The sequence below is a fragment of the Lissotriton helveticus genome, chromosome 2_1 (genome assembly GCF_964261635.1).
Source record: "Lissotriton helveticus chromosome 2_1, aLisHel1.1, whole genome shotgun sequence".
Lineage (NCBI taxonomy): Eukaryota > Metazoa > Chordata > Amphibia > Caudata > Salamandridae > Lissotriton > Lissotriton helveticus.
Genome location: NC_136059.1, coordinates 1,005,112,729 through 1,005,184,817, shown reverse-complemented (window position 1 = coordinate 1,005,184,817; position 72,089 = coordinate 1,005,112,729).

Sequence of the window (72,089 nt, the reverse complement as noted above, 5' to 3'; positions counted from 1 at the left end):
AAAGTACTTTTCTCCAACAAAGACAAAATTGCGGACACGATTTTCTCCAATCTCAAAAAGAACTCCATGATCCCCCCTGACCAAACATTCTCACTTATATTCAGAGAGTTCAAAGAATTCCCTACCCTTTTGTCCTCGGCCACTGAAACTCCTGATATCTTTTCAACTGAGAGATCTAACAAATCAGCAGCCAAAGACAAATTGGTAGGTGTGCTACTGTACATGGCTGGCATATGTGTTTGAGCTCTTATTAGTGGCGAGTACTCTTGAATATCCGGAGACAATTCTGGGTCCATCCCCGAAGTACCAGACTTTTCCAGCTGCTTCATTAGTTCTGCATTCTTTTCTATTTGAATAGCAATGTCCGATAATGTGAAATCCTCCGGTTTCGCCTGCCCAGAATTAAAGCTGGATTCTAACCGCCGTTCTATCCTAGGCAAAGGATCACTTTCTTTTATGGACAGACGGACCGGCACAAACCTCTGAGTCACTTTTGTATTATCAAAGAGGGTTACCAAATCTGCTAGTGGGGACAATGGGGAGACTTCCTTTTTTTCGGCGATCTTCTCCCGAGGGTTACCATCTTCCTCCACCCTCGACAAGGCTGTTTCCATTTCCATTTCCGAGGTATTACCCTCCCTTTCTGCTTGCCGTGGATCCGTTTCTCTAGGAGGAGGTACCACATCGGATTCACCCCCATTGTTCTGGCGTATGATTACAGCGGGGTAAAGCGCCTCCAATCTTATAAATTGGCTCTCCACCCTATTCCCTGCTATTACATGGATGTCCATTGCTTCTTCACCTGACTTCTCCCTTTTCTCTTCGTCTTTTAAACCTTTTCCGCGCTTAGAACTTCTTAACCCTTTTGAAAACATTGCCAGCACCGATGGGTAGGATTTAACAAGTGTAGGATGCTCACCGTTTCTCCGGCGGCGAATGTTTTTCTGTGGCTTAAGGGAACTCTTATCTCTCGAATTACTACCTTCCTGGTTTACTACTGATTTCCCTTTTAACTGTGAGCATAGACACCTAACTGGCATTACCATTGCATAAGAAACTTAGAAACCGTTCACTCTTGGTGCTTTTCGGTTGTTAAGGAATGGAGAATGAAGGATTGGTGATAGAGCAAGCAGGCCCGCCGCTCCTAACCTTCAGCGGCTCCTACCGCATTCAGTACCCAGCCGCTCCAACCGTGTTTAAATTCTCGGTGGCTCATGCAGCGCCTGGGCTTTCAGCGGCTCCCGCGTCTCGAATGGCTCCTCAGGCTCCTGCCACACTTAGATCTCTCGGCGGCCCCCCGCCCTGAGCCACAGCGGCTCCTGCCGCACCCAGACTTCGCTCGGACCTCGGCCCGGCACGGACCTCGCTCCTCCCCCTGCCTCGCTCACTCAGCTCCGAGAAGCAACGGCACCGGCAGGTAACAGGGTAATAGTGGTAATAGCGAAGCCCAGGTAATGGTGGCAGAGGCTACTACCGCGTTTCAGGCTCCAGGCTCCCGTCTCCCGGAGATTCCTGGCGATTTCCTGGAGGTTCCTGCCGGTTCCTGCCACACCCGCCTAGACCGCCTAGACCACCTTGATCGCCTGCCTTAATCGCCCGAGCCTGAGCCTCGAGCCTCGAGTCTCCCATCAGCTGCGAAGGCACTCGCAGAAGGTCTGGTCTGACCGTGCGGATTCCCACTGCATCGACTCACTCTGGCACAGATATCGGCCCCAATCTCCAAGGCAGCACCAGGCTCGTGGCTTCACCGGGCCCGAAGATGAACTTTTCTCATTTTCGCCGCACTGTCTCACTCACGGCTCACTTGCGGCTTGCGGCTTGGCTTAGCTGCGGCTGCGTTCGCGTCTCTCACCCTGCGTCTCTGCGTCTCACGCCTCAGAAAAAAGGGCCAAAAGCCACTTGCCAGGTAGGCGTTCGTAGCAGCGTCCCCCCAGGCGCGAATGAATGGCGGCATCTTCTGGCGCGAAAGTGTGAGTGGCAGCCTGGAATCTGTAGTCCCCAACAGAAGAGAGCAGTTCAAGCAGTTCCTGACTGCCTACTGCCTACTGATAACAATTGTAATTTGTGCTAGCCACAATGAACTGTGATTGCTGTGGCAGTGCTGGAGTTGCGCTGGTAGGCTCACCTGATCTCTGCGGTGTCTGTGGTGTCTACCGTGCTCCACACTAAGAGGCACTGTGGAGGGCGAAACTCAGCCAATTCCTTCCTTGTAAGAACAAGGAGGCAAGAACAGCACAGGGACCACAAGCTGGGACTGAGAGCTGCGCGGGGAAACGCGGGGGTGAAACAGCAATTTCGGCATCTTCCTCGACGTTCACTACAATCCATGGTCAGCGTGCAAACGAACTTTCAGTCTTCAGCGTACAATGTGGCTAGCAGCTATATTAATTTAAATTCTCCTGCAGTGTTACCCCTCCGCGATGCAGGCAACAAGTGGGCACTGCAGCTCTTACTGCTTTGCCGTGCTGCTGGTGCTCTCTCTGAGCCCGTCTGCGCAGCACCCGGCACCAATCACCAGCACCAGCACACCAATGCGCAGTTCTGGCTCCAGTTCCGACTCGGGCCGGTGCCAGGGCGGGCTGGGGCTGACTGCTATCTGCGCCTGTCATCGCTCTTGGCAAAAAGGCAAGCTCAGAAGTGGCCACGGGCCGTAAGCAGCACCTCAATAGCATAAAAGATTTACGGGAGATTTTACGGGAGCCGTGGGAACCGGTGACCTGCGGCAGGCAGCAAGGCAGCAATCAGCGTCCTTCTCCTCCACCTTGCGCACTACGGCTGGCCGGCGATCACTCCGAAAACCTGGATTCTGCACGGTGCTCGAATCGGGTGTGCACGAACGGAATTCTGATTTGCTGTTAGACGTCAGTCAACATTCCAATCGGTCGAAATCAGGAAGTGTTGGCCGCCATTTTGTGTCCGAGACAGAAGAGAGCGGAAAACAAAAGTGGAAAATGTGAAAAGGGGGCAGGGTAGAGACTCCCTGACCCCCTAGGTTTTCTCAGGGGGTCCCTGAAGGACCCCGAAGGCCCCAGAAAAATTGTTTAATTTTTTACATCGCGGGGTGCGCGCACGTTGCACGCACCCCGATGCAAAAGTGAGTGAAAAACATAAGTGGAGAACATGAAAAGGGGGCAGGGTAGAGACTCCCTGACCCCTAGTTCTTCTCAGGGGGTCCCTGAAGGACCCCGATGGCCCAAAAATTACTATTATTTTTTTTTTTTAAATCGCAGGGAGCGCGCACGTTGCATGCCCCCAAGGCAAAAGTGAGTGAAAAACAAAAGTGGAGAACATGAAAAGGGGGCAGGGTAGAGACTCCCTGATCCCCTAGGTCTTCTCAGGGGTCCCTGAAGGACCCCAAGGTCAAAATATACTTTTTTGTTTGCAAAAAAATCGCGAGGTGCACGCACGTTGCACGCACCCTCGAGGCAAAAATTCTTGAGGTGCGCGCACGTTGCGCACACGTCAGGAAAACAAAACAAAAAAAATATACAATTAAATAACAAGTTTGAGTGTTTAGATGTTGGTTGGCTCTAAAAAGAGCCGTTGTGTTCATTGAGTGTTTTTTGTACCTACAAGTACCGATGCAGAGTCTAAAATTCAAGAGGAAGACTCTGTTTCCCTCATCTGTGAGATGTACACCGTCTCCTCTATAAATGCCTTGCATGTTGTAACACATGTTGTTGTGGTATATAGAACCCATACCATAGTCTCTGAGGAAAGCAGAAACAGACTTATTCACATGTTTCCTTGCTTTCTCAATCTGTGGACAATATTGGTTGGACTTGTTCCATTTTTGCCTTTGGCATATATTAGAATATACAAAGGCAGTTTGTGGAAAAAGTGACATCAATTGCCCAAAGGTGTCCTTTAAAAAGCATTTCCAGACCTACCCCAGTCAAAGTGCCTAGGTCATTGTCACCACAGTGCACAATTATGAGGTCAGGGTGTGGGAGATGCAAAAAGGATTTTACCAATGGCATCAATTGGTGACATCTCAATCCTCTTTGGTCAATCCACATAATATCCACATTTGGTAAGTCAAGGTTGAGAAAGCATCTATTTGCTGCATACCTTTCACTCCAGAATATATAGCTGTGTCCTACAACCCACACTCTAATCATCTTGAAGGGAGATCTGGTTGTACTCAGATGGGCTTTGGAAATGAAATGGCAGTTTGAAAAGTAGGAGTTTAGAAAAAAATGTGGATGAGATTCAGTGCACTTGAAAAAGAATAAATGATTGGTGGTTTCTGTAAATTCAACATTGAAAACTAGGGTGCATGCTATTGTTTTTTTTAAGGAGAAATGCTAATGGTTGAGAGAAAGTGTTTAAAGGAACATTGCACAGGATTCGCTGCTGTTGAAAAGTCAAACACCCTTGCTGGTTAGTTTTGCAGATGAATTTTTCACCTGTGTGTTCAGTTAGGTGTCTATGGAGTATTACCATGGTAACAGGCAGAGAGAGTAGTGGGGGAAGGTTGAATTTTATGTGAGATTGAAAGTGTTACAATGTAGAACCAATTAAAAGGTTAGTTTTGTTTTGAATTTCTGTGGGAAGATATTTGATTGGTTATCTTCAAGAGTGTAAAATGAGAGGGAAGCTATGCCATTTTGTACTTGCTCTGAGTGGTGCACTATTCAGAGATTCTGCTTAAGAAAATCTGCTGTGTGATTGACACTGTTCTAAAACTACAAAAACATTTTTAAAAGTGAGTTGTTAATTTGTAAGGGGGTTTATGTTGTGCTGTTTAAGTTAAATTGAAAAATGTATTCTAATGTGGAAGCAGGAGTTTATTTGAACAGAATCTAATTTTGAATTTGGCTTTTTTGGGAAAAATTATTGTGAAAGGAGTGTTTGGTATGTTGATGTATTTGAAGGGTAATTTTTTGCAGTACAGTGCTGTTGTTAAAAATGATGTAAGAGCCTCTTTCACTGTAGTAATCATTTTGCTGAATTGCAAGGCATACCGTCATGTGTCTAAGTCCACAGTGTGAGTCAGACTTTATTTCAGAAACATGTGGCAGAATAATTTGCTTTGTTAATGTGTTTTAAAATATGGCAAAAGATGTAGTCATGGAGTAAGTCATTCCTTATGACAGTTAGTGCTATAAATTTGAAAGCATCATGAGTGTCAGGCCTCTGAATTCCCAAATAGTCTCCATGCTGTGTAATAAAGATCCTGGGTGTGCTGCGAAAATGCATACCAACTTTTTCAGTAGCATGCACACATTATTTCAGTGAATTCTCATTTCTACATTCTTAGTCCCACCTTGAGCATTTGCATTGCCTGTACTCCACTGCACTGTCCAAAAATGTGAAACAGAACTCCTAGCTAGACTGTTTTTCACTGTAGTAATCATTTTGCTGAATTGCAAGGCATACTGTCATGTGTCTAAGATCACAGTGTGAGTCAGACTTCATTTCAGAAACATGTGGCAGAATAATTTGCTTTGTTAATGTGTTTTAAAATATGGCAAAAGATGTAGTCATGGAGTAAGTCATTCTTTAGGACAGTTAGTGCTATAAATGTGAACGCAGCATGAGTGTCAGGCCTCTGAATTCCCAAATAGTCTCCATGCTGTGTGATAAAGATCCTGGGTGTGCTGTAGAAATTGCATACCAACTTTTTCAGTAGCATGTACACATTTTTGTCAGTGAATTCTCATTTCTACATTCTTAGTCCCACCTTGAGCCCTTGCATTGCCTGTCGCCACTGCACTGTCCCAAAATGTGAAACAGCACTCCTAGCTAGACTGTTTTTTCACTGTAGTAATCTTTTTGTTGAATTGCAAGGCATACTGTCATGTGTCTAAGATCACAGTGTGAGTCAGACTTCATTTCAGAAACATGTGGCAGAATAATTTGCTTTGTTAATGAGTTTTAAAATATGGCAAAAGATGAAGTCATGGAGTAAGTCATTCCTTAGGGCAGTTAGTGCTATGAAGTCCAAAGCAGCATGTGTGTCAGGCCTCTGAATTCCCAAATAGTCTCTATGCTGTGTAATAAAGATCCTGGGTGTGCTGTAGAAATTGCATACCATTTTTTTCAGTAGCATGTAGAAATTATTTCAGTGAATTCTGATTTCTACATTCTTAGTCCCACCTTGAACCCTTGCATTGCCTGTACACCACTGTACTATTCAAGAATGTGAAACAGCACTCCTAGCTAGACTGTTTTTTCACTATAGTAATCATTTTGCTGAATTGCAAGGCATACTGTCATGTGTCTAAGATCACAGTGTGAGTCAGACTTCATTTCAGAAACATGTGGCAGAATAATTTGCTTTGTTGATGAGTTTTAAAATATGGCAAAAGATGTAATCATGGAGTAAGTCATTCCTTATGGCAGTTAGTGCTATACATTTGAAGGCAGCATGAGTGTCAGGCCTCTGAATTCCCAAATAGTCTCCATGCTGTGTGATAAAGATCCTGGGTGTGCTGTAGAAATTGCATACTAATTTCTTCAGTAGTATGTAGAAATTATTTCAGTGAATTCTGATTTCTACATTCTTAGTCCCACCTTGAACCCTTGCATTGCCTGTACACCACTGCACTATTCAAGAATGTGAAACAGCACTCCTAGCTAGACAGTTTTTTCACTATAGTAATCATTTTGCTGAATTGCAAGGCATACTGTCATGTGTCTAAGATCACAGTGTGAGTCAGACTTCATTACAGAAACATGTGGCAGAATAATTTGCTTTGTTGATGAGTTTTAAAATATGGCAAAAGATGTAATCATGGAGTAAGTCATTCCTTATGACAGTTAGTGCTATAAATTTGAAAGCAGCATGAGTGTCAGGCCTCTGAATTCCTAAATAGTCTCCATGCTGTGTGATAAAGATCCTGGGTGTGCTGTAGAAATTGCATACCAATTTTTTCAGTAGCATGTAGAAATTATTTCAGTCAATTCTCATTTCTACATTCTTAGTCCCACTTTGAGCCCCTGCATTGCCTGTACACCACTGTACTGTTCAAAAATGTGAAACAGCTCTCCTGGCTAGACTGTTTTTTCACTGTAGTAGTCATTTTGCTGAATTGCAAGCCATACTATCATGTGTCTAAGATCACAGTGTGAGTCAGACTTCATTTCAGAAACATATGGCAGAATAATTTGCTTTGTTGATGAGTTTTAAAATATGGCAAAAGATGTAGTCATGGAGTAAGTCATTCCTTAGGACAGTTAGTGCTATAAATTTGAAAGCAGCATGAGTGTCAGGCCTCTGAATTCCTAAATAGTCTCCATGCTGTGTGATAAAGATCCTGGGTGTGCTGTAGAAATTGCATACCAATTTTTTCAGTAGCATGTAGAAATTATTTCAGTCAATTCTCATTTCTACATTCTTAGTCCCACCTTGAGCTCCTGCATTGCCTGTACACTACTGCACGGGAAACAACCTTTACAACGCAACTTTTACAATGCTCTGCCATTACAACGCAACTTTTACAACGCAACATCCATTTCATAGCATGCCATTACAACGCACCCATTACAATGCATGACACTACAACGCATACCATTACAATGCATGTTATTACAACGCAGTCTTTACAATGCATACCATTACAACGCTTACCATCACCATCCAACACTTACAGTACAGTTGCACCCCCTGGAGTTAGAATAGTAATTTTTACCCTTACACTATCCAACACGTACCCTACTGTTGCACCCCCTGGAGTTAGATTAGTTATTTTTACCCCTACACTATGCAATACTTACCATGCATTCAATGTAATGGTATGCGTTGTAATGGTATGCATTGTAAAGGTAGTATGCGTTGAAATGGAATGCATTGTAAAGGTAGTTTTTAAAATTTCATTGTAATGGTATGTGTTGTATTGAAATGAGTTGCAATGGATGTTGCGTTGTAAAAAATGCGTTGTAAAGGTGTGCGTTGTAAAAGTATGCGTTGTAACGTCATACAACACCACTGCACTGTCCTAAAATGTGCAACAGCACTCTCAACAAGACTCTCTTTCACTGTAGTAATCATTTTACAAAATTGCAAGGCATACTGTCATGTGTCTAAGATCACAGTGTGAGTGAGAATTCATTTCAGAAAAAAGTGGCAGACTAATTTGCTTAGTTGATGTGTTTTAAAATATGGTAAAACATGTAGTCATGGAGTGTGTCAGGCCTTAGGACATTGTGTGCTAGATAGTCCAAAGTAGCATGTGTGCCAGGCCTCTGAATTCCAAAATAGTCTCTATGCTGTGTAATAAAGATCTTGGGCGTGCTGTAGAAACTGCATACCAAATCTCTCTTTAGCATGTAAAAATCATTTCAGTGAATTCTCAGTTCTTCATTCTTAGTCTCACCTTGAGCCCCTACACTGCCTGAACACCACTGCACGGGAAAGAACCTTTACAGCGCAACTTTTACAACGCAACATCCATTACATAGCAAGCCATTACAACGCAACCATTACAACGCATGACACTACAATACATATCATTACAATGCATGTCATTATAATGCAGTTATTACAACGCATATTATTACAATGCATACCATTACCATCCAAAACTTACCATATGTCATGTCATGTCAAAGGTTCTTATATAGCGCCTTATCACCGCAAGGTCTCAAGGCGCTTGCTTTGGGAACCCGTCCTGGCTTTCCCCTGTGAGATAACCCCTACTGGGCATCACCAAGGTGAAAGCCAGGCATCCCGCCGCGGGGGGCCGTAGTGGAGATTAAGCAAGCTATTGCCCAGAGTTGCAGAGTGTGAACCCGTGATTCGAGTAGGCACCGAAGCGAGAATTATCGAGTCCGTGGACATTGGGCTCAAGACCCTGCCGCGTCAGGAATTGAACCCTGGTCCCGGGTCTGACCTCTGCTTCAGGGTCTGCCTCCTCTAACAAGTGAGCCACACTTCTCCATACCAATGGTAATGACATTTCCTCAATTTTATTACACAGCATGGAGACTATTTTGGAATTCAGAGGCCTGGCACACATGCTGCTTTGAACTTTCTAGCACTAAATATCCTAAGGCCTAACACACTCCATGACTACATGTTTTGCCATATTTTAAAACACATCATCTAAGCAAATTTTTTTGCCACATTTTTTTTAAATGAACTCTAACTCACACTGTGATCTTAGACACATGACAGTATGCCTTGGAATTCCATAAAATGATTACTACAGTAAAAGAGAGTCTTGCTGAGAGTGCTGTTTCACATTTTAGGACAGTGCAGTGGGGTTGTATGACGTTACAACGCATACTTTTACAACGCACACCTTTACAACGTATGTTTTACAACGCAACATCCATTACAATTCTGAAACAGCACTCCCAGCAAGACTCTCTTTCACTGTAGTAATCATTTTACTGAATTGCAAGGCATACTGTCATGTGTCTAAGATCACAGTGTGAGTCAGTATTCATTTCTGAAAACTGTGGCAGAATAATTTGCTTAGTTGATGTCTTTAAAAATATGGGAATACATGTACTCATGAAATTGATAAAACTAGTTTTGTATGATCTATTAGTAAAAATAATAAACTGCTAGGTACAGCAACATTATAAAATATATTATAGATCAAAATCAGAAGCACATTGAAGTCACTTTTGAAATTTCTAACACTCTGATAGAGGACTTAAATGTACCTTTTGTGGACAGCAGCAATGAAGAACAACCTATTGATGCAGGAGATATAACCTGTGTTTTTTTGGATGAAAGTTTGGACAATGAATTCATAGATGCATTAGATGATGTTGAGTTTAATGTGTCAAGTTCAGAAGTAGATGAAGATGTTACTGAAATTCCTGATGACATCATGCTAGATGTTCTATTACAATATGAAATGTCACAAGAATACATTTATGATTAAAAATTAAAAATGATTTGAGAGTCTTCTTGTACAATTGTAATTTTTTAACTAGTACCCAAGTTATTGTGGTATAAACTGAGTCTTACAGCATATTTTTATTTCCAGGTGTATATTGTTTGACTTTTAGCAAAGTCTATGTGATTGTTGATTTCCTATTGTACAGAGGTATTCAAGAGAATGTCTGTTTGTATGTACTGTGGTATAAAAATGAGACTATTTGTGATCTTAGACACATGACAGTATGCCTTGCAATTTAGTAAAATGATTATTACAGTGAAAGAGAGTCATGCTGGGAGTGCTGTTTCAGGGTTTAGGACAGTGCAGTGGTGTTCAGGCAGTGTAGAGAGTCAAGGTGAAACTGAGCATGTAGAAATGAGAATTCACTGAATTGATTACTACATGCAACAGAGACAGTTGCTATGCAATTTCAACAGCACACCCAGGATTTTTATTACACAGCATGGAGACTATTTCGGTATTCAGAGGCCTGGCACACATGCTGCTTTGGACTTTGTAGCACTAATTGTCCTAAGGCCTGACTCATTCCATGAGTACATGTATTCCCATATTTTTAAACACATCAACTAAGTAAATTATTCTGCCACGTTTTTCTGAAATGAATTCTAACTCACACTGTTATCTTAGAGACATGACAGTATGCCTTGCAATTCAGTAAAATGATTACTACAGTGAAAGAGAGTCTTGCTGGGAGTGCTGTTTCAGGGTTTAGGACAGTGCAGTGGTGTTCAGGCAATATAGAGAGTCAAGGTGAGACTGAGATGTAGAAATGAGAATTCACTGAATTGATTACTACATGCAACAGAGACAGTTGCTATGCAATTTCAACAGCACACCCAGGATTTTTATTACACAGCATGGAGACTATTTCGGTATTCAGAGGCCTGGCACACATGCTGCTTTGGACTTAGTAGCACTAATTGTCCTAAGGCCTGACTCATTCCATGAGTACATGTATTCCCATATTTTTAAACACATCAACTAAGTAAATTATTCTGCCACATTTTTCTGAAATGAATTCTAACTCACACTGTTATCTTAGACACATGACAGTATGCCTTGCAATTCAGTAAAATGATTACTACAGTGAAAGAAAGTCTTGCTGGGGGTGCTGTTTCAGGTTTTAGGACAGTACAGTGGTGTTCATGCAGTGTAGAGGGTCAAGGTGAGAATGTAGAAATGAGAATTCACCGAAATGATTACAACATGCTACAGACACCGTTGCTATGCAATTTCAACAGCACACCCAGGATTTTTATTGCACAGCATGGAGACTATTTCAGTATTCAGAGGCCTGGCACACATGCTGCTTTGGACTTTGTAGCAGTAATTGTCATAAGGCCTGACTCATTCCATGACTACATCTATTGCCATAATTAAAAAATACATCAACTAAGCAAATTATTCTGCCACATGTTTCTGAAATAAAGTCTGACTCACACTGTGATCTTAGACACATGACAGTATGCCTTCCAATTCAGTAAAATGATTACTACAGTGAAAGAGAGTCTTGCTGGGAGTGCTGTTTCAGATTTTAGGACAGTGCAATGATGTTCAGGAACTATAAGTGGTCAAAGTGAGACCGAGAATGTAGAAATGAGAATTCACTAAAATGATTACTACATGCTACAGAGACAGTTGCTATGCAATTTCTACAGCACATCCAGGATCTTTATTACGCAGCATAGAGACTATTTGGGAAATCAGAGGCCTGACACACATGCTGCTTTGGACTTGCAAAAAACAACAAGTGATGGACTGAATGTGGATCAATGTCACACACTCCCCCAGTCAAAAGATCTGGGCCCAAATCCATCGTTTTTTTGCACTCCACACCACCCTGGGTCAGATAATGGCTTTATGCAAATCAGCTCTGACCCTGTTGCCCCATGGGAACAGTCCAGTCCGAACTACAACAGCCATATCTTTCCCAGACCGGAATCAAGCATCCGAGGACCGGACCGGTTTCGAGGTAACACCTCTCTTCAGCCCGGCTAGCTTGACTCCAAGTGGTGTGGAGTGCCTGGGACCCACGTCTGGGCATCCCCAGCGCACTTAGGGCGGCAATTGCAAAAAACAACAAGTGATGGACTGAATGTGGATCAATGTCACACACTCCCCCAGTCAAAAGATCTGGGCCCAAATCCATCGTTTTTTTGCACTCCACACCACCCTGGGTCAGATAATGGCTTTATGCAAATCAGCTCTGACCCTGTTGCCCCATGGGAACAGTCCAGTCCGAACTACAACAGCCATATCTTTCCCAGACCGGAATCAAGCATCCGAGGACCGGACCGGTTTCGAGGTAACACCTCTCTTCAGCCCGGCTAGCTTGACTCCAAGTGGTGTGGAGTGCCTGGGACCCACGTCTGGGCATCCCCAGCGCACTTAGGGCGGCAATTGCAAAAAACAACAAGTGATGGACTAAATGTGGATCAATGTCACACACTCCCCCAGTCAAAAGATCTGGGCCCAAATCCATCGTTTTTTTGCACTCCACACCACCCTGGGTCAGATAATGGCTTTATGCAAATCAGCTCTGACCCTGTTGCCCCATGGGAACAGTCCAGTCCGAACTACAACAGCCATATCTTTCCCAGACCGGAATCAAGCATCCGAGGACCGGACCGGTTTCGAGGTAACACCTCTCTTCAGCCCGGCTAGCTTGACTCCAAGTGGTGTGGAGTGCCTGGGACCCACGTCTGGGCATCCCCAGCGCACTTAGGGCGGCAATTGCAAAAAACAACAAGTGATGGACTGAATGTGGATCAATGTCACACACTCCCCCAGTCAAAAGATCTGGGCCCAAATCCATCGTTTTTTTGCACTCCACACCACCCTGGGTCAGATAATGGCTTTATGCAAATCAGCTCTGACCCTGTTGCCCCATGGGAACAGTCCAGTCCGAACTACAACAGCCATATCTTTCCCAGACCGGAATCAAGCATCCGAGGACCGGACCGGTTTCGAGGTAACACCTCTCTTCAGCCCGGCTAGCTTGACTCCAAGTGGTGTGGAGTGCCTGGGACCCACGTCTGGGCATCCCCAGCGCACTTAGGGCGGCAATTGCAAAAAACAACAAGTGATGGACTGAATGTGGATCAATGTCACACACTCCCCCAGTCAAAAGATCTGGGCCCAAATCCATCGTTTTTTTGCACTCCACACCACCCTGGGTCAGATAATGGCTTTATGCAAATCAGCTCTGACCCTGTTGCCCCATGGGAACAGTCCAGTCCGAACTACAACAGCCATATCTTTCCCAGACCGGAATCAAGCATCCGAGGACCGGACCGGTTTCGAGGTAACACCTCTCTTCAGCCCGGCTAGCTTGACTCCAAGTGGTGTGGAGTGCCTGGGACCCACGTCTGGGCATCCCCAGCGCACTTAGGGCGGCAATTGCAAAAAACAACAAGTGATGGACTGAATGTGGATCAATGTCACACACTCCCGCGGGGAGGAGCCTAGCTCGCGACCGAGATGGCCGCGCTTTAGCTCGGCTCCGTTCGCCCGCCTGTGTTTTTCACATTTATCCTGCATTTATCCTGCCCCGGGAAGCCCTCCTTGATGTGTGGTACTACTACGACACACTGCAGGCACTTACCACTTGTTCCGGTTGTCCTGGCTGCTGTGGGTCCGGTGCAGTGCCCCCGACCATTCCCGGGACTCGAGAGCGGACTGGCCTGATTCTTCGTTCCGGCTCCTGGGCCGGATGCGGCCTGCGGGCTTGCCCTTCGGGGCGCGCTGGAGGTGATTGGAGGGCCGCTGTTCGTGTGAGCCGGAGGTTCCTGGCTGAGAGACTCCTGTGTGGCGGCAGCCTTGGATGGTGACGCTGCCCTTCATTATTGGGGTTCCTCGTGTGTTCAGCTTCCTCCCCCTTTGTTCTTCGGTCCGGCCATTTTGTTCTTTGCCGCCCGGACTCGGAGATCGGGACTGGCGACATTGGGGGGCCGGCGAATCCCCTTCTTCTGGTGGCCCCCCTTCCTGTCCGGGGTGTTATTCTGCCTGTCGGCGGGACTTCATCTGCTTGACTGCCGCCCCGGCGGAGGTTGTTGGCCGCGCGGCCTGTTCGGGCTCTCAAGATGGCGACCAACCCCATTTGTTTGGGCCGGGCCCGGACGAGCACTGGGGGCCCGCCGCAAGGCCCGGGTGTCGGATACTGTGAAGGTTTTCCTGCACTTAAGGGGATCTTACACATCCTGCTATCCTGGCGGCTCTCGGTGGCCGCGCCACTCCTGGCTCTGGAGACGGTTCCTCACTGCGGGCCTCCCGGGCCCCCACGACCGGATGAGGCATTGATATCGCGGGGTGTGGCTGGTACTCTCCTGGCGGACTCGGTCCCGGCTGCCGCCCCGGAGGTGCGTAACCTGATGGCGCCTTCTCCTCCTGTGCTGCCTCCTCTGCCCTTGGCCCGGGAGCTGGATTTTGTTTTGCCGGACTTTCATGATTCTCCTGGTCCCTCTCAATCACCACTGCCCGATGACGTCTCCTGTGCCGGCCCGGATGGGTCGGTTTTTATGGATATATCCTTGGAACTGTGCCTGCATCGTTTGCTACATTCTGTGATTTTCCTGGATCTTCCGTGCTTTTCTTCCTGTGACTTTTTTGGACTGCCGTTGGATTCTCCTGCTGCCTGCCTTCTGTTCTTTCTGGCAGGGTCCTCGTTGGATCGGACCCTTATTGCTTTGGATAAAAAGGGTCAGGGCTGATGAAAACTGACTCTTATATGCGGTAGCTCATGAACGTCTTGGATGATCTCTGTGTCCTGATATGGTTCGGTGTAACTGGTTAGTGCTCCTGGACTTTGGCCTGATACTCTTTGGCTTCCCGAGGACTTGGACCTTTAACCCGGGCGGGTGGATGGGTGCGTTTACTCCTGTCTTTGGCCCTCCCCCGTGTGTATGTTTGTATGTCTTTACTCCCTTCTTTCCTTCCCTTCCTTCCCCCCCCCCTTTTTTTGTCTTTTAATTCCAACTTTTCTTGCTCCACTATATTTCGGGTTCTACTTAGGGCGACAGGCACGCTGCGGGGGGGGTAGGCCGTAGCCTTCTGCAGGGGTGCAGGGTGGGCTTAAGGGTGGGTGGGGGGGGTCTGTTTGTGTCGGGGGGTCTTTTTCCCCCCTTATTTTCCCCTTTTTTGTTCTATGGCTCTTGTGTATTCACTTTTTCGGGACTCTGTCACCTCGTGTCTCCCCCGGGGGTTTTCTGTCCTTCTTCCGGTGTGTGGCTGATTGTGGTTCGCTGCCTATTCTGGTATCGTGTTTCTGTTACATCGCATGCCGGTCTTATTGTCCTGTTTTTCCCCCTGGGGGTGCATGGTCTGGCGGGTGTTCCTTTTGTTGTCTTTTTCTCCCTCTTTCCCTTCCTCCTTTATGGAGGTTCCCTCTTTCCGTTGGGGTGCGTATTGCGTAGTCTTTGTGATGGGGCTTTTTGACCACGTCTTCTTTGTTCGGGTAGGGGCGGAGGTGAGTGAGCTCGATTGACTGTTGCCACTGTCGCTATTTGATGGTCTGATTCTGTTTCTGTCCTTTGCTAGATTTGATTATATGGTTTCATTTTCTTACATTGTGTCTATAAAATGGCGGCTTGCCGCGGTCCCTCCCTTGTACTCTCATATACGGCCCGTTATTCCTTTGGTCCCCTCCCCGTGCTAGAAAATTAACCTTTATTATCCTGCTCTTGCTGAACGCTCGATGGTTTTTATTGCTTCACCAGTGCTCCTGATGTTATATCCTGTGCGGATCTTCTTTTTGTATGCTGATTATTTGACCATTCTGTTCTGGCCAGCCCGTGGGGTTGTAGGCCAGTATTTGTGAGCTTTCATTGTTCTAAAAAGGTTTAAAAAAAAAAAAAAAAAAAAAAAAAAAACAGTAAAGGCCTAGTGCCCAAGTACACATCCCTGTAGCAGTGTAGTATAAGCTGATGAAGAATATATCTATTAATAGCAAATGTTCAAATTCAAATAACTGGCATCGTCAGAAAACATTTCTAATTGCATACTCACCATAAAACAGTCTTAAATGTCACACACTCCCCCAGTCAAAAGATCTGGGCCCAAATCCATCGTTTTTTTGCACTCCACACCACCCTGGGTCAGATAATGGCTTTATGCAAATCAGCTCTGACCCTGTTGCCCCATGGGAACAGTCCAGTCCGAACTACAACAGCCATATCTTTCCCAGACCGGAATCAAGCATCCGAGGACCGGACCGGTTTCGAGGTAACACCTCTCTTCAGCCCGGCTAGCTTGACTCCAAGTGGTGTGGAGTGCCTGGGACCCACGTCTGGGCATCCCCAGCGCACTTAGGGCGGCAATTGCAAAAAACAACAAGTGATGGACTGAATGTGGATCAATGTCACACACTCCCCCAGTCAAAAGATCTGGGCCCAAATCCATCGTTTTTTTGCACTCCACACCACCCTGGGTCAGATAATGGCTTTATGCAAATCAGCTCTGACCCTGTTGCCCCATGGGAACAGTCCAGTCCGAACTACAACAGCCATATCTTTCCCAGACCGGAATCAAGCATCCGAGGACCGGACCGGTTTCGAGGTAACACCTCTCTTCAGCCCGGCTAGCTTGACTCCAAGTGGTGTGGAGTGCCTGGGACCCACGTCTGGGCATCCCCAGCGCACTTAGGGCGGCAATTGCAAAAAACAACAAGTGATGGACTGAATGTGGATCAATGTCACACACTCCCCCAGTCAAAAGATCTGGGCCCAAATCCATCGTTTTTTTGCACTCCACACCACCCTGGGTCAGATAATGGCTTTATGCAAATCAGCTCTGACACTGTTGCCCCATGGGAACAGTCCAGTCCGAACTACAACAGCCATATCTTTCCCAGACCGGAATCAAGCATCCGAGGACCGGACCGGTTTCGAGGTAACACCTCTCTTCAGCCCGGCTAGCTTGACTCCAAGTGGTGTGGAGTGCCTGGGACCCACGTCTGGGCATCCCCAGCGCACTTAGGGCGGCAATTGCAAAAAACAACAAGTGATGGACTAAATGTGGATCAATGTCACACACTCCCCCAGTCAAAAGATCTGGGCCCAAATCCATCGTTTTTTTGCACTCCACACCACCCTGGGTCAGATAATGGCTTTATGCAAATCAGCTCTGACCCTGTTGCCCCATGGGAACAGTCCAGTCCGAACTACAACAGCCATATTTTTCCCAGACCGGAATCAAGCATCCGAGGACCGGACCGGTTTCGAGGTAACACCTCTCTTCAGCCCGGCTAGCTTGACTCCAAGTGGTGTGGAGTGCCTGGGACCCACGTCTGGGCATCCCCAGCGCACTTAGGGCGGCAATTGCAAAAAACAACAAGTGATGGACTGAATGTGGATCAATGTCACACACTCCCCCAGTCAAAAGATCTGGGCCCAAATCCATCGTTTTTTTGCACTCCACACCACCCTGGGTCAGATAATGGCTTTATGCAAATCAGCTCTGACCCTGTTGCCCCATGGGAACAGTCCAGTCCGAACTACAACAGCCATATCTTTCCCAGACCGGAATCAAGCATCCGAGGACCGGACCGGTTTCGAGGTAACACCTATCTTTAGCCCGGCTAGCTTGACTCCAAGTGGTGTGGAGTGCCTGGGACCCACGTCTGGGCATCCCCAGCGCACTTAGGGCGGCAATTGCAAAAAACAACAAGTGATGGACTGAATGTGGATCAATGTCACACACTCCCCCAGTCAAAAGATCTGGGCCCAAATCCATCGTTTTTTTGCACTCCACACCACCCTGGGTCAGATAATGGCTTTATGCAAATCAGCTCTGACCCTGTTGCCCCATGGGAACAGTCCAGTCCGAACTACAACAGCCATATCTTTCCCAGACCGGAATCAAGCATCCGAGGACCGGACCGGTTTCGAGGTAACACCTCTCTTCAGCCCGGCTAGCTTGACTCCAAGTGGTGTGGAGTGCCAGGGACCCACGTCTGGGCATCCCCAGCGCACTTAGGGCGGCAATTGCAAAAAACAACAAGTGATGGACTGAATGTGGATCAATGTCACACACTCCCCCAGTCAAAAGATCTGGGCCCAAATCCATCGTTTTTTTGCACTCCACACCACCCTGGGTCAGATAATGGCTTTATGCAAATCAGCTCTGACCCTGTTGCCCCATGGGAACAGTCCAGTCCGAACTACAACAGCCATATCTTTCCCAGACCGGAATCAAGCATCCGAGGACCGGACCGGTTTCGAGGTAACACCTCTCTTCAGCCCGGCTAGCTTGACTCCAAGTGGTGTGGAGTGCCTGGGACCCACGTCTGGGCATCCCCAGCGCACTTAGGGCGGCAATTGCAAAAAACAACAAGTGATGGACTGAATGTGGATCAATGTCACACACTCCCCCAGTCAAAAGATCTGGGCCCAAATCCATCGTTTTTTTGCACTCCACACCACCCTGGGTCAGATAATGGCTTTATGCAAATCAGCTCTGACCCTGTTGCCCCATGGGAACAGTCCAGTCCGAACTACAACAGCCATATCTTTCCCAGACCGGAATCAAGCATCCGAGGACCGGACCGGTTTCGAGGTAACACCTCTCTTCAGCCCGGCTAGCTTGACTCCAAGTGGTGTGGAGTGCCTGGGACCCACGTCTGGGCATCCCCAGCGCACTTAGGGCGGCAATTGCAAAAAACAACAAGTGATGGACTGAATGTGGATCAATGTCACACACTCCCCCAGTCAAAAGATCTGGGCCCAAATCCATCGTTTTTTTGCACTCCACATCACCCTGGGTCAGATAATGGCTTTATGCAAATCAGCTCTGACCCTGTTGCCCCATGGGAACAGTCCAGTCCGAACTACAACAGCCATATCTTTCCCCGACCGGAATCAAGCATCCGAGGACCGGACCGGTTTCGAGGTAACACCTCTCTTCAGCCCGGCTAGCTTGACTCCAAGTGGTGTGGAGTGCCTGGGACCCACGTCTGGGCATCCCCAGCGCACTTAGGGCGGCAATTGCAAAAAACAACAAGTGATGGACTGAATGTGGATCAATGTCACACACTCCCCCAGTCAAAAGATCTGGGCCCAAATCCATCGTTTTTTTGGCACTCCACACCACCCTGGGTCAGATAATGGCTTTATGCAAATCAGCTCTGACCCTGTTGCCCCATGGGAACAGTCCAGTCCGAACTACAACAGCCATATCTTTCCCAGACCGGAATCAAGCATCCGAGGACCGGACCGGTTTCGAGGTAACACCTCTCTTCAGCCCGGCTAGCTTGACTCCAAGTGGTGTGGAGTGCCTGGGACCCACGTCTGGGCATCCCCAGCGCACTTAGGGCGGCAATTGCAAAAAACAACAAGTGATGGACTGAATGTGGATCAATGTCACACACTCCCCCAGTCAAAAGATCTGGGCCCAAATCCATCGTTTTTTTGCACTCCACACCACCCTGGGTCAGATAATGGCTTTATGCAAATCAGCTCTGACCCTGTTGCCCCATGGGAACAGTCCAGTCCGAACTACAACAGCCATATCTTTCCCAGACCGGAATCAAGCATCCGAGGACCGGACCGGTTTCGAGGTAACACCTCTCTTCAGCCCGGCTAGCTTGACTCCAAGTGGTGTGGAGTGCCTGGGACCCACGTCTGGGCATCCCCAGCGCACTTAGGGCGGACTTTGGACTTGATAGCACTAACTGTCCTAAGGAATGACTCACTCCATGACTACGTGTCTTGCCATAATTTAAAAACACATCAACTAAGCAATTCTGCCACATGTTTCTGAAATAAATTCTGACTCACACTGTGATCTTAGACACATGACAGTATGCCTTGCAATTTAGTAAAATGATTACTACAGTGAAAGGGGTTCTTGTAGGTAGTGCTGTTTCAGGGTTTAGGGCAGTGCAGTGGTGTTCAGGCATTGTTCTAAGCTCAGAATTATCAGTCCCACCTTGAACCTCTACAGTGTCTGAACACCAGTGCACTGTCCTAAACCCTGAAATACCATCCCTAGCAAAACCTGCTAAACTCTTTCAACACTACTGCACTGCTGTAAACCCTGAAACATAATTTTCAGTAAATGCCCCTATAATGTTCAAACACTACTGCACTGTCCTAAACCCTGAAACAGCACTCCCTTCATGATCTCCTACACTGCCCAAACTCTGCTGCTGTGCCTTGAAATTACTTATGGAGTGAACCAGACTGACGAATGCTGTGCGATCCTGCATTTTTACAGCAGAAACATGTTGACCTTATATCTCACTCAAGGACACAGGTCTCCAAATTCAGAACCTATTTTGTCCGCCTTTTTAATCTGGATACAGGTTGGCCCACATTGAAGATTTTGTTTGGGTTTCAACCTAGTAATTTTTAAATTCTGCACTCACTTATTTTGCAACAATTTCTTTTGAGTTAAACCACTGTCACACTCAACACCAACCCGCTCCGCTGTAAATCAGGCGTTGTAGCACGCTGGGGGGGCATTCGGCCACCCCAGCGGGGACCCTATGATGAAGCATGTCACCAACTAGTGGTGAGTGAGGGTCCTTTTAACAAAGAGGTTTACTTGTCCTTTCCAGTTATGTGTAGTTATACTACTTTTCTGGGTTGCGACCTCCTGATTGTTAGGATTGGATTTTTCCAACCTTACAGTTATGCCAACCGGGTAGGGACCATTGCATAACCTAACACACCTTGTTTTGTCTTATTTTGTTTTCATTAAGTCACTCCTTCGTTGTTTAAAATATAATTATTGGGGTACAGGAGTGTCTACTCGCGCCCTATCTCTCTTGTTGATTTTGTTGGTTCTTAGAGCAGCGTGCAGCTGTGAGAGACTTACTGATTTATTATTAGCAGAGACTTATTAATAACGAGACCATCAATCTACCATGGAAGAACAGGGCCCCTCCTTTTCAAAAGAAGAGGTGGTTGCTTTGCTTGGTGACAACATGCCTTATTTCTCGACCCTTTTCTAGCGCATACCATATCCCAGATAGGTGACTGGGTGGATCAAGGTGAACCAAGAATATAACCGCACTAGAGCCATTTCATATGGCATCATGATCTAAGCATATTTTAATAATAATACAGTACTAAAGTTATCAATGCCCCAGAAGATTCTATGACAATGCATTATTTCGGAAGGTATGGGCGCAGACAAATTGGCTGCCTACCATATAGTATCAAGGCGTAGCCTCCCACTCAGGACTGGCTCGTTTTAATCGACGCACGTCTTTGCCTTAATCGTTATCGTTATGAATATCAATCACATTTTTTGGAGAGAACTACTGTTCCTCAAAATTAACATCTTATTCCCCTCAACTTATTGGTTCACCAACGAGGCGGAACGGGGATTCGAACCGCATTACCTGTAGGGTGACCAAAGGGGCTTTGTCCCTTTAAGGCTTCTCCGCCTCGCCCTGTGTGACGCCCCGTGTCACGCCCCCCTTTTTCATGTCCGGGCACGCCAGTCATGTGGCCGGAACAACTATGTTATTTAAAAGAGCTCACATGGGTTTCTCTACTACCTCCGGGCAGACGGCAGTCCTGTAGCATAGGTTTTGGACGGGGAGTCGCGAGTGGAAAAGTAAGTTTTTAACTGCTTGTCTACCGTGCAGCTGCTTTCTGCCTCAAAGACTGTCGAACTACGGAGGGTTTGGTAACATCTTGTTTTCCTCCTTACACGCTAGATTTTACACCGCGTGAACAATTCCCGTGCTGTCTTGACCCATGAAGAGAATTTCCCTCCTTCTAGCTGTAAGTGCTTTGAGCTCCTTGCTGACACGCTATTGAACCTTGCAGATTAATGCATGTTGTCGCTCTGGTTTCCACATTGTGAGGCCCCCCCTTTTGCCGTTTTATGAGTCTCCAAAATAATATATTTTGTCTGCTTTAATTATTGATTATATACCCGGCTTAAGTATAAACTATGGAGGGGTAAGAAATCCTTAGCCTTTCTAAAACTTTAGCCCAAAATACGCTGATTTAAATAAATCTACTGCGTTTCAGGAACCTCCCTCTTTGGTTCCACTATTCTAATATGAATAATTTTTGTTTAGAAGTCTGTAACTAGACATCCCTCTATATCGAATTCATGATTATGAGGGTACTTTATCCTACCACTCTAATAGGGTGTTAAGGAAACAGAGGTGATGTGATAATTCTCACGTTACCTTGCTACATGTTGTAAAAATGGATAACATGTTGATTTGTGTGTCTATGTGTTAGTGTGTCCCTCTCCTTTCTCTACAGGTAACTCGGGCTGCTGTGAATCACAGTGTGCCGACACGGGCAATATCCGTGAGTAATTACATCATACTCTTTCAATTTTTTACATCAAGTGCCTCACGGGAGGGTGTACCTTAGTGTGTACATACCACCGGAGTGCTATTGGTCTATGGTCCTGACGAATGCTGTGCGATCCTGCATTTTTACAGCAGAAACATGTTGACCTTATATCTCACTCAAGGACACAGGTCTCCAAATTCAGAACCTATTTTGTCCGCCTTTTTAATCTGGATACAGGTTGGCCCACATTGAAGATTTTGTTTGGGTTTCAACCTAGTAATTTTTAAATTCTGCACTCACTTATTTTGCAACAATTTCTTTTGAGTTAAACCACTGTCACACTCAACACCAACCCGCTCCGCTGTAAATCAGGCGTTGTAGCACGCTGGGGGGGCATTCGGCCACCCCAGCGGGGACCCTATGATGAAGCATGTCACCAACTAGTGGTGAGTGAGGGTCCTTTTAACAAAGAGGTTTACTTGTCCTTTCCAGTTATGTGTAGTTATACTACTTTTCTGGGTTGCGACCTCCTGATTGTTAGGATTGGATTTTTCCAACCTTACAGTTATGCCAACCGGGTAGGGACCATTGCATAACCTAACACACCTTGTTTTGTCTTATTTTGTTTTCATTAAGTCACTCCTTCGTTGTTTAAAATATAATTATTGGGGTACAGGAGTGTCTACTCGCGCCCTATCTCTCTTGTTGATTTTGTTGGTTCTTAGAGCAGCGTGCAGCTGTGAGAGACTTACTGATTTATTATTAGCAGAGACTTATTAATAACGAGACCATCAATCTACCATGGAAGAACAGGGCCCCTCCTTTTCAAAAGAAGAGGTGGTTGCTTTGCTTGGTGACAACATGCCTTATTTCTCGACCCTTTTCTAGCGCATACCATATCCCAGATAGGTGACTGGGTGGATCAAGGTGAACCAAGAATATAACCGCACTAGAGCCATTTCATATGGCATCATGATCTAAGCATATTTTAATAATAATACAGTACTAAAGTTATCAATGCCCCAGAAGATTCTATGACAATGCATTATTTCGGAAGGTATGGGCGCAGACAAATTGGCTGCCTACCATATAGTATCAAGGCGTAGCCTCCCACTCAGGACTGGCTCGTTTTAATCGACGCACGTCTTTGCCTTAATCGTTATCGTTATGAATATCAATCACATTTTTTGGAGAGAACTACTGTTCCTCAAAATTAACATCTTATTCCCCTCAACTTATTGGTTCACCAACGAGGCGGAACGGGGATTCGAACCGCATTACCTGTAGGGTGACCAAAGGGGCTTTGTCCCTTTAAGGCTTCTCCGCCTCGCCCTGTGTGACGCCCCGTGTCACGCCCCCCTTTTTCATGTCCGGGCACGCCAGTCATGTGGCCGGAACAACTATGTTATTTAAAAGAGCTCACATGGGTTTCTCTACTACCTCCGGGCAGACGGCAGTCCTGTAGCATAGGTTTTGGACGGGGAGTCGCGAGTGGAAAAGTAAGTTTTTAACTGCTTGTCTACCGTGCAGCTGCTTTCTGCCTCAAAGACTGTCGAACTACGGAGGGTTTGGTAACATCTTGTTTTCCTCCTTACACGCTAGATTTTACACCGCGTGAACAATTCCCGTGCTGTCTTGACCCATGAAGAGAATTTCCCTCCTTCTAGCTGTAAGTGCTTTGAGCTCCTTGCTGACACGCTATTGAACCTTGCAGATTAATGCATGTTGTCGCTCTGGTTTCCACATTGTGAGGCCCCCCCTTTTGCCGTTTTATGAGTCTCCAAAATAATATATTTTGTCTGCTTTAATTATTGATTATATACCCGGCTTAAGTATAAACTATGGAGGGGTAAGAAATCCTTAGCCTTTCTAAAACTTTAGCCCAAAATACGCTGATTTAAATAAATCTACTGCGTTTCAGGAACCTCCCTCTTTGGTTCCACTATTCTAATATGAATAATTTTTGTTTAGAAGTCTGTAACTAGACATCCCTCTATATCGAATTCATGATTATGAGGGTACTTTATCCTACCACTCTAATAGGGTGTTAAGGAAACAGAGGTGATGTGATAATTCTCACGTTACCTTGCTACATGTTGTAAAAATGGATAACATGTTGATTTGTGTGTCTATGTGTTAGTGTGTCCCTCTCCTTTCTCTACAGGTAACTCGGGCTGCTGTGAATCACAGTGTGCCGACACGGGCAATATCCGTGAGTAATTACATCATACTCTTTCAATTTTTTACATCAAGTGCCTCACGGGAGGGTGTACCTTAGTGTGTACATACCACCGGAGTGCTATTGGTCTATGGTCCTGACGAATGCTGTGCGATCCTGCATTTTTACAGCAGAAACATGTTGACCTTATATCTCACTCAAGGACACAGGTCTCCAAATTCAGAACCTATTTTGTCCGCCTTTTTAATCTGGATACAGGTTGGCCCACATTGAAGATTTTGTTTGGGTTTCAACCTAGTAATTTTTAAATTCTGCACTCACTTATTTTGCAACAATTTCTTTTGAGTTAAACCACTGTCACACTCAACACCAACCCGCTCCGCTGTAAATCAGGCGTTGTAGCACGCTGGGGGGGCATTCGGCCACCCCAGCGGGGACCCTATGATGAAGCATGTCACCAACTAGTGGTGAGTGAGGGTCCTTTTAACAAAGAGGTTTACTTGTCCTTTCCAGTTATGTGTAGTTATACTACTTTTCTGGGTTGCGACCTCCTGATTGTTAGGATTGGATTTTTCCAACCTTACAGTTATGCCAACCGGGTAGGGACCATTGCATAACCTAACACACCTTGTTTTGTCTTATTTTGTTTTCATTAAGTCACTCCTTCGTTGTTTAAAATATAATTATTGGGGTACAGGAGTGTCTACTCGCGCCCTATCTCTCTTGTTGATTTTGTTGGTGAACCAGACTTAACAACATATGGGGGTCGATTCCGATCCGGTAAAATCCCTGTCTGTACGAATCGTATCCGGAGCCGTTTCCGTACGACTCGTACGGACGCCGTACGACCGGACGATTCCGATCCCGATCGGCCGACCCGGACGCGATTCGTACGGTACACGTCGATTCGTACGGAAAAGCGCACGATCACCTACCCCATGTACGCTGGGTGTACGGCACGTACCCCGCATGATCACAAGGGTACGGCGCGTACCCCTGCGATCATGGGGGGTACGTGCCGTACCCGGGGGTGGCGTTCCGTACCTGTTTCGGCACGAACTCTGCGTTTACGACTGTTTTCGGCTCCCGTAGGAAAAGGGTCGTACGGCGCGTACCCGACACGAATCGTACTTGCTGGGTCTTAAAAACCAGCCGCGAACCGTAGTGATGTCGCGTACAGCCGGTTCCGAGTAAAACTCGTATGGAGATTTGAGTCGTACGGAGTCCTGTACGACTCGTACGGAGTTTGGCACCTGGTACGGATTGTACTTCGTCGTACGTACGGGACGTCTACGGGTACGATTCGTATGGGGAAAAAACTCTCCGTACGACGATTCGGAGCGCATTTTACCGGATCGGAATCGACCCCATAGTGCTTCTAATTGCTATGTAGTATGCTGGTAGTGGTCTACAATTGTAAATAAAATAATTAAATATGTTTTTTTTTTCTTCACAACAGATTTTAATTATCTACAGAAAGAAAAAAGAAAATGCCGTCTAAAAGTGAGAGAAGAAAAAAATATAAGCATGCTTACATTTCCAAGAAAAAAGAAGTACAAGATTTATCTAAAGAGCAATGTCTGGATAAAACAAAGAAAGCTCCTGGTAAGTCAACAAAAGATTTTATAAGGAAAATAACACAATTTAAAAAAACTGCGGACAATCAGGAAAAAAATATATATATCTGTAACTACAAAAAAAAGCCAGAAAAAAATGAAAAATGATGGAAAATTAAGTGGGAAACATAGACGAAAAAATCAGTTTGTTGAGATGCGGAAGTGAATGTTTTATAACAGAGTTGTTGGAAATTTATTAAAAAATGTAAAGAATTGTAAAAGAAAAACAGCTTTTTATAAGAAGAAAAAACATATACAGTCAATTGTAGACAAAGCTTTTCAATTAAAAAAACCTGTTTGTTTTAGTAATCAGTAGAATTCGAACACTAGATAAGCCAATCAATGTTATGAAGGTCAAAAGTAAGTGCAAAAGACTAATTAATAGAACACATTTTTTTAATGTTTTTTCTGGAGAATGGAAACATAGTTCAAGTTGTGAGCCGTTTTTTAATGAAGAGAGTTACTTTCAGAGTAATGATTTGTTGCATGCAGTTGACACCAGTGGTCGCGCTTACGAGGTTAAGAAGGGTAGCCCGATTGAAAAAGAGAAAATTGTCCCTAGAAATGCAGGAGAGGTGTTAGCTGATGAAGTTTTAGGGAGATGTCTTAAGGCTCCAGTGTACACTTGGAATTGTAGTAGTATGTGTAATGTACGACAGGATTCAATAGATTTTTTTCGCAATTTTTTACGTAAGTATACTATGAAAAGTGTTAAACAGAAGATTAAGATGTTGCAAGAATTAGACCCCTGCAGAGTGAGAGAAAAAACGGGTTTGCAAGGTGATTCTTTGGCTTGTCTTTCTAAAAAAGTATGTCAGAGTGTTTTTCACCATTTTAGGATGTTAGCAGTGCATCATACTGAAGTGAGGTAATTAGTGAGAAGGTTGTATTATGCAAAAAGTCCGGCACTTAAGCTAAAACAGTTAAACAGTGCTCTTTTGCATGGATCTGTGTTAGATGTGATCAACATTTGTGAAGAAATTGAGGTTAGTTACTTTGGTCCTGAAGAAGAAAGTGCAGAAACAGATACATTAATAGAAGGAAATGTGGAAGAAAATGTACAGAATTTTAGTACAGAAAATTTTGAGCAAGAAATTACAAGGTTTAAGGTCATTTCAGATGAAAAGCCAAACTTTTCTTGTATTTGTTGTAGAAAAATTCATTATAAAAATCAGACCAGGTTAGTTGATCTATATTTAAAAAGTGAAAAGGAGAATAATAAAGAGTGGAAGGAATTTGCAACTTATTTGTTGGTAGAGAATTGTTTTGATTTGGGTTCTGATCAACGTATTTGTAAATATTGTTATAATAAATTAGATGAGAATAAGATGCCTGCTAGAGCTGTTCATAATAATCTTGAGTTGGTAAATGTTCCTTCTGAACTGATGGATTTAAATACTTATGAGTCTATTCTCATTCAATGTGTGCATCCATTTCAGGCTATTGTCCGCATGGAGCCTAAGACAGGGGAAATTGCCTCCTTCAGATTTACCGAGAGGATTAAAGGGAAGAGTTGTATATTTGCCTCTAAATTTAAAGAAAAATATTGAAACAATTGGTGTAGAAAATGTGGAAGAGAAACCTCTAGTTATTCTAGTTAATGGCGTTTCTACGAAGAGTAAGAAAATCTGGCAAGAATTAGTGGATGTTAGGAAAGTGAAAATGGCAAAGATGTATTTGGTAAAAAATAATCAATACTATAAAAATGTGTATGTAGGAGAAGAGGAAACAACTGTAGAAGAGGAGAGTGATTTGCCAACTGCACAAATTGAAAAAGTGGATGTGTCCAGAACTGAAGAAATTTATGAACATTATAGTGTGCATCCACTTCACTGTAAAGAAGTGATGGGAAATACTATTGAGTTATTTCAAATGAAAGAAGCGAAAGGAAGTCCCATTAGTGTATGGGAAGAAAGCTTGGAAGATCGTTGCTTCCCTCAGTTATTTCTAATAGGATCCAAGGTTTCGCCAATGTATTCCATATTTGTTTTTCTGTTTGAGAGTGACTTGTCTGGTCTTTCTTATGCAGTGAACCATATACTAAAAAGTGGAGTACATTTGCAAAATGTTTCGGCAAAGGACTTTATGGATAAAGTCCAACAGAAAGATACTTTTTTGGAATCTCACCTAAACAATCTCATGGCATGTCAGCGTGGTACTAATGAGTATTGGTACCGTCGTCATGGGGAATTGAAATGTATGCTAAGAAACTTAGGAACTCCTACATGGTTCCTTCCTCTAAGCTGTGCAGAGTATGCTTGGGAAGATTTACTTCAATTTCTTCGAGAGGCAAATGCTAACATAGAAAATATAGAATACAAGACACCTGGAGAACTGTGCTCTTTGGATCCAGTTAATGTATGCAGGTATTTCAATCATAGATTTGAAGCTATGATGTCTTTTATCACAAACAAAAAAAATCCTCCTCTTGGAGAGGTTCTGGTTTTCTTTTGGAGAAAGGAGTATCAAGCAAGAGGTGCTCCTCACATACATATGCTGCTATGGATCAAAGATGCCCCCAAATTTGGAACAGATTCAGATGACACAGTGATGAGTTTTATTGAACAATATTCTACATGTGCTGTACCCAAAAGTACAGTAGAAACTTTTTTAAGACATCAAGTCTTACGGTTTCAAATCCATCGTTGTGGAAAATACTGTCGTCGAAAGCACAAATCTAAGGATAAGTACTACACAAAATGTAGATTTGCATTTCCACGTCCAGTATTATCAAAAGGAAGAGTGAACAATTTTATGTAATCTTTGCGACATACTGTCACAAGAAAATCACCGAAAAATACCTACAACTTAAAAAGAAATGAAGAGTCAAAATACTTAAATGACGAGGGCGCGCGACGCGGCAAACAAGATGGCCGCTCCCCCCTGAGCTCCGCGATTTCGGCGGCGCTTTCCACACAAAGGGACCGCTTCTGGGCAGCGTTTCCTGCCGAAAACGGCTGTTTTGTGCGTCGGAACTGCCCCTCCTCACATGGGTATGTTTCTGAACGCCTTCTTTGTTTTTTGAGGCTGAAATTTGCATAAATGCTTTCTCCTCGGAAACGGCCGCCATTTTGGTTTTTTCTCTTCATGGTTTTTCGATAATTTTTTAACAATGCTCTATTTTTGTATCCTCCTGATGCTTTTTGTCCTCTGGCTGTGCTTCTTCAACTTTGTAGTGCTTCCACGGTTCTTTGGCATTTAATATGGCGCTTTGAGTAATTTTTACTTCTCATTTGATCGCTGGACCTTTGCCTCAGTTTTTTCTCTCCTCAACCTTCGATTTGGCTGTGCGCTGTTGCTTTCCTGCCTCCTCCACACGCATCATTTCTTCATTTTTGCGCTCTGTTGACATCCAGTTCGACTTTTCATGACTGTGGTCTCCATTTTTCACAGTTTTTGTGTGTTTTATTTTGGGTCTTTGCAGCCTTTCATCACGTTCCGTTGCTCTTTTTTTTGCTTCACGCTAATCCTGTCTCAGGCTTTCAAATCATGGAGCACGGGCATGTCTCTAAAGCCTCTAATGCTGCTTCCGCTTCACACAAAGATCCTGTTCCTGTGGGCAAACGCCTCAAGACGAACCCACCGTCTCCCTCCAAATCTCCTCTTCCTGTTACCCTTGAGGATTTAATGGAGGAACTCAAATTAATCCGCCCTTTTATTGCGGACACCACTGCTACATTGCAAAGACTGGATGATAAGTGGTCCAACCTTGATAAACGAGTTACTGAAGTTGAGCAGAAAATCAGTGACGCACAAGATGTTGTTGCCAAAGTGGATACCCTCACCAAGGAGATTCAAGTCCTCAAGAAGACGTCTGAGGATTTGGAAAATCGTAATAGACGCAACAACCTTCGTATTTATGGTGTTCCGGAAAATTCTGAAGGGTCGGACATCATCTTATTCCTGCAGACACAAGTTTTACCGATACTTGGTTTGCCGAAACATGTGGATGTCAACATTCAACGAGCGCACCGCCTTGGTCCCAAGACTTCTTCCACTTCATCGAAACCCCGTGGTATCATCGCCTACTTTCTCCTCTACTCTGACCTCATGACTATTCTTCATTCAGCCAAACAACACAAGCAACTGTTATGGTCTGGCCATAAACTTTTTTTTCTCTCAGGATGTCTCCAAACAGATTGCAGCGCGTCATAAAGAATTCCTGGATCTGCGGCCTACGCTTCGAACGATGAACGCTAGATACGGTTTGACGCTTTCAGAAGCGGTCGCTGCCTGCCTCCCTGCTCCACCGGTATCGTTAGCTGCTCTGTGATTCTTGTGTGCAATAGCTGCTGCCTGCCTCAGCGATCAAAGCGCTAGAAGCATCCTCGAGTGCTCTGTATTATTTCTAGGCAATTTCGAGTGTTTTGCGACCAGAATTAATTGCACTGTCGAGAATACAGCACTGTTCACATTGCTAGCGCCTGACTGTATTATTTAGCGCTGTATTAGAGCTTGAAGCATTTCCGTGTGTTCATTGTGTGCCCCATCTTGCTGCCTGTTTCCCTTTTTCCGGCCATTTTGTTGTTGTTTGTGCCTCGGAACCCGTCCCCTCCTCCACGATCCCGCCTCCCAGCTGATCCTACCTCCCACTATCTACTTGCCTGGCCCTCACCCTCTGGAGCGCTGTGACCGCCCTGACGCTTTCAGAAGCGGTCGCTCCCTGCCTCCCTGCTCCACTGGTATCGTTAGCTGCTCTGTGATTCTTGTGTGCAATAGCTGCTGCCTGCCTCAGCGATCAAAGCGCTAGAAGCATCCTCGAGTGCTCTGTATTATTTCTAGGCAATTTCGAGTGTTTTGCGACCAGAATTAATTGCGCTGTCGAGAATACAGCACTGTTCACATTGCTAGCGCCTGACTGTATTATTTAGCGCTGTATTAGAGCTTGAAGCATTTCCGTGTGTTCATTGTGTGCCCCATCTTGCTGCCTGTTTCCCTTTTTCCGGCCATTTTGTTGTTGTTTGTGCCTCGGAACCCGCCCCCTCCTCCACGATCCCGCCTCCCAGCTGATCCTACCTCCCACTATCTACTTGCCTGGCCCTCACCCTCTGGAGCGCTGTGACCGCCCTGACGCTTTCAGAAGCGGTCGCTCCCTGCCTCCCTGCTCAACTGGTATCGTTAGCTGCTCTGTGATTCTTGTGTGCAATAGCTGCTGCCTGCCTCAGCGATCAAAGCGCTAGAAGCATCCTCGAGTGCTCTGTATTATTTCTAGGCAATTTCGAGTGTTTTGCGACCAGAATTGATTGCGCTGTCGAGAATACAGCACTGTTCACATTGCTAGCGCCTGACTGTATTATTTAGCGCTGTATTAGAGCTTGAAGCATTTCCGTGTGTTCATTGTGTGCCCCATCTTGCTGCCTGTTTCCCTTTTTCCAGCCATTTTGTTGTTGTTTGTGCCTCGGAAACCGTCCCCTCCTCCACGATCCCGCCTCCCAGCTGATCCTACTTCGCCCCTCCCCCCTCCACCACCCGCATATGACAGATGCATTTTCACGCAGCGTCCACGCGCAGCGGTACGCGCCCCTTGCGCGCCGAAGGTGCGCCAAAGGTAAGCCTGTCTACGCCCGTCCGCGCCTGGACCGCGCCTAGCGCCAGACCCCCTGGTCCCCGCATCACCAAACCCTCCCGCATTACATACGACGCCTCCACCCTCTTAGCACTTAACCCCGGCCGACTCCCTAACTGCGCCCAAGCAGCACCTGGACACACCCATGGACCCTTCAGCTGCCACTCCTGCAAATTCACCTGCATCAAGACCCACACCAAACCAACAAACACCAAACAGAGATCCAACACCAACCACCTTAAATGCATCCTTCTCAACACCCGCTCGGTTCACAAACATGCCATCGACCTTTGGAATCTACTCGACACCATTTCTCCGGACATCGCCTTCCTAACAGAAACCTGGATGAATGCCTCTTCAGCTCCAGACATCACCAAAGCCATCCCGGACGGATACAAGATCATCCGTAAGGACCGCACCATTCAAACAGGAGGAGGCATCGCCATCATCCACAAGAACACCATTCGCGTCTCAACCAGCTCAGAAGCCAATCTCGCTATCGCCGAACACCTTCACTTCCAAATCCACACCGACCCCAGGAGCACACTCAGAGGCCCCTCCTCTGCAGGCCACCAGGACCCCGTACAAAATTCAGCGAAGACATCACTGACTTCATCACCCCACACGCCCTCCCCTCGGAAGAATACATTCTACTGGGAGACCTCAATTTCCATCTGGAAAAGAGCAACGACAGCAACACTACCACCCTTCTAGACAATCTTGCCAATCTCGGACTCAAACAACTTGTTAACACCCCCACACACTATGCAGGACACACACTCGACCCTATCTTCTCTTCCAGCAAGCATATCTCCTTCACTCACACAACACCCCTCCACTGGACGGACCACAGTTGTATCCACTTCATTTACAATAAGACCTCGATCCACAACCACCCTCAACCAACTCTACGAAGAAATTGGAACAAAATCACCATCGACCAGATCTCAACATCGCTTCTTCAAAAAACCCCTGCCTATTCAACGAACCCTAACTAAGCTGCCATCAACCTCACACAATGGTTAACCCAAACCGCCGACAAACTAGAACCCTTGAAAATACATCAAATCAAGCAAGGAAGCAAGAACGCCCCCTGGTTCAACGATGACCTTAAGAAATCCAAGAAGCTCTGCCGTTCCCTTGAGAAAACTTGGAAAACAGACCCAAACACTATCACCCAAGCCGCCTTCAAAAACGCCACCCGCAAACACCACCAACTAATCCGGACAGCCAAGAAATCAGCGCTCAAAGACCGACTAGACAACAACGCCCACAACAGCAAGGAACTTTTCAACATCATCAAAGAATTCACCAACCCCACCGCCAGCTCAAACGACATCACCCCCTCTCAAGTCCTCTGCGACTCCCTCGCCTCATTCTTCCATGACAAAATCGCCGACATTCATAACAGCTTTGACAACCAACCCGTAAACCAGTCCACCCCACTCACCTCCGAACCTGTACCTCCTCCGAATAACATTTTCGACTGGAACCCAATCACCACAGAAGACACCATTCGACTGATGAACTCCATCCACTCAGGATCCCCTACAGACCCATGCCCCCATCACATCTTCAACAAAGCAGACTCCATTATCGCACCCCATCTCCGAGATGTCATCAACTACTCCCTTAACTCCGCCACATTCCCAGAAAGCTGGAAACACGCCGAACTCAGCGCCCTTCTGAAGAAACCCACAGCTGACCCCACCGAACTCAAAAACTACCGCCCCATCTCGCTCCTCCCATTCCCTGCCAAAGTCATTGAGAAAGCCATCAACAATCAGCTCGCCGCCTTCCTCGAAACCAACAAATCACTCGACTCCTCACAGTCTGGCTTCCGAGTTAAACACAGCACTGAGACCGCCCTCATCGCAGCAACAGAGGACATTCGAACACTACTGGACAACGGAGACACAGTCGCCCTCATCCTCCTTGACCTCTCCGCAGCCTTCGACACAGTCTGCCATAGCACCCTGATACAATGCCTCAGAAACATCGGAATTCAAGGAAAAGCATTGGACTGGATCATTTCGTTCCTCGCCGGAAGAACTCAGAGAGTTCGCCTCCCCCCTTTTAAGTCAGAGACCACCGAAGTCATCTGCGGCGTCCCACAAGGATCATCACTCAGCCCCACCCTCTTCAACGTCTACATGAGCCCCCTCGCATCCATCGCACGCCAACACAACCTCAACATCATCTCCTACGCTGATGACACTCAGCTGATCCTCTCACTCACCAAAGACCCAACTACCGCCAAAACCAACCTACATGAAGGGATGAAAGAAGTAGCCGAGTGGATGAAGCACAGCCGTCTGAAACTGAACTCGGACAAAATGGAAGTCCTCATCTTAGGTTCATCCCCTTCCGCCTGGGACGACTCTTGGTGGCCGACGGCCCTAGGAAAAGCCCCCATACCGACGGACCACGCACGGAACCTGGGCATCATCCTAGACTCCTCACTCTCGATGACCAGACAAGTCAACGCCGTCTCATCATCATGCTTCAACATCCTACGCATGCTCAAAAAAACATTTCGCTGGATCCCCACCGAAACAAGAAAAGCGGTCACCCACGCACTGGTTACAAGCCGTCTGGACTACGGAAACACCCTCTACGCCGGTTCCACAGCAAAACTGCAGAAAAAACTCCAACGCATCCAAAATGCTTCAGCCAGACTCATACTAGACATCCCCCGCACAGATCACATTTCCGTTCACCTGAAAGACCTTCACTGGCTCCCCATCAACAAGAGAATAACGTTCCGTCTCCTCACCCACGCAGACAAAGCCCTATACGAACTTGGACCTGATTGTCTCAACACGCGCCTTTCCTTTTACACTCCCACCCGCCAGCTGCGTTCGTCCAACCAAGCCCTCGCCGCTATTCCGCGCATCCACAAAGCCACCATGGGGGGAAGATCCTTCTCCTACTTAGCGGCCAAAACCTGGAATTCCCTTCCCATCCACCTCCGCCTTACTCAAAACCACCTAGCCTTCAGAAAACAACTTAAAACCTGGATATTCGATAAGTAAACCTCCCCCCCCCTTCCTCAAGCGCCTTGAGACCTTCTGGGTATGTAGTGCGCTATATAAATTCTGACTTGACTTGACTTGACTTGACTTGACTTGATTCATCCTTGCTTTTTCAAGGTAACATATAAGGAACGGTCCTACAGTTTCGAAGACCCGGCTGATCTCCGCAGATTCATCCACTCCCACAGAGAGGACTCCATGGAACAAAGCAACTCTTAATTTTTTTATTTTTTTTCATTTGTTTGTTTCCTCTCTGTGTTTCTTTACTTGTCTGTTATGATTTGTTGTTCTCCTCACATCACCTCACTTTTTTCTTTCTATTACTTCTTAGGTGCGTTTCCTGATGTTTTGAAAGTCCTCCTCTGCATTGTATTGTTCTATCGTTCGTCTCCGTCATCCCAGTATGCTGTTTTTTTCCGCATATCCGTTTGGTAAGTCTCCTTCATTTGTTCTTTGTCGTGCTTGGTCCCAGGTTCTCCTTGCATTTTTTCTTCTCTCTTCTGGTTTTTTTCTCTGTTGTTCCTTGGACTGTGTTTTCGACTTACTCCTTTTTATTGGTCGTCTTTTATTGCTGCTCCCGCTCTCACCTCACTGTTTTTTTTTCTGTTACATGTTCTGTATGGCTAGAACCACCTTGGTTCTTTTTGCCGTCCTCCTTTTCGCTGTCTTCTTTTGGGTTGCTTTTGGCTCCCTCTTTTCTCCCTCTTGCTCTACTTTCTTCTTATTCTCCTTCCTTCTTTGGCTTTTTCGTTTTTTTCTACTTTACCTACATTACTCTTGCTCTTCTTTCCACCTTCCTTTTGGCACTGCGTTATTAGTCATCTCTTCTTTTTCTCCTCCATTTCTATCTCTTCACTTCTTCTCATCTCACCTTCCCATGATGGCATTGCTTCTTTTTCTTTCGCTCTCTCTACTTGGGTTTCTTTCCTATTTCCATCGTTCCTCTTTTTACTATATTTGGCTTGTCCCCATCTCTCCTTGCCAATCTCTCTATATATTCCCTCTTTTTACCTGTATTACTCTCTCTTTTCCCTTAATCTCCTCCTATGAAAGGTTTTCGACTCATTTCCTGGAATGTTAAGGGTCTTCGCAACCCTATCAAGAAACAACATGTTTTATCTCATCTTGCTCGTTTAAAATGTCAAATTTCCTTTTTACAAGAAACACATCTTTCTACACAGGAGTTATCGTTGTTACGTAGACAATGGGTTGGGGATGTTTTCTGCTCTCCTGCTATTAATCACAAAAATGGTGTTGTTATTTTATTTCATAAAGCATTGTCTGTTCAAATTCTAAATGAAACTGTTGATACTAATGGTAGATGGTTGCTCCTTGATTGTATTGTTAATAATGTTCATCTCTCTCTCTGTAATGTCTATGGTCCGAATGGCATTGATTCTTCCTTTTGGAATGATTTCTCCTCCCTTCCCTCTTCTAATGCTAATGAAGATTTGATTGTTGGGGGGGATTGTAATCAATTGATGGACCCCTTTTTGGACCGCAAATCACAAGCTTGTTACATTCCCAATAAAATGCAAAAGTCCTTCCATAGATCCATCTCCTCCAGAGGCCTTATAGATTCCTGGCGGTTGTCCCACCCTGACTCTCTGGAATTTTCCTTTTTCTCTCCTGTGCATAATTCCCTCTCCCGTATTGATTATATTTTTCTCTCCCACCATGCTTTCCAATTTATGACCAACTCAGAAATAGGCTCTATCCTCATCTCAGATCATGCCCCGGTTATTTTAGATATGGACTACCCCTCTCCCTTGCTTCAGGCCCGCAGCTGGCGCTTTAACAACTCCCTTTTACTTGATCCCACTTTCATTGAACATTTCACTCACTTTATTGATGACTTTTTCACTACTAACTCACACTCTTCCTCTGACTTTCATTTTCTCTGGGATGCTTTTAAGGCCACTGCTCGGGGTTGTATTATTGATTTTGTGTCACGTAAAAAAAAGAAAGCGCTTTCCCAGGCTTCTTTCTATCTAAAACGCATCAAAGAACTTGAGCATTTTTATTACACTTCCAATTCTCCGGATTCTTTATCCTCCCTCATTACTGCTAAAATGCAATTTAATAAACATTCTTGGGAATCGGCCTCCAATCAGCTTCTTCAATTTAATGCAAAGATATATGGTGGTCGCAATAAAGCTGGTAGGGCTCTGGCAAATTACCTCAAAATTAAGAAACAGAAATCTAAAATAGTCTCGATTAAAGGCTCACCCCAAACTTCTGATGCCAAAATTTTGGACTGCTTTGTTCAATTTTATTCTTCTCTTTATACCCCTGAGTCTTCCCCTTCAGTAGAGCAATTAGATTCTTTCTTTAATTCTGTCCCTAAACCTCCTACTCCTTTAGTGGATTTCTCTTCTCTTGATGCCCCGATTTCAGAAAAAGAAATTTTTGCTGCCCTCTCTCATCTCCCCAAAGATAAGACACCTGGCCCTGATGGCTTTACTGTTCGTTTCTTTCTACAATTTAAATCTGTACTGGTTCCTCATTTGCTCCAGCTAATTAATCACTTTCTCTCCTCTGGTGAATCCAAAGGCTCTTTCACGCAAGCTATGCCTGTTCTTCTCCCCAAAAAAGATAAGGACCCTTCCATGTGTAAAAACTATCGACCTATCTCTCTAATCAATACTGATTGTAAATTATATGCGAAACTTCTGGCTCTACGGATTAATTCCATCCTCCCCGATTTGGTCAACATTCATCAATCCGATTTGTTAAGGGAAGATCCATTACAGACAATTCTAGGATCCTTCTCAATATCATTCATCTCTCTGCTAAAATGGATAGTCCTTTGGCGGCCATTACTCTAGATGCAGAGAAGGCATTTGACCGCGTCAACTGGCATTTTATGTTTGGTGCCCTGCGCTGGCACGGTTTCAGTCCCACTTTTCTTAAATTAGTTCAATTGCTTTATTCTGCTCCTTCTACTTCTATATGGATTAATGGTATGCAATCTGATTATTTTCCCCTTCATAGAGGTACCAGACAAGGCTGTCCACTCTCCCCCCTCCTCTTTATTTTGGCTCTCGAACCTTTCCTTGAGAAAATTCATCAATCCCCTTCCTATTCTGGCTTTCTTTATAAAGATGTGGAGATTAAGTTTACTGCTTACGCCGACGATATTCTGCTTTACATTTCCAACCCTGCTATTGCTCTTCCTGCTTTCTTTTCTTTACTACATGACTACTCCTCAGTTTTTGGTTATAAATTAAATATTGATAAAACAGAAGTCCTTCCCCTCAATACATTTTGTCTTCCTCACATGTTTCAGGGTTCCGGTTTCCAATGGAATTCTGGCTCTATTAAATGCCTTGGTGTCTTATATGCTAACACCATTAGAGAAACTATCAGAATTAATCATTCCGATATACTTAAAAAGCTCTCTTCTCTTATAGAACGTTGGTCCCCTCTTTTTCTTTCCTGGTGGGGTCGTCTTTCCACTATTAAAATGATGCTCCTTCCTATCGTGAACTTCTGTCTTTCCATGCTTCCTATCTCTCTCCCCCATTTCTTTTTTAAGTCTATCAATAGTCTTTTTTCCAAATTCCTGTGGAATAAGCGTAAGGCCAGAGTCTCTCTTCTCCGTCTTCAACAACCTAAACACCTTGGTGGTGTTAACTTCCCCAACATCTCACGCTTTCACTCTGCTTTTTCTCTCAAGCAAATTTGGCCTTTCCTTCTCGAAACCTCTTCTCCTCCTACTACGACTTGGAGCTCTCTGGAATTGGCTCAACTTCACCCCTTCTCCTTTCTTCTTGCCTCCAATCTCACTCAACCACCTCCTAAGCTGCTTTCACCTATTTTTAAACACTCCAAAGCTTTAACACTTGCCCTTTTTCGTTCATTCTCTGTCCCATCTACTCTTCATTTGAATTTCCCACTTTGGTATAATAAATCTCTTAAACTACGCAATCGGGCGCACTTTTGGAAGGAATGGATCGACAAAGGAATTCTCACTTATGGACAACTCATTTCTAACAATTCCTTATTAACCTTTTCAGCACTTCGTGACTCCTTTGGTATCTCTAACAAATACTGTGCACATTTTCACGAACTTCTACCTAAACTATCCACTATTATCTTGCAACACATCCCTTCTCCCTCTTCACCTCCCCTCCTTGCCTCTCCACCAAACTTTCAGGCTCCCCTTAAGGCCTCTGCTATTTATAAACTACTTTCTCCCTCACCTACTGATAGGCCTAAAACTAACCTCAAACTTATCTGGGAATCAGACCTTAATCAAACTTTTCCCTCACTTACCTGGGATACTATTTGGTCCAAACTTCATTCCACCTCCCGGTCCGCTAGTACCACACAAACCCTTTACTTTTTTTATAACAGATTATTTTATACTCCCTGTGAATTTAAATTGTTAGATGCTAAGACATGTTGGTCTTGTTCATGCACTTCTGGTGATTTGGTTCACATGTTCTTTCTTTGTCCTAAGGTCCACCTTATGTGGTCCCACATTTGGTCTACACTTAAAAAGATTTTGTCCACTAATGTTCCTTTTCTTCTTTCTTCTGTATTTCTGGGTGGTTTGGCCCCTGTTTGGGATGTCCCGCTTCATATTCATAAATTTATTGATCTTTGTATTGCTATTGCTTTTTCAAATCATAACAACTAACTGGAAAGATACCAAAAATGTGGTTTATAATGCTTGGTGGAATTTACTCTGCCATCATCACAGATTAGATCGTGCATGCGCTTCTTCTATTCCAATGTTGATCAAACGTGACTTACTTTGGTCCCCTTTAACAGACTATTTATCTAAAAGTGCCTCATGATCATCTGTTATTGTTATTATTAGTGTTACTGTTATTACTATTATTATATGTTTTTATTATCATATACATCTTTACTCTGTTTATCATTTATTTTTTACTGCTATTTCCCTTCCCTCCCCCTTTTTCCCTTCTTCTTTCCTTCTCTCTCTCTTTCTTCCCCCCACGAAATGAAACGTTATAAAAGCATTCTTTCATATGTATAGTGGTTTCCTCTTGGGGCTTTTCTTGTTATGATGGCACAACCCCCGTAAGTAAAATGAAGAAACCACAAGACACTAGGGGGTGGTATGATAAGAATTGCAGGGCAGCTCGAGATAATCTCGGGAAGGAATTAAGACTAGGAAGGCCTGAAGCAGTAAGGCTGGCGAGGAATCAGTATAGGCAGGTTCAAAAATCGGCTAAGAAGCGTTGGGACGAGGATTGTTGGCAAGAACTTAAGGAGATCTGTGCCTCCAAGGATTCAAAGCGCTTTTGGGCCTCAGTGAAATGGGCAAAGGGTGGCATAGCATCCCAGCCTGTTAATAATGTTGCAAAGAACAGCTGGATAGAATACTTTCAACCACAGTATGCCCGTAATCATATGTTTAATAATGTCAACCTTCCTCTACAAGTCTACTACAAAACACCACTATTTGTTGAGGGGGATGTGAGTGTTGTATTAGACTGTATAGCAGGGGGGAAAGCACCAGGTATGGATGGTATCCCGGCTGATATTTTCCTATCTGACCGGAAGTCCTGGTGCACCTACTTTACAATGTTGGCCAATGCAGTGGCTATGGGAGGGGAAGTGCCTGCCTCATGGAAGGGAGCAGAAATAATTCCCATATATAAAAAAGGTGACCGTTCTCTGGCTAAAAACTATAGACCCATTAGTTTAATTGATACAGCTCAAAAGCTAATGGGTCGATTAGTCCAAAATAAACTGCAGCAATGGATCGACGCAGATAACATCTTGTCACCTTATCAAGCTGGGTTTAGGCCTCTAACCAGTAGCGTTGACCAAGTTCTCCATTTTTTAACAATTTATTGGAGAAATGTCACCCTGAAGAAGGGGACATTGTATGCAGTTTTTGTAGATTTAAAAGCCGCTTTTGATTTAGTCCCTAGGGAAAAACTTTGGCAGACCTTGGCGGATGCAGGCATAAAAAAGGAATTGCTTACACTCCTCGTTCGCCTACATGAAAATAATTTCGCAAGGATAAGATGGGGCAAACAAGGAGAGGTAACTGATTCCTTCCCGGTTGAACGTGGGGTGCGGCAAGGATGTGTCCTAGCCCCAACCCTCTTCTCCATTTATATAAATGGTATTGTTGAACATCTAGAGAAGATTGCTAGTGACGCCCCTGTAATAGCCGGCTCCCGTGTACCAGTTCTCATGTTTGCGGACGATACATTATTACTTTCCCGCACCCCTAGTGGGTTACAAAAAGTAGTTGATGCCTTTGGTGTATATTGTGATGATAAGGGCCTAGAACTAAATACCACCAAAACGAAATTTATGTGCCTTAATCAACAGTCCTCGTTTAAGGGTGTAATAAAATACAAAGGAACACCCCTAGAAAGAGTGGACTCTTTTACATACCTAGGTATCACTCTGCAAGAAAACATGAGCTGGAAACACCACATAACTACAACCCTTCTAAAATTTAGACAGTTATCAGGTGCTATTTCGCTAAAACACCGCACTTCTCTGACAAAGCCTTTGAATTGTGTCATGGAAATTTATTCTATGAAGGTCCTGGGGGCTTGTTTATATGGCTCTGAATTATGGGGTTTCTCAAACTTGAGCGATCTAGGCAGAGCGGAAAATAGGTTCCTAAGAGGGGTTACAATGGTCCCCCAAAGTACCCCAATGATCCCGTTAAAATTAGATTTGGGTAGAAAATCAGTTGTGGACATAGCGAGGCTGCGGCCCCTCCTGTATTGGAGGCGAATTATGGTGACCCCTGAGTTAGGCCACTATGCAGCAGCATTGATGGATGTCATCAAATTCGACCGCTTCCATACAATCCCATGGCTAAGGGAGTTGCGGGGCCTACTTACAGAACTGAAATTGGGCCACCTATGGGACAACAATGATCCAACCTGCTTCCCCTCAAAGGAAAAGCTAAAAGATCTTTATTGGGAGATGATATATCTTGCAATATTTAGTGACAGTACAAGTGTAACGTTAACATCTCGCTTTTTAAACTTAAAAATGTACCCATCATACGAATGTTTTTGGGACCTAATTGAAAAACCGTATGATAGAAAACTGTATTTCCAATTTCGCATTGGTACATTACCACTAAATGCGTTTAAGAAGCATTGGTCCCAGATATGGGATGAACATTGTCACTATTGCATTGGGGAAATTGAACACATCTCCCATTTTTTGTTTTGTTGCCCACTGTATCTGGCTCCCAGACGTAAGTGGTTAAAACCGGTGTGCCTAAAGTTGGGAACCCGAAGCCAAGCTGAAGCCCTTAGGATACTTGAATCTGATTGTACAACATTGTATGTGGTTGGTGTAGCAAAGTATTTGGCATGGTCGTGGTTAATTCGTACCCGATCATTATTGGCTACTGTATCATAATGAAATTATGTATATCCTTAAATTGTTCTATTGCAACAAACCGTATGTTTTTAAACCTATGAAATGTGTTTCTTAAACTGTAATAATGTGTTGTAATTTTATGATCTTCTATTACGTTTATTCGACATCAAATGTTTAATGTGTATTTTTAGAAGTATTTTTATAAGTAGTATTTATTGTATAGGGTTAGGTGAATGCTTTTATGACAAAATGTCGAATAAAGCTTATAAATTGTGATGATGGCACATTATTCTCCATAATTATCTTGTTTCCTGCTACTCTTTATTTATGCTGTTGTACTGATGTTTTACATTGTTTTATTTCATTCAATAAAGCTTTTCAAACTTAAAAAAAAATACTTAAATGACTATAACCCAGTCATTTTGTCCATATGGAAGGCTAACATGGATATTCAATATGTTGCAGGCAACTTGATAGCTGTGGCTCGATATGTAATGTCTTACATTACTAAATCTGAAAAGATGGAACTAAAGGAAATGTGGGAAGAAATTTCTCATGAAAAGTAAGAAATTGTACAGCTACAGTTTGAAAATGTTGTCTCATCGAGAAATCGGAGCATATGTGTAGCGATCACCTGCAGGAAGAGTAAGGGTCCTAGAGTAGTTCCCTTTTATACGTTGAAGAAAGGGAGAAGCAACTACTATTACCAGCAGGCCATGGGGCGCATGGGAGCCCGGCACAGGGCGGTTCCTATATTAGCACCTCCCCCATGTAGGAAAGGTGCTTGACAATCTTCCCACAGATTCAGGAATGGCGGATGGTGTGTCCCCACCGGAATTCAGCTAGAAGACCCAGTGCCGACCAAGAGCCTGCGTGTGCAGTTTTTCTCACGTACTTGCCGTGCTTCGTGCCTTTCGTTTTTCTATTCGTTAGAGTATCTTCAGAATTTCCCCGGAGAAGACTTCAAAGTATTTCCAGGTATCGAGGAAGGAGAGCGGGCTCGCCTCCTCCCTCTGTCTTTGAATTTTGTTTTCCTTTGACCTTCCGCGGTGCTCAGAAGGCGCAGGAGCGCGCATGAGTTCTGTGTGTATTTAATTTAAAAGGTTACTGTTTGCCTTTATCTTACTACGAAGGATTTTGGGCGCAGAACTACTTAGGCGCTTTCATTTTATTGAAAAGCCAGTGCTCTCTCATGTTCCTTGGAGCGCTCATAGGAAGTACATTAGCTCACTGGTTTCTCATTTGTTTACTCAATTTATAGGCAGGCAGTCCGGAGGTGTTCTCGTGTTCTAGTTCAAGACCTTGCGGCCCTATTATTCAGTTTTCTTTGCTTAAAGGTGCTGTGACTGTTACGCTACCTTTATTCTGGATCAGTGTTTATATTTACTAGGAACATTGCCTTAAGTTCTGAGAAGACGTACGGTTCAGGACTTTCCTAATACTGTTCTTCTACCTTCGTGTTTGCACCGCAAATTGCTTTCTCAATTCTGAACTAGGGCTGTATAAAATTCTAGTGAGTTGGGGAAGGTAAATAGACCTGAAATATGTTACACACATAGAAGGCGCTTTTCTAATGCTTGTTTACTTGTCTCCTTGTCACACAGTAAACACATCCCTACTATTGGCGTGCTGCATACCAGACCAGACTCGGAAGGGATCACAGAATTGTCAGCCAGTTTATTATTTTATCCACTTCCCTTTTCCCCTTGGGGCTCAATTTCAAGCAGTAGGGTTTTCTTCCTCTGCAGGGAGTTGCGTCAGGGGGAATTGGGGAGGATATCGCCTGACATCGTCTCTGCTGGTCACAAGAGACAGGTTAGTGGTGTTTTTATATATTCTTGCGCTGCTGACAATTGTGACAATATGAATGTTCAGATCGTTTATCATCTGCAAGTCTATACTCCAAATCTAGAACAATCATTTGGGTGAGTTTAGGTCTTGCAAGAAAACGAAACCGGGTTTTGAAAGCTGTACAAGAAATTGAGTATTTAGCAGAGAGAGAACCAGACAGTACAGATAGTTTGAAGACAAATATGTTGGATACATACTATCCAAATAGAAGTAATCATCTTGAGAACGTTTGTCTCTATGAAGTGCTGCAAAGCTATACTTTTAAGAAGAATATTACAGAAGATATCAATAAAGGAGTATATGCTGTGATTGGATCTGAAGGATGTTTAGTGAAACAAAGAAAAAGACATTTGATTAATCATCGAAAACTGAGTTGCGAAACTGCTGACAAAAGGGAATTTTACTATTTAGCTCTTTTGCAACTCTCTAAGCCATGGCGAACAGAACTGGAACTGCTTGGAGATTTTGACAATTATGAAGATTCATTCAACGCAACTAAAAATACTATAGAATGTCCTGCTTTTACTAATTATCTGAAAATGTTGAACGACGAAATACAGCAAGAAGCTACAATTGCAGCAGAGATTGCTAGAGACAGTTCTCAAGACAGTCAAAGTTCTCCTTTGTTGATCCAGGATCCACTAGGAGAACCAATTATTCAAAATGAAGCAGCGACTGCCATGGATGAGGTGGAAAAAGCAATGCAACAAGCTCAAGAGGATGTAATAAACTTATTAGATTTGGAAAAACTAATAAATGTTGAGCAAAAACAAATATACAATCAAGTGACTGAACAGATTGAGCATGGTTTATATCACGAGAAAAAAGAGTGCTCATGTACGTCATTTAAACCTGTCCGACTGTACGTGAGTGGAGAAGCAGGAACTGGAAAAGGTTTTCTAATTAAAGCAATTGCAACTTATCTACAGAAAAGAACTGAGTCGTCACTCTCTTGTGTTGTTACTGCTCCAACTGGGTTGGATTTTTTTATAGAGAAACAATATCCCAACAGGTAAAACTTTAAAAAGACAATTTGTTAAAGTATGCACAAGGCATTACATAAGCACAGAAATAAGGAGACAATTATTTCGAAAATTTGTATGCAACAGTTACTTATATTTTTAGTACAAAACAAGTGGAAAAAAGACAAGTTAGGATACTTAGAGCAGCATGAGTATATCACAAATATTGTGAAGTGACAACCGAAGAAATACTTGGTGCCCAATTATATACAAGTGTTAACTGGCGACGCAAGTGAAGGAGTGAGACAGCGTAGACGGCGCAACGAAAGCAAAAGTGCAGATATTATACAGTGAGTGGCTAAGTCTGTGACATATTTAAGGTGAATTCAAAGCACAAATCACAATTTCATAGAGCCACACTGGGTATTGCGCCTTGAATGGCACTGTGGAGTCGACGACGTTTCGGTTCCTGATCAATTGGAACCATCTTCAGGACTGGGTTGTCTCATTTTCAATTGCTGGTAAGGCTGTGGACGCCATGGCGCCTAAGAACAGGCGTCAGGTCAATAAATGAAAGAGTGGGGCGATCCAGTAGGCGGGACCTGTAAGCCTAGAGGGTCCAGGTCCACGTATAGTGCCGGTAGGAGGGCTCAATTTGCGTCTCTACGGCTGGGAGAACCCAATTTAATAGAAGGGCAGGCCGGAATCTCTTTCTTCCAGCGGGACGATCTGGATTAGTCTGATTGCATGGCAGCACTCAATCCAGCGAGACCATTCCTTTGAATGGTCTCGCTGGATTGAGTGCTGGATTGAGTGCTGCCGTGCGATCTGACTAATCCAGCCGTAGGTCCCGCCTACTGGATCGCCCCACTCTTTTATTTATTGACCTGACGCCTGTTCTTAGGCGCCATGGCGTACACAGCCTTCTTACCAGCAATTGAAAATGAGACAACCCAGTCCTTAAGATGGTTCCAATTGATCAGGAACCGAAACGTCATTGACTCCACAGTGCCATTCAAGGCGCAATACCCAGTGTGGCTCTATGAAATTGTGATTTGTGCTTTGAAGTCACCTTAAATATGTCACAGACTTAGCCACTCAATGTATAATATCTGCACTTTTGCTTTCGTTGCGCCGCCTACGCTGTCTCACTCCTTCACTTGCGTCGTCAGTTAACACTTGTATATAATTGGGCACCAAGTATTTCTTCGGTTGTCACTTCACAATATGTGTGATATACTCATGCTGCTCTAAGTATCCTAACTTGTCTTTTTTCAACTTGTTTTGTACTAAAAATATAAGTAACTGTTGCATACAAATTTTCGAAATAATTGTCTCCTTATTTCTGTGCTTATGTAATGCCTTGTGCATACTTTAACAAATTGTCTTTTTAAAGTTTTACCTGTTGAGATATTGTTTCTCTATAAACCTTTGAACCCCAATCCCAGCGTGGTATATGGGTCACACTCCTGTTTTTTCTACCAACTGGGTTGGAAGCACATAACATTAAAGGGATTACTTTACATCGTTTATTGATGCTGCCAGTAGAGCATGAACATAAATTAGAATACCACAAGCTATCTGGAGAAGCTTGTTGTGAAGTTTCTAGTCTTGAAAAAAATGAAACTTCTCATTATTGATGAGGTAAGCATGGTATCAAATTTAATGCTTGCCTTTGTGCATTTAAGAATGCAACAAATCCTTAAAACAGAGTATGATGTGTTATTTGGAGGCAAACACGTCATAGTTTTTGGAGATATACTACAACTAACTCCTGTGAAAGGACAGCCAGTATTTAAAACAGTTACACATGAAGACACCAGAAAGTGCCTGGGAAGCATTGGAAATGTAAATATTTGGTCATATTTCGAATATTCAGAACTCATTACAAATATGCGACAGGCAAAGGACGCTGATTATAAAAGTATTCTTGAAGATATAAGAATTAGAAAAGTGAGTGAACACGGCAAAGAAGCTTTACAGGCACGATTACTTACAAATTTGTTTCCAGACGAAAATATTCTCCCAGAGAATTTATATAGAAAAATTGCAGAAAAGAAATCAGTGATATGCTTGATGCCAACTCTGCAAGAATGTTCAATATTCAATGAAAAAATGCTAAAGTTGGAAAATCAAGAAATTATAAAACTGGAAGCTATTGATAGAATAGAGCATGAAGGAGCTACTATTATTTTGTCTGAAAAGTTGAAGTCGAAATTGGATTCTTTAGAAAAATCAATATCTAAAACTGCTGGTTTAGAAGAGAATCTATATGCATGTATAAATTGTCGGATAATTTTACCACGTCATTTTCATGTGGAAAGAGGTTTAGTAAATGGAGCAATGGGTAATGTTGTTGATTTTGTGAATTATCCAAATAGAGATGACATTGAATTTTTGAAAATCAAATTTGATGAAATTGAAGAAGTACAACAATTGAGTCGTTGTTCAGCTCAATTTTTGCTAGTAAAAGATTTATATGTCCGCCGAAAACAGTTTCCTGTTTGTTTGGCATATGCGGTGACTATATATAAATCTCAAGGCTTAAGTGTAGATAGTGCTTTGGTGAATATTGGAAGTACTGCGTTTAAAGAGGGTATGGCATATGTTGCTTTATCTCGAGTCAGAACTTTATCTGGATTATACCTGATTGATTTTGATGACACAAAGATTAGTGCAGATGTAAATTGTGTAAGAGAGTATAATAGGTTAAGAAGAAAACATATGATCAATTTACCTCAATATCCAGTATTTGAAATGCGTGTGGTAAGTCAAAAAAGAAGATATGAGAAAAATTGTAGCAAGGTTGCAGAGAAAAGAAAAAAACAAGATGAACCAGTGATAGTAAGCAAAAAGAAAAAGGATTCTATTGAAGAGGTTGTTGGTTTTCAGTTTGAAAACAGTTCTGGTATCAACTGCTATGCTAATGTAGTGGTTAATGTTGTTTTTTTTCTTGAAACTTTACTACAGCAAATTGTTGAAAATCGGGACAAAAGATTTTGTTGTTTGTTGAATTCTGTGTTTGAGAAATGTAGTAGTGATAAAACTAAAATAGAAAGTGTTTCTGATATTCGAAATGTTTTAGACATATGTTCTGGTTTAAATCAATTTTCACAGAATATTCAGCAAGATTGTCAGGAATTTCTAATGTATATGCTTGTTGTATTGCAAGATGAAGGTATAGAAATTGAAAATCTTTTTGGCCTTTCTTATAAATGGCAACATGACTCTGACAATTGTTTGTTTTCAAGTAGTACTAAAATAGACACTGAAAGATGTATATATTTCACTCTACCAGACGGCAAATCAGTGTCTTTTAATAATCTAGTTAGAGAAGCAAATCAAAACATGGTCTGTACCGACTGTAACTCTCAAATGTCAGCAACAATATTTATACAAAGATATGGACAGTATGTAATTTTAATACTGCAACGATGCAGACCAGATGGAAGAAAACTGACAACTTTAATAAAAAATGTTGTGGCTTCTCAACTATCAATATCAGGAAAAACTTTTGTAACTGTAGCAATTATTTTTCATGATGGTTTTTCTACAACATCAGGACATTACACAGCTTATTTAAAATGTACGAAAGGCTGGACTCATTGTAATGATACTCAATTGATTTTTAAACAACGTTTGCCTTATGACTTACCAAATTCTTACCTAGTGTTTTTACAACCCAAATTTTAGGGAAAATAATTGGCCTTGGAAAACTACTGCTGTTAAGAAACGGTATTCTGGTGTTGAAAAGTACTTTGAGAGTGTGGGTGATGAGGTTCAAAATATTTTTGTAGTTGACGTAGAGGTAGTGTAAGTGTATCAGATGTTGATCATCAGTGAGGCAGAGGTGTTTTAGATTTGTTGTAGTTGTTGGAGATGTTGCTGACATTTGTCATTCCCTTGCAGAGGGTTCTTTTAATGGTATACAGCTCCTTGCTAAGATAAAGGATGAGCAGAGTGTGATCGGCATACCAGATGATGTTGAGGTTGTCATAGAATGCTAGTATTTAAAATGTACGAAAGGCTGGACTCATTGTAATGATACTCAAATGATTTTTAAACAACGTTTGCCTTATGACTTACCAAATTCTTACCTAGTGTTTTTACAACCCAAATTTTAGGGAAAATAATTGGCCTTGGAAAATTACTGCTGTTAAGAAACGGTATTCTGGTGTTGAAAAGTACTTTGAGAGGGTGGGTGATGAGGTTCAAAAAATTCTTGTAGTTGACGTAGAGGTAGTGTAAGTGTATCAGATGTTGATCATCAGTGAGGCAGAGGTGTTTTAGATTTGTTGTAGTTGTTGGAGATGTTGCTGACATTTGTCATTCCCTTGCAAAGGGTTCTTTTAATGGTATACAGCTCCTTGGTAAGATAAAGGATGAGCAGAGTGTGATCGGCATACCAGATGATGTTGAGGTTGTCATAGAATGCTAGTTGTTGAAGGTTCTATGTACATGATAAATAGCATCAGGTGGAGGTATAACCATTGTTAGATGGTCCAAAATATGTTGGTGCTTTCGATTCAGAAGGTTGGGAAATGGACGGTTAAGAGTACTATTAAGTAACTTCCAAACTAAGGGGCAGATTTCTGTTAACTGGCGCATCCCCAGGGATGCGCCAGTTAATGTGCGCCACAGTGCGCCACAGCTCCGCCACCCATGGTGCGCCGCATTTACAATGCGGCGCACCATGGTGCAAGGCAGGGAAGATGCGTGACGCATCTTTCGGCGTACGGGCGGCGCATTGCAGGAGTCATGTCGCAAGTGCGACATGACTCCTGCAATGCACAGGGGCCACCCCTACAATGCATGGTGCATCACCCTTACGCCTGCTTCAAGCAGGCGTAAGGAATTGACGTAGAAAGTGACTGAGTGAAATCTCATAGATTTCACTCAGCCACTTTTAGGAGGCGTTCCTGCTCAGGAACGCCCCCCCCCCCTGCGCAGGAACGCCTCCTTATGGTGCAGGGCTTTCCAACGTGATGCATCTCCTAGATGTGTCACGTTGTAAATAGGGCGCATTGTTTGCGCCGCCGTTGCGTCAAATTAAGTGACGCAATTGCGCCACACAGAGGCGCAAGGGCCTCATAAATCTGCCCCTATGGATTTCACACATACTATTTGGCCATGAGGAATGGTATCTGAAACAAAAAATGACTATTTCGGGTAAATGTTGTTAGCATATGTTTGTATATAACTTTATTTAGAGTGTATAAGAAAGAAGTAATAATGTTTTGTTACTTTGTGATTGTTGGTAATATCCCTTACTTACGTAAAAAATTGCTGTTCGAAAAAGACATTTAAGATATGTCTAATTGTTACATTCTTAATGAAAATGTTGAATGGGTTTTTTAAAGACAATCTTATTGATTGTCTTTTTTTTTGCCCGCTGTTATATGATGAGTACTATTGAACTCACTATTTTCAGTGAAATTCAATTTAGTCTGAGAACAGCAAAATAAAATAGTAAACGTATTGTACATACTATTTTGAATTGTGAAATATATATTATAACTCACATTTTTTCTTTTCTTCCATCCGTCTGTAAGTCTCTTCCTCTGTCTCAGTCACTATAACTGACTTACTCCCGCACAGTCACTGTCTCCCTCTCTCTCCACCAGTATTCCTTTTGTTTCCTCTCTCTTTCTATAAATCCTTCTCTCTCACTTACTCCTTTTTCCTTTCTCTTAATATGCTTCTTTTTCCAACACTCCCCTTCCCTCATCCTTATATCTCTTCCCTCACTGTCACTGCCCTTCACTCAATCTCAGTCCTCTTCCCCCACTTCATGTTCTCCTCTCTCTGCATCACTCCCATTCCCTTTCTCCTGCTCCCATTCCCTCACCCCCCTCACTCTCTTTCGCTCACTCCATCCGTCAATACCCTTCCCTTATTCCCCTTTCCTCATTCCCTTTTGGTAACTCTCATTCATTTAGTCTCCCACTCCCCTTCACTCCATTTCTCTCTCACTCTCTCCCTCTGTCTCACTCAGTCTAACCACTTCACTCCCTGTCAGTTACTCACTCTCCCTCTCTTTATCTGTCACTCTCTCCCTTTCTCTCTCTCCCTCACCCTTCCTTTCTTTCCCTTTCTGTTTCCTTCACTCCTACTTTCTTTTGTATTATGAAATATATATTATAACTCCATTTTTTCTTGTCTTTCACAGATACTATATTTATTTAAAAAAATTACTATTAACTTGTCATTATTTATAAGGTAAGCATAACAAACAAAAAATACTTTTTCATCACTCTCTTACTTCTCTTTCTCTCTTTCCCATTATTTAATCTCTGTGTTACTATCCTTCCTTTACTCATCTTACTTACCTTTCCTGATTCTCATTACTCCACTTCATTCACCTTTACAGTCCTTCTCTCACTATCAGTACTCTTTCTTCACCCTCACTCACGTTATCCAACTACCTCTTTCCCCTCTCTGTCCCTCACTTTTCTTTCCTATATTCCTCCATCACTAACTTTGTCTTACTCTATCCCTCAGTCTCTTCTCACTCCCCCCTTACTCTCTTTCCTTCACATCATCCCTCACTCACCTTCACTCACTCCACTTATCTCAGTCCCTCACTCCCTTTCGCTCACTCCCCTTCCTTTATTCTCTACCTCACTCCCCTTTCCTCCATCCCTCTCTAAGTCTCTTCCTCTGTCTCAGTCAGTTTAACTGATTTACTCCTTCACACTTCCTCACTCTCACTCTGTCTCTCTCACTGTCTCCCTCTCTCTCCACCACTCTTCCTTTTCTTTCTTCTCTCTTTCCATAAATCCTTCTCTCTCACTTACTTATTTTTCCTTTCTATTAGTATGCTTCTTTTTCCATCACTCCCCTTCCCTCGCCCTTATATCCCGTCTCTCACTGTCACTGCCCTTCACTCAATCTGAGTCCTCTTCCCCCACTTCATGTTCTCCTCTCTGTGCATCAGTCCCATTCCCTTTCTCCTGCTCCCATTCCCTCACTCCCCCTCACTCTCTTTCACTCACTCCATCCGTCAATACCTTTCCCTTATTCCCCTTTCCTCATTCACTTTTGCTAACTCCCATTACTTTAGTCTCTCACTCCCCTTCACTCCATTTCTCTCTCCCTGTCTCACTCAGTCTAACCACTTTACTCCCTGTCAGTTACTCGTTCTCCCTCTCTTTTTCTCTCACTCTCTCCCTCTCTCTCTCTCCCTCACCCTTCCTTTCTTTCCCTTTCGGTTTCCTTCACTCCTATTTCCTTTTGTATTATGAAATATATGTTATGACTCAATTTTTTCTTGTCTTCCATAGATACTATATTTATAAAAGAAAATGTACTATTAACTTGTCATTATTTATAAGGTAAGTATAACAAACAAAAAATACTTTTTAATCACTCTCTTACTTCTCTTTCTCTCGTTCCCATTCTTTAATCTCTGTCTTACTACCCTTCCTTTACTCATCTTACTCACCTTTCCTCATTCTCATTACTCCACTTCATTCACCTTTACAGTCCTTCTCTCACTATCAGTACTCTTTCTTCACCCTCACTCACGTTATCCAACTACCTCTTTCCCCTCTCTGTCCCCTACTTCTCTTTCCTATCTTTCTCCATTGCTACCTTTGACTTGCTCTATCCCTCAGTCTCTTCTCACTCCCCCTTACTCTTCACATCATCCCTCACGCACCTTCACTCACTCTACTTCTCTCACTCCCTCACTCCCTTTCGCTCACCACCCTTCCTTTATTCTCTCCCACACTCTCCTTTCCTTCATCCGTTTCAATGTCTCTTCCTCTGTCTCAGTCAGTATAACTGATTTACTCCTTCACACTTCTTCACTCTCCCTCTGTTTGTCTCTCTCACTTTCTCCCTCTCTCTCCACCACTCTTCCTTTTGTTTCCTCTCTCTTTCCATCAATCCTTCTCTCTCACTCACTACTTTTTCCTCTCTCTTAATATGCTTCTTTTTCCCTCCCTGTCATTGCCCTTAACTCAATCTCACTCCTCTTCTCCTACTTCATATTCTCCTCTCTGTGCATCACTCCTATTCTCTTTCACCTGCTTCTATTCTCTCACTCCCCCTTACTCTCTTTCCCTCACTCCATCCGTCAATCCTCTTCCATTACTTCACTTTCCTCATTCACTTTTGCTAACTCCCATTCGTTTAGTCCCCCACTCCCCTTCACTCCATTTTTCTCTCCCTCTCTTCCTCTGTCTCACTCAGTCTAACCGCCTCACTCCCTCTCACACACTTGCTCTCCTTCTCTTGCTCTCTCTCACTCTCTCTCTCTTTCTCCCTCACCTTTACGGTCTTTCTATTTCTGTTCCCTTCACTCCTACTTTATCCCTCAGTCCCCTTTTCTCTCTTTTAATCTCCTTCCTTCTCTCTCATTCCCCTTTCGTCACCCTCATACCCCTTCTCTCACTGTTATTGCCTTTCACTCACTCTCAGTACCTTTCCCTCACTCACCTTCCCTCACTCCCCTTCCTTCACTTCTCTTTCCTCACTGCCTCAGTTCATCTCACTTACTCCCCTTCGCTTATTCTATCCTTCACTTTTTTTCATCCATTTTTCTCTCCCTGTCTCCCTGTCTCACTCACTCTAACTGCCTGACTCCTTCTCAGTTCCTTGCTCTCTGTCTCTCTCACTCTGTCCCTCTCTCTCCCTTACCCTTAAACTACTTTCCTCTCTCTTTTTATCACTCCTCCTCTCTTCCTCACTCACTTTCCCTATCTCTTAATTTTCTTCCTTCTCCCTCATTCATCTTCCCTCTTCCTCATACTCCTTCCCTAACTGTCACTGCCCTTCACTCACCGTCACTCCCTTTCCCCCTCTGCACTTTATCCTATCTGTATTTTTCACCCTTTCACTTTCCCACTCCCTTTTCTTCAAAACCCCTTCACTCTGCTTCTCTAACTCCCCTTCCCTCACTATCCTTCCTTTACTCCTCTTTCCTCACTCCCTCACTCCATCTCACTTACTCCCCTTCGTTCACTCCCTCACTTACTTTTTTTGATCCATGTTTCTCTCCCTGTCTCTCTCTGTCTCACTCACTCTAACTGCCTCACTCCTTCTCAGTCCCTTGCTCTCCCTCTCTCTCACTCTCACCCTCTCTCTCCTTTACCCTTAATCTTCTTTCCTCTCTCTTTCTATCTCTCTCACAATCACTTTCCCTCTCTCTTAATTTTCTTCCTTCTCCCTCAATCCCCTTCCCTCACCCTCATACCCCTTCCCTAACTGTCACTGCCCTTCACTCACCGTCACTCCCGTTCCCCCACTCCACTTCCTCCTGTCTGTATTTCTCACTCTTTCACTTTCTCGTTCCCTTTTCCTCACTCCCCCTCGCTCTCCTTCTCTCACTCCATTCCTTACTCTCCTTCTCTCACTCCCCTTTTCTAACTCCTTCCATCCTCTCACTCCAGTTCTCTCTCCCTCACTCCCCAACTCTCACTTTCCCTTACTCCCCTTTTCTCATCCTCATACCCCTTCCCTCACAGCCACTCCACTTCTCTTACCTTCACTCCCTTTATTCTGCTCTATTTCTCCCTTTCCATCTCTTACTCCCCTTCCCTTTCTCTGTTCCATGCTCCCCTTTTCTCACTCCTCCTCCCTCACTTTCCTTTCCTTACTGCCCTGCCCTTACTCTTTCTCTCCACTCCCCTACCCTTAGTCCCCTTGTTTCAGTCACTCTTTGACTCCCCTTTCTTCACTCACCATACTACCCTTTCCTCACTCATTCCCTCAGTCCCTTCCTCCCTTACACTCAGTCATTTCAGTCATTCATTTATACACTACACATTAATTCAAAAAAGTATGACACAGTATATAAGAGATATAGCTCTTCTTGGAGAAGTGAAGTTAGTTCTGAAAAGAACTGTTTTTTTGTCTTTTTTGTTTTGTAGTTTTTTAACAGTTTTATATTTTTTTGTATTTTTTTAAACAAAAAAGTAAACAGGTAACGAAAAAGTGTTAAACTGGAACAAAAATAATAAATGAAAAAAATTAAGTGCGGAGGCATGTGAGCTGGGTAACTTTTGTTTCAATTAAATTCAAACTCTGCTCTCCATAGGTGATTTTGTTGCAGAAATTACTACGCATATGTACATTGGCCAAAAATGGACGGAGATCCAAATTTGACATTGAAGGAAATGCTCCTGCTGTAGAGGTGCTGGGGACAGCAGCAGGAGGATTGGAAGCAAGGTCTTTTGTAGAAACCCTTGCAAAGTTCCTAGGATGCACATTTTGAACGTGTCGCATCATGGTGTGGATGCTAAACGAATAGTGTTTTGTCGGATTTCCCCTCGAAAGCACACTTCCACATAGTCTGCAGGTTACCTTGGGGGCATTTACTTTTTTATGCCCCTCAGGAAAAGTGAAGAATTGCCAGATGAAAGACTCCTACTTCTTCTTCTTAGCAACTGGTTCTTCTTCTACAAACTTCACATTGGAGTCAGATGATTAATCTTCGGTCTGGTGTTGCTGTGCCATTTTCACAAATTTGAAAAGCAGGAATAAAACCTCCAAAGATCCTTCTCCCATCAAAGTGAAAGAGATAGTGAGGGAAGTGGGTGGGGTGTTGGAAGATTCTCGAAAAGAAACTACCATGAACCAATCAAAAGGGTTGTTTTCAAGTCACATGACTTTACGTGCGCGCACGTTGCGCGACCATCGCATATAAATGACGTTATACCCGATTTTCGTAAAAGCTTTCAAAAATGTGAAAAGGAGGCAGGAAAAGACTCCTTGACCCCCTAGGCCTTCTCATGGGGTCCCTGAAGAACCCCGAAGGGCAAAAAAACCATTTATTTTTTTTTAAATCGCGAGGTGCGCGCACGTTGCTAGCACCCTCAAGGCAGAAGTGACTCAAAAACAAAAGTGGAGAACGTGAAGAGGGGGCAGAGTAGAGACTTCCAGACCCCCTTGGCCTTCTCAGGGGGTCCCTGAAAGACCCCGAAGGGCAAAAAAACATTTTACAAAAAAAAAAATTCATGAGGTACCGCGCACGTTGCGCGCACGTTAAAAAACAATTAAAAAAAAATTAATTGACACATTTGACTGTTTATATTTTGATTAAAGGTGTAGACTATACTGTTTAACTTTATCCAATTCATAAAAACTAGCTGTGCCGTTGCGTATTACAGGATACAGTCAATGTATTACAATATACGAAGGCAGTTTGTTGGAAAATAAATATAGAAAAAAATATAAAAATTGATACAGAAATTAGCATTTTAAAAACCTTAGGAATTCACTGACAAAAACATAGATTTCACACACATTATAGTTAGGAATTAACATTGTAAAAAACTTAGAAATTCACATAAAAACGATAGGTTTCACACACATCATAATTAGGAATTAGCATTTAAAAAACCTTGCAAATTCACGGAAAAAAACATAGGTTTCAGGCCTGATATTGTTAGGAATTAGCATTTAAAAAACCTTTGTAAATTCACTGAAAAAACCATAGGTTTCAGGCCTGATATAGTTAGGAATTAGCATTTAAAAAACCTTAGAAATTCACTGAAAAAACTGTAGATTTTAGGGGTGTTATAGTTAGCTGGACATTTCAGTCATACAAAACCATTGAAATTCCTCCGATATAGTTAGTTGTACTAACTATATCTCGCGTGCCCGCAATCCACTGGTGATGATGTCACATATTACATCATTCATGACATGGTCAGTGACATTACTGATGACATCTCAAATGACATCACTGATGACATCATCCACGTGATGATACACCTCATCGTACACTAGTATAACCTTTCGTCGCTCACTGTAAAATACATAGTACCATATTTAAATCCATTGACACACCGATACAAGTTTCTAAAAATCCACTCCGTGATTCCTAGATCTATACACACATCTAATCACTTAGCTACAGATTCACTCATACATGCAGTCAATGATCAATAGAACACTATCAAATATACTTATACACCTATATCGACATTACACACCAGCACACATCCTATTCACTTATAAAGTCATCCTATTCACTTATGCAAACAATGGATCATACTTACATTTACTTAGCTAGACACTTATACAAACACCATTTTATCCATTCATATAGATAGTAAATTATAATTAGTGTGTTATAAAGTCACTATTACAAGTATACAGTTATCTATACAGTTACGCATACAATCACTGAGTCTTACGTATACTTATTTATAAACAACAACTGACACATACATTGCCTTTTATTTTTGTACTTTGTTGGACATGTACCATTAAGAGAGATATTTGCTCATCACCATATCCATAAAGATATTCACTCACCCAAACAACTGTTATAACATGTAGTCTTAACGTCATATAGCTACTAAATCAACTATTCACACATCTTTGGGCAGTCACACACCTCCACCGAACCACACACACATTCACTCTCCCATACAAATACTCAGTTAACTAATCAATAACTAATATAGACTTTCAAATAGCTAGTAACCAACTGGAGAAGTAGTTTTCACAACAACTGACAAAGAGATACAGATGTTCACACAGTTTAGTCACTATCAAATATATTTAGAGAGACACTTTAAATTAGTCAAGTAAACAGTCAATCACACTGCTACTAAATACTCCATCCAGATATTTATATTTATATATCCACTCATTCTTCAATGTAAATTGCTATATATATATAATACATATTTAAATAACGAAGCAAACCACATTCACTGGATGATGTCATCAGTGATGTCATTTGAGATGTCATCAGTGATGTCACTGACCATGTCATGAATAATGTAATATGTGACATCATCAGCAGTGGATTGCGGGGGCGCGAGATATATCTAAGTATAACTAATTATATCGGAGGAATTTCAATGGTTTTGTATGACTGAAATGTCCAGCTAACTATAACACCCCTAAAATCTACAGTTTTTTCAGTGAATTTCTAAGGTTTTTTAAATGCTAATTCCTAACTATATCAGGCCTGAAACCTTTGGTGTTTTCAGTGAATATATGATATGATGATGAATTCTGTGAGTCATCTTTGCACCTTAGACTGAGGACTATATTATTTGCTGTAGCTGCTACACTTAAATTTTTTCGAATATTTCGATCAACTTTGTGATTTTAGGGGCACTTGCCATGACTAACACAATTTTATATGTGCAGTATTGTATTCATGTGCAATTTTGGTTTGACTGTTTTTGTGGACCTCTCACTTGTTTGGAGATTTATTGCCATTCCTTGTCATTTTATTTATTTCCTACACTTTGTGGTCCTTTAGCCTATTTTCTACGGCTATTTGGCCTTTTAAGCACTTTATATTTGCTAAGCCTGATGGGGCGCATCATGTGGCCAAGCTCCTTTTACAGAGTGAAACGCGTCATGGGGGACATCAGTCTCAAGCAATTGAAAATATGAAATAAATCTTTAAGACTGCTTTGACATCTACGTGTGGTGGCCCGTTATTCAACGTGAATCCAGGGGAAGAGGTCCGCGCCTGTTTGGTTCGCCTTTCTTATTGGCAGTCAGGAGCTTCATTCCATATATATATATATATATATATATATATATATATATATATATATATATATATATATATATATATATATATATATATTCACATTAGCAGACTCCAACCACTTCCCATATGGCGAGGAAGGAGAGACGGACCTCTAAATGCAGGCAATATGTTTTTAATATCAACCCAGCTTCAGCATAGAAGAATGACGCGTTTCGGGCTCGGAAGCCCTTGTTCACATGAAGACTGTAAAAATGCCATTTGCTTTGAAATGTTATTGCAATCCCGCCCCGATCACATGCTCCAATCACATGGTAATGAAACTGAAAACCAGACTGCAACTCAGTACTATCCGTTCAAAATACATTCTAGATGCACCTTCTTTGGTACAACATATTTCATGTTTCTCAAATCGGTCTTTTGACAAATATCTATGTTTAAGTACATCATGAACTAAAAGCATTAAAATCTATATAAACAAACAATATATATATATCTATATATATATATATATATATATATAGATATATATATAGATATATAGTTCAAAACTCGCTTCCACTTCCAATTCTCATACGAACAAACGAGCGTGGACCCGGTCTTTTAGTGCATTCATTTATTCAGCCAGCGCCGCCATAACGCGTTTCGGGAGATCCCTCCCTTGATCACATGACAGCTCAAAGGCTTTACCCTTCGCTTTTTAAAGTGCAAGTGCAGTGCAGCCATTAAATAAACATAGTGAAAATACTTTAAATGAGCACGCCTTCTGGGTTAACTATACATTAATGTACTGTATATTTTCAAACATAATGTTAAATATCAGACCCTGAGTTTACAACATTCCTAGCAATTGATCACCAGGAAACTTCCCATTATGAAATTCATAATGAAAGAAAAAAATGCTTGCATAAATGCTTGCAGTGCTGCAGTACTCCACCATGTAATAACAGTGTATCGTATTCAAGTGCCTAAAAAATAATAATACAAGTGCAATACCATAAAGTGAATAAGCAATACATAATTTCAATTTCATTTTTCAGTTTGTCAGCAAAGTGACTATCAAATTGTGCAAAAGTTGCATAAATACCTAAAGTGCAAGGTGATAGCAGGACAGTTCTTACATTCTATCTATGTAACTATAAGGGTCAATCCATATATAAAATCATTATAAAAAGCAGAAGTACAAAAAATGAATATATATACTTTCTATTCAATGATTTAAAAAAATTTATTAATCCCTGAGTTTCATAAATAAATAAATAATATACTACCCTAAAATCACTACACACCTTAAAATTCATATGCTTACATTCGGTGGATCAAACATCAGACTTTTTTTTTATATGAACGGAGTTCTGTACCTCATCAATGGTGGTCACTATTCTATATATAGATGTTCTAAACAAAACACCCAATTCAGTTAACCTGCTAATGCATTTTAGAGGAAGGTATGTAGGTCTTCAGTAATGTTTAGACCATTTGGATGTTTCGAATCAAACCGTAAGATATAGGATGTTTCCAACCTCCTTAGTTTAGATTCTCTATCACCTCCTCTTTTTTGTGGCATGATGGTTTCTATGGCATAATATTTAAGGTGTTTAGGATTGCTGTTATGACTTTGTTAAAAGTGGCAAGCCACAGGGTAACTATCGTCTTTGTTACAGATGGCTCAAATATGTTGTTGCACCTTTTATGTACAGGAAGTTTAGTGCTCTCAACATACCGTAGATTACAACTGCAGGTGAACACATAAACTTCAAAATCCGATTTGCATGTTAAATGCTGACTGATTTTGCTTATTGCAGGAGCAAATGCCGTGGTGTAAGTAGTGGTATTGACATCATACTGGCATGCCTTGCAAACAGAACATCTATAGAAACCCTTCCTTGCCATTAGCAATGTCCCCCTCCCTCTGTTGTTTCTCCTAAAAGTTATAGTTGGCATATTTGGCAATGTCCCCCCTATTACAGGTCTCCCTTTACAATGGGCCAGTTCTTCCTGAGTATCTCCCTGATCTGTTTCTGTTGTTTCGAGAAACCCAGTATTAGTCTTACGGGTTCCTTTTCTATACCTTCAATGTTCTGTTTTCCCCTGTACTTCAGCAGATCCTCCCTTGCCAACGATTTAGATTTCCTAATCGCTGCCTGAATTACTTCCGAGCTGTATCCCCTATCCAAAAACCTACTCTTACACTCACTCTGTTTTTCATCACAGTCATCCTCCCTACTACAAATCCGTCTTATTCGGAGCATTTCCCCATAAGGGATGCTCCTGAATAAATGGGGAGGATGCGCATTTGAGGCATGTAAGAGTGTATTGCCAGATGAAGGTTTACGTTATAGGGTAGGAGTAAGCTCATTCTCCACAACCTGTACCTTCACGTCCAGGAATGTAACAATTTCTCTACTCATCTCTGCCGTGAATTGTACATTAACATTGTTGCAATTAAGTGTTTCAATAAAATCAGTAGCACTGGCCATACTTCCATCCCACACTATAAACAAATCATCAATATATCGTAACCATGTTACCACATTGTTCTTAAAAACCAATTCATGTTGCCGCCTGAGGACCAGCTCCTCCCACCAACCCATAAATAAACAGGCATAGCTGGGGGAGAAGCTGGCCCCCATGGCTACACCCTGCGTCTGTTGGTACATCTTCCCATCAAAAAGGAAAAAGTTATTCTCTAGGCAAAATTTTATCATTTTAAGCAGCATGTTGGATTTGAGAGAGTAAATAATGGGCCTGTTATGTAGGAAATATTCAATTGTCCGCGTGCCATCCTGATTTCTAATGCATGTGTATAGACTGGACACGTCAAGAGCTATCAACAGATAAGAGGACCTCCATTCTATATCCTGGATGTTCCTAAGAAAATCACTTGTATCCTGTATGATGGAACCTGGGATGTCAGGTCACCTAGGGTAGCCTGGCCTAGGGTAAGACACAAATACTAGAGGCACATGTGCGAAGGTTGCAAACCACCCAGCAGTAAATCAACGCAATAACACCTAAAAATGACACACACCATTGTTGGAAAAATACGTGCTTGTTTATAAAAATAATATACTCTGCTTTATACCTTTGGAAATTACAACTCAGCACATACAGTTGTCATGAAATTTAGTGATAGCACTTTCAGAAGTATCAACTTATCTCATTAATCAGCATCAACAGTACATTTCATTTAGTCAGGAATATTAAAAGACTTTCTCAGGTTCACAGCACAATCCCCTTACTGCTCCATTTTCAGATGCAGAATTACACTTCCCACCAACTCCACTCCTTCTGAGGACAAGCTGCCACAAATTGTCAAGCACCAGAGGCTAGAAGAGAATGTCACAGAAGACTAAATAAGCCTCAGTCTCCTTCTGCCCCTCATGAATATCTTAAGTTTCCTGAGACTGTAGTCTTGGCAGATGTGCGGTTATACCAGTTCCTCTACCCCTTTCCAAGCGCAGGAATCAGTTAGCGCTGCACCACCTTAGTTAGTAGGGAGATGAACGACCCAGGGCACAGTCAGCTCTCCTATGCCACCCCCTTGGGCTTCCCCGCTTACTTGTCAGTGGGCCGGAAGGTGCGTTCCACGGTAACACCCCCTCGAGGTAGGGTTATTTCTGGGCAGAAATCGGGCCTCTTCGCTCCCTCACGGAGGAGCGGAGGCCCTTGTCAGGGAAACTTGAGGCACTTCGTCAAACACCAGCCGCTCGGCGGAGCCGCTCCTTCCTTGGCGCTCTCTCGCAGGGCCTGCCGACGGTTCTCCCACCAGGGCGCAATCGCGCATGCGCGGAAGAGAGGCGTCTCGGCCTCAGAGACTGTTTCAGCGTCCTGCCACCAAGTAGCGTCTTCACCGCGGGCCTGCTCGACCCTAGGCCCCTCCTGTGCTAACCACTGGCTCAGCTGAAATCATGCGCAGTAGCGCTAGAGAGAGTTGGTCAGCTTGCTAGCTTTTCCCTCTCCTTTGGAGGCGCTGACACGGAGCGCGATCGATGCCCCAGGGGTCCCGCTCTCAGTTTAAACAAAGAGAACTAGATCCTAACTCCTCACTCTTCTACCTCATAGGATGAGAGGCTTGCCACACGCCACAGGACCAGTCACTAGTAAGGAAATCTCAATATCATTTAGAGGAGGTGCTTCCTTCTCACACTAGAGAGAGGAGGGGGGAAAAAGGGGGGCTCCTCCAGGATAGAGCCACAGAGCTCTTCTATAGCACTAATCCTCTAACCCTCCTTACTGGACAGACTTAGGGGCACAAGGGATCTCTTAGTTCAGTTCCCAGTGCAGGGTCCTTCTCAGCTCCACAGACTACTGGAATTAACCCCCTCACCTAACTGTCCAGGGTCAGCAGGATGAACTAACTTGGCTAGGACAACAGGAATGGGAGGTAGAAAAGCCTTGACAGAGGGCTACCCTTGTAGAGCAATCCACCCTTCAGGATCCTACCCCTACCAGTCCTCAGCCTTCACTCTAGCTGCTCCTCACTGACAGACAAAATGGCTGTCCAGCATTCCGCCTTTTATAGGCTGACTCTCAGAGGTCCAGAAGGGACCAGAAGGTTCTGGAACGCCCTATTCTACTCTATGGGACAGGTTCTAGGTTTGGCAGTTAGGACAGTTGGTAGCCACCATTTTGTGACTCCAACTATTTCCCTGTCAGAAAAGGCCTCTAGGCCTGAGGTGAAAAACTATGAGAGGGGGAAGAACACCTATCCCCTTGACCAACACCTTGAAAAAGCTAGTGGACACAAAAATTAATAAAGGTTTGAGGGGCAAAAAGGGGACAAAATAAATAATAAATTGGAGGGACTACGCAAAAAGCCAGACAAGTCTAACACGCGTCCCCCCCAGCTGAAAGTGGGGAGAGCTACCCAACCCCTTGGGAGTCCTCATCACTAGGGCGGAAATACCTGGAGAGACCGTCTGCGTTGGCGTGGTCCATTCCAGGCCGATGTTCCACCCGGAAGTCCATTCCCTGTAGGGAGATGGACCACCTCAACAGCTTGGGATTCTCCCCCTTCATCTGCATTAGCCAACGAAGGGGGCGATGGTCAGTCTGAACCAGGAAGTGCGAGCCAAACAGGTATGGCCGCAGCTTCTTCAGAGCCCACACCACCGCAAAAGCTTCCCTCTCAATTGCACTCCACTTCTGTTCCCGGGGAAGCAGTCTCCTGGATAAGAAGACCACAGGCTGATCCAGGCCTTCTTCATTTAGTTGCGATAACACTGCCCCAATGCCATGTTCTGATGCATCTGTCTGGACAATGAACTCCTTGGAGAAGTGTGGGGCCCTCAGGACCGGTGCTGCACACATTGCCTGCTTCAGTTTCTCAAAAGCTTGCTGACAAGCTTTCGTCCAAACTACCTGTCGAGGTTGTTTCTTTGAGGTGAGCTCTGTGAGGGGCGCTACAATAGTGCCATATCCCTTCACAAAGCGACGGTAGTAGCCTGTGAGGCCCATGAAAGCTCGGACCTCAGTCTGTGTCTTGGGGGGTTCCCAGGCCATGATTGCCTCAATCTTTGCCTGCAGGGGCTGCACTGACCCCCTACCCACCAAGTGTCCAAGGTACACAACCGACCCCTGCCCAATCTGGCATTTGCTGGCTTTGATGGTCAATCCAGCTTGTTTCAGGGCCTGGAGAACTGCTTGCAAATGTTGCAAATGGTCCTCCCAACTGCTACTGAAGACAGCAATGTCATCCAGGTAAGCAGCAGAGAAACTCTCCATTCCAGAGAGGACCTGGTTCACCAGCCGCTGAAATGTGGCAGGGGCATTTTTGAGCCCAAAGGGCATCACGCTAAATTGGAAGTGTCCCTCAGGCGTGGAGAAGGCTGACCTTTCCTTTGCTCCATCTGTCAAGGAGATCTGCCAGTACCCTGAAGTGAGGTCAAAGGTACTTAGATATTGGGCAGCTCCTAGCCGGTCAATTAATTCATCCGCCCTAGGGATCGGATGAGCATCAGTCTTTGTAACTGAGTTCAGTCCCCGGTAATCCACACAGAACCTCAGTTCTGGTGTGGTGCCTGGTGGAGCGGCTTTTGGCACTAGCACCACCAGACTAGACCAAGGGCTGTTGGAAGGTTCTATGACTCCCAGCTCTAGCATCTTGGCAACCTCTCCATGGATGCTAGCCTTCACCTTGTCGGACAGCCGGTAGGTCTTCGACTTCACTGGTGGGCTGTCCCCTGTGTCCACATCATGGGTACACAGGTGAGTCCTTCCCGGGACAAGGGAGAACAACGTAGAGTACTGCTCCAGTATCTGGTGGCAGTCCTCCCGCTGCTCAGGAGTTAGAGTGGGAGAGAGAATTACTCCCTCCACTGACCCATCGTTCTCTTGAGACGAGAACAAGTCTGGGAGAGGTTCGCTTTCCGCTTCCTCTTCCCCATCAGTCACCATCATCAGGATGACCTCTGGCCTCTCATGGTGGGGTTTGAGGCGATTGGCATACAGCACCCGTAGGGGCTGTCGAGGGGTCTTAAGATCCACCAAGTAAGTGGCCTTACCCTTCTTTTCCAACACCTCAAATGGGCCTGTCCAACGATCTTGAAGGGCACTTAGCTCTCCAGGTTCCATCACCCACACTTTCTGGCCAGGCTCCAACTCCACCGGGTGAGCATTGTGGTCGTACCATTCCTTCATTACTGCCTGGCTGGCCTCCAAGTTGTCAGAAGCTTGCTTCCACAACTTTGCCATTTGGCTCCGGAAGGCCAGCATGTAGCTCACCACATCCTGAGGAGGCTTTCTGGGAGACTTTTCCCATTCATCCTTCACCAGGCTAAGAGGTCCACGCACAGGGTGCCCGTACAACAGTTCAAAAGGGCTGAAGCCCACTCCCTTCTGCGGCACTTCTCGGTAGGAGAACAGCAAACAGGGCAGGAGGACGTCCCATTTCCTCCGTAGGCTCTCAGGCAGACTTCTTATCATGCCCTTCAGGGTCTTATTGAACCTCTCTACCAGTCCATTGGACTGGGGGTGATAAGGAGTGGTGAACCGGTAAGTCACTCCACACTCCTTCCACATCGCCCGCATGTAAGCTGACATAAAGTTGGTCCCCCTGTCGGACACAACTTCCTTGGGGAATCCCACTCGGGTAAAGATCCCCATCAGGGCCCTAGCCACCACAGGTGCAGTGACAGTCCTCAGAGGAATGGCCTCTGGATACCGTGTGGCATGATCCACCAGAACCAGGATAAACCTGTGACCAGCTGTTGTTGGTGGATCCAATGGCCCTACAATGTCGATGCCCACCCTTTCAAAGGGGGTGCTAACGACTGGAAGTGGTTCCAGGGGAGCTTTCAGCTTCACCCCTGTTTTCCCACTGGCCTGGCAGGATACACATGTCCGACAGTAAGTGTTGGATGCCACTTTCATTTGAGGCCAATAAAAGTGGAGGACAAGCCGAGCAAAGGTCTTGTCCTGACCTAAGTGTCCTGCCAAGGGTATAGCATGAGCCAATTCCAGCAGAAAGGCTCGGTATTGTTGCGGGACTACCAAGGCCCTTGATGAGCCAGGTAAGGGTACCTTGGGTTCACTGTAGAGGAGTCCATCCTCCCAGTAAATATGGTAGTATCCCGTAACATCACCTGCTGCCTTGGCTTCAGCCTGACGCCTCAGTCCCTCAAGGGTAGGGCACTCCCTCTGCCCCTTACAGAATTCCTCTCTGGTAGGTCCTCCCTCCACATGCCACTCAGCAGGGATGGGTAAATCTTCCAGAGAGTCTACTTCCCCTCCACAGACTCCTGGTCCACCACTGCAGGTGGCCGATCCGTCACATGGGGTGCGGAAGCCGAAGCAGGCTCTTCCTGTCTTTGGATCTGTCCCTTTTTGGCAGCGGGTTGGGCCATTGTTCCAGGCTCCAACCCAGGCGAACTCCCTCTCCGGGCAGCCGCAGACCGTGTGCTCACACAGGCCCAGTCAGGTGTACCCAGCATCGCAGAGTGCGTCCGGTATTCCACCTCTCTCCAAGTGTTGTGCTCCATGTCATTCCCCAGCAGACAATCAACTGGCACGGCAGGGCTTACGGCAACTCGAAGTGAACCTGCAACCCCTTCCCACTCAAAGGGAACCTCAGCCACTGGATAGTGGCCCATTCTGCCGTCAGCCATCGCGGCGGGGTGGAGTACAAGGGGAACCACCTGCTCTGGAGATACCAGTTGACTTCTCACCATAGTCATACTGGCTCCTGTATCTCTCAGAGCCTCCCCTCTCTGGCCATTGATGGTGACCCATTGCCCATACTTTGCAGTATTTGGGGGCACCTGGATCTTAGGAACCATCTCCCGTTCTCCCAGGGACACTAAGGTGACACCCGCCCACTCACCCCCCTTATCTAAGGGCAACTCCTCCCCGAGCGCTACACTAGCTACTCCCGGTGGTTTTCCTCCGGTGGGAGGGGGTGGTCTCTTTGGGCATCTGACATCTCCCTTATAATGTCCAACACCACCACACTCAAAACAGTGGAGAACCCTTGGCTGCTGGCTTTGGCCAGGATTAGGGTTTCTGGGCGGGTTTACCTTAGGGGTGAAACCTGTTCCCTTTCCTTGGAAATTGTTTTGGGGACCTTTAGAGAACTCCCTCTTTTTATCTCCCCCCTCCTTCTTCTGGGGGGCGCCCTGTCCGGCCTTTTGGGAATCCCCTCCAGTCCCCTTTGAGGACACCCGGGTACTTGCCCAGATGTCCGCCTCCTCTGCAAGCTTCCGGGGATTGGTCAGCTTGCTGTCCACTAGGTGTTGGCGCAGCTCGGGAAAGCATTTCTCAAGGAGGTGCTCTTTCAAAAATAGATCATACAACCCCTCATAGTCCTTCACCTCACTGCCCTTTACCCAGCCCTCTAATGCCTTTCTTGCATAATCAAGGAAGTCCACCCAGTTCTGAGTGCTTACCTTGTGGCTCCCCCGGAACTTCTGACGGTACCTTTCTGGGGTAAGCCCAAACTTCCTTACTAATGCTAGCTTCATGGTGGGGTAGTTGGTTTGCTCCTCTGGTTCCAGGGCCAGCAAGGTGTCCCGGCCAGCAGGAGGCATGTATTTATACAAACCACCCCCCCAGTGCTTCTCCTGCACCCCATGGGCTCTTAAGGAGACCTCATAGGCAGCCAACCACTTGGCTATGTCATCTCCCTGACTAAAGCTAGCAATAAGGTCTTTTGGCAAATAGGGTCTGGACTCCCTAGCTGTTTCTTTGGATTCGCTGCCACCATTTATTACAGGAGAGGGCCCCCTTTGCAGGGCCTGGAGTTCCAACTCTTTCAACCTGAACTCATGAATCATCCTCTTCTCTTCCTTCTCCTGCTCCAGCTTAGCCAACTCCCATTTTAATTGCCTCTTTTCCCTCCTGTCAGCGAGCTCTGCTTCGGTTAAGCCTCCCCCGGAAACACTACTGCCTTTCCTGGAGTAGGACCCTGGTCCTGGGAGTAGGTTTTCCCCCTCAGAGTGGAATAATCCATCTATCTCCACAACCGGGTCCCGGTCTGTCCCTTCATCCTCCTCCTTCCCTTCTTTGTGTGCCTCCACCCAAGCCCTTAGACTGGTCTGGAGTTCCCCCTTCTTGGCACCATGCTTAAAAAATACCCCCATTTTCTGGCAGAAATCTTTCAGCTGAGCCACAGAATAGGTGTCTAGGTTTTCTAGTGCAAACTCCATTTTACAATAGGCAATACCAAGTTATACACACAAGGAAATTTGAGTTGCAAGGGCAACCTGAAGCTACCTCCACCCCACCACCAGGAACAAATTTGGAAAAACAAAAGCACAAATTAGGAGGGCCGCTAGGAGAAAACTCCTGGTGTAGTCTAGTGAATTACGCTCAATTACTACTGAGTAGTTGCAACCACAGTCAGGATCCCACCGCTAGACACCAACTTGTTGGAACCTGGGATGTCAGGTCACCTAGGGTAGCCTGGCCTAGGGTAAGACACAAATACTAGAGGCACATGTGCGAAGGTTGCAAACCACCTAGCAGTAAATCAACGCAATAACACCTAAAAATGACACACACCATTGTTGGAAAAATACGTGCTTGTTTATAAAAATAATATACTCTGCTTCATACCTTTGGAAATTACAACTCAGCACATACAGTTGTCATGAAATTTAGTGATAGCACTTTCAGAAGTATCAACTTATCTCATTAATCAGCATCAACAGTACATTTCATTTAGTCAGGAATATTAAAAGACTTTCTCAGGTTCACAGCACAATCCCCTTACTGCTCCATTTTCAGATGCAGAATTACACTTCCCACCAACTCCACTCCTTCTGAGGACAAGCTGCCACAAATTGTCAAGCACCAGAGGCTAGAAGAGAATGTCACAGAAGACTAAATAAGCCTCAGTCTCCTTCTGCCCCTCATGAATATCTTAAGTTTCCTGAGACTGTAGTCTTGGCAGATGTGCGGTTATACCAGTTCCTCTACCCCTTTCCAAGCGCAGGAATCAGTTAGCGCTGCACCACCTTAGTCAGTAGGGAGTTGAACGACCCAGGGCACAGTCAGCTCTCCTATGCCACCCCCTTGGGCTTCCCCGCTTACTTGTCAGTGGGCCGGAAGGTGCGTTCCACGGTAACACCCCCTCGAGGTAGGGTTATTTCTGGGCAGAAATCGGGCCTCTTCGCTCCCTCACGGAGGAGCGGAGGCCCTTGTCAGGGAAACATGAGGCACTTCGTCAAACACCAGCCGCTCGGCGGAGCCGCTCCTTCCTTGGCGCTCTCTCGCAGGGCCTGCCGACGGTTCTCCCACCAGGGCGCAATCGCGCATGCGCGGAAGAGAGGCGTCTCGGCCTCAGAGACTGCTCCGGCGTCCTGCCACCAAGTAGCGTCTTCACCGCGGGCCTGCTCGACCCTAGGCCCCTCCTGTGCTAACCACTGGCTCAGCTGAATTCATGCGCAGTAGCGCTAGAGAGAGTTGGTCAGCTTGCTAGCTTTTCCCTCTCCTTTGGAGGCGCTGACACGGAGCGCGATCGATGCCCCAGGGGTCCCGCTCTCAGTTTAAACAAAGAGAACTAGATCCTAACTCCTCACTCTTCTACCTCATAGGATGAGAGGCTTGCCACACGCCACAGGACCAGTCACTAGTAAGGAAACCTCAATATCATTTAGAGGAGGTGCTTCCTTCTCACACTAGAGAGAGGAGGGGGGAAAGGGGGGATCCTCCAGGATAGAGCCACAGAGCTCTTCTATAGCACTAATCCTCTAACCCTCCTTACTGGACAGACTTAGGGGCACAAGGGATCTCTTAGTTCAGTTCCCAGTGCAGGGTCCTTCTCAGCTCCACAGACTACTGGAATTAACCCCCTCACCTAACTGTCCAGGGTCAGCAGGATGAACTAACTTGGCTAGGACAACAGGAATGGGAGGTAGAAAAGCCTTGACAGAGGGCTACCCTTGTAGAGCAATCCACCCTTCAGGATCCTACCCCTACCAGTCCTCAGCCTTCACTCTAGCTGCTCCTCACTGACAGACAAAATGGCTGTCCAGCATTCCGCCTTTTATAGGCTGACCCTCAGAGGTCCAGAAGGGACCAGAAGGTTCTGGAATGCCCTATTCTACTCTATGGGACAGGTTCTAGGTTTGGCAGTTAGGACAGTTGGTAGCCACCATTTTGTGACTCCAACTATTTCCCTGTCAGAAAAGGCCTCTAGGCCTGAGGTGAAAAACTATGAGAGGGGGAAGAACACCTATCCCCTTGACCAACACCTTGAAAAAGCTAGTGGACACAAAAATTAATAAAGGTTTGAGGGGCAAAAAGGGGACAAAATAAATAATAAATTGGAGGGACTACGCAAAAAGCCAGACAAGTCTAACACTGTACATATGATTTCAAGATCCTGACCATGTCCTGCAAGAAGAAATCAATGTATATAGATATATATATATATATATATATATATATATATATATATATATATATATATATATATATATATATATATATAGATATAAATATAGATATAGATATAGATATATATATATTCACTGAAAAAACCATAGGTTATAGACCATATATAGTTAGGAATTAGCATTTACAAAACCTTCTTTTACTCACACAAAACCATTGAAATTCGCATATATAGTTAGTTGTACTAACTATATATCGCGCACCCGCAATCCACTGCTGATCATGTCACATATTACATCATTCATGACATGGTCAGTGACATCACTGATGACATCACTGATGACATCTCAAATGACATCACTGATGACATCTCAAATGACATCACTGATGACATCACTGATGACATCATCCAGTGACTGTGTATTTCTGTAAAGTTAAAATATGTCTTACATATTGAAGAATGAGTGGATGTATAAGTGTCTGGATGAAGGATTTAGTAGGTGCATGACTGACTGTATGAGTGAGTGATTAAATGTGTCTCACTGAGTGCATGGGTTAGTGACTAAAGTGTCTTAATTTGTTCATCATTATGTCTGTTGTTCTGTAAACTGCTATATGAGTAACTATATGGGTTATTGATTGGTTGCCCAAGTATTTGTATGGGAGACTGAGTGTGTGTGTGGGTGGCTGGGAGGTGTATGACTCTGTGCATAGATGTGTGAGCAGTTGATTCACTAGATGTATGGGTTCAAAAGTGCATGTGGAAACAGCTGTATGGGCGGTTGACTGTGTGCATGAGTGTATTGGTGAGTGAATGGCTATCTCAGTGCTACATGTCAAAGTAAGTACATATGTAAAACACAGTACATGTGAGAGTTGACATATATAAATAACTGTGCATAAGAGCTAGTGAATGTGTGAGTGGCTGTATGGATCATTGTGAACTTGTATCAGGGATTGTATAAGAGAGTAAATATGTGTTAGTATATGTTTGAATAAGTAAGGTGTGTATAACTGTATAGTTGAGAAAATGGAGGTGTGATTGATTCTTTGCATGACTGAGTAGGTGTGTGAGTAACTCCATGGATGAGTGACAGTCTGTGAGTGTCTGTTTACACTGAGTTTATCTAAGGTTATATTAGAGTCTGAAGAGGTTCATCGTATTATCACATGAATAATGTCATCAGTGATGTGCTCAGTAATGTCATCAGTGATGTCATCAGTGATGTCATTTGAGATGTCATCAGTGATGTCATCAGTGATGTCATTTGAGATGGCATCAGTGATGTCATCAGTGATGTCACTGACCATGTCATGAATGATGTAATATGTGACATGATCAGCAGTGGATTGCGGGTGCGCGATATATAGTTAGTACAACTAACTATATATGCGAATTTCAATGGTTTTGTGTGAGTAAAAGAAGGTTTTGTAAATGCTAATTCCTAACTATATATGGTCTATAACCTATGGTTTTTTCAGTGAATTTTCAAGGTTTTGTAAATGCTAATTCCTAACTATATATGGTCTATAACCTATGTTTTTTTCAGTGAATTTCAATGGTTTTTTAATAGCAAATATCAAAAGCTTTAAAATGTATTCTTCTTTAATTCGAAAAATATATTTTATATGTTTTTAATACAATTTTTTATGGATTTTTTTTATTATTTTTTTTTGTTTCGCTCCCGGTCCGCGAACCGGGTAGCTTCCCGTTAGCTCAATTTGGTGCCGCGACCCGGTCCGCGAACCGGTAAACGTTCCGTTTGCGCAACTGCCACGTTAGAAAACAACATCGTGACGCATCGCGTAAGCGCGACGTATGGCGTTCTCGCGTAATGCGTCTTATGACGCGCCGCGTTAGCGCACCCGGAAGTCCTCCGGAGCGCGAACCGAGGCGTGAAGCGCAGCTCCCCGGAAGCGATCCGGGGCGCGACGCGCAGCGCGTAACATAAGCGTAACAGGTCATGTGACTTGTTATTAAAACTTTTCATTGGTTCATTTCACTTTTGGTTTCCTAATGATGTAAGGCTAGGTCATGTGACCTAAAAATAACACTTTTCATTGGTTTAGAACTATTTTTTTTCCAAAATGATGAAAGCCCACACCTTTTTTCTCA